We start from the raw sequence: 72,089 nt of genomic DNA on the forward strand, positions 1-72,089 counted from the left end.
TTCACTCTACTCACTCCCCTAACGTCTCCAAAGTATTAATCCTGCAATGAAGATGTAAATCACGTAAAATAGAAACGAAAAGTTGCTCGAAAAAACACTACCAGATACCACAGGCGTCTCAGAAACTATGTTATCCGCTTATACAAATGTTTACCTACCAGGATATACGCACGACTGACCCTAAAGAAAACACATAGTATTATGACCCGCGGAGGCGTTTTATTACTTATGAAATCTTCCCACCAATAGTTGCAAATTTATCAATGGAAAGCCACTTACACCAACATAAAATAAACATAAGTAATACTTCACACGCTCAAGCCCACCATTTGATTCGCCGAACGCAAAAAAGGATAAAAACCTATTTTTACCAACAACAAATTCCTTCTTTACTACCCTGATTAAAATCTCAACCCCAGGTGCCCACCTTTTAAGGAATCCTGAAGGGTGTCACAAAGGCAAGCCCAACGGTAGTCTGATAATTTGAAGATGGAGAAAATGATTGGCCTTAATTCAGTAAAATATTATTTATATCCAACAAAATGATTGGATATTCTATAGCAATTGTCTAACTTAATATCTAAATTTTTCTTCTCTTAATTTTAAACCGGGATGAACTTAGTTAAAATGAATTTTCCAGCTATAAATTTTTCACTCATCTACATCTGCATAATACCCCGCAAGCCGCCGCAGGGGTGTGTGGCGGGAGATGTTAAGTCATCACGAATAATGAATAATAAACGATCTTTATCCCCAGATATCTCCCGATATATAGCCGTGTCATCTGCAAACATCATCATCTTACTTACCACTTCGCGGTTAAAATCGTGAAAAAATCAAGAAAAGCAACGGCCCACAGATTACAGTTTTATGAAGTACACTCGTGGCCACTCGTACGCAGTCGGAACCAGCGCTGTCAATGACTGCCCTCTGTTCCCGCTCTTGCAGAAAGCCTTCAACCCAATTCAAATATTCCGCATAGTGAGAGAAGAATCTAGTGCCAAATACAATCATTGATTTGACAGTAGAATTCCTTTCCTAACACATTCAGTTTGATCTAATAAATCCTTATTTTAAATTTTTTATGGACGACCATTAAAAATAGGGTCAAATAAATTGTGGGAATGATCAAAATTAACAGGAAGTGCCAACTCAAAAATTACAAAATGAAATCGCCTTTCTTAATAATTCAACGAACTTAGACGCAGTTAAATTGGACAACATAGCGTAGTGTTAAATAACGCTTTTTCCTAACAAAGTAGGCGAAAATATCAAATATGCAACTAGCAACGATAGCAATGGATGATTCACTTAACAGAAAATTAGGTACTCATCGGATTGCTCTTCATTCCTCTTTGCTATATACTTACCGTTTAGATTTCCTTCATCTCCATCTTCATCGTATTGTGGCTCGTAATATGGATAAATGTTACAATGTTACTTATATGCTTCCGTGATCAAAAATTTCCCTGTACGGATCTTTTTTCTTGCCAAGGATTGAGTCTGTGATGCTTTAAATATGATGGCCACGGAAGGAGTACCAAATTAATGGCCGAATAATATGAAAATGATTTTCGATTATATGAAAACCCCAAATTTTAAGGTGATTAGGGGTTGAGTAAAGGTGGGGAACACTACCGATTGAATAAAAGTTTTATTTTGGGATACACTTTCACTTTTCGGCTTTGAAACCGAGGAAGTTATGAAAATAAATTCGAAGAAACTGAAAAACATGCCGCGACAGTAACTTAAACGAAATCGCACTCCAATGTGAATCACATAATGCAACGATTTTTACGATTTGAAGTTGCCACATTGTGATGATGGAAATAATAATAAAAGGTGCTAACAATGATTTGCTGTCGAAAGCACCGGTTAAAAATATTTTTATTTAATCGATAAAATTAAAAATGTTTATTTTGATGTTGATAATGTAATGTTTAATGATTTTTCTTAAAAATAATTAGCTATCGCAATCTCCGCATAAAAGATGAAATCTCTTGTATAAATTGGAAGGGTGTATCTTTAGCAATGATGTTGGAAATGTACTATTGACCACATTGCAATACGGTAGAAGAGATCATGCGAATAAAATTACAGAGATTAAGTGTAGAAAAGTTTTCTTAAGAAATTAAAAAATTTAATGTCATTTTTCCCACAAACTGTCCGACCGCGCTAAGGAGGGGGGAAGTATTTTGCGCCAAAAGTCGTCTGGTGTGTTATCACAATATGTCACAGGCCCTAGCGGCGGCTTTCAGGGTACTATATAACCTTAATATTTTTGAAATTCAAAAATTTAAATATTATTTAATTATTACAAGGTCAATTACAAGTTTATTTGGAACTTAAGACATTTTTATCTTTTATTTCCTGCAGCGACTTACTCTCTGAGAATCTTCGGCGTTGAGGAAGAGGAAAAGGAATGCTGGGGAGGCGTAAATTGCCATAATGCACATTCATGGTGTTCGCACTTTGGAATGAAAGATTGAAGACACATTTTCTGGTGATCAGAATTTATTTCTCTTCAATTCTGGTTTCTTTTCATTTTTTTCTCTGCGGTCACAGGAGAGCATATAGTTGATTAGTTACATACATATAAGTGCTTTCAGTATTCATAAGGAGACAGACAGACACTTCACGGAGCAAGTCCACAAATAAAGAAGAACGTCGCCACTGTGCGCGTCCAAATCGTGAATTTATTGTTTCAAACTTCCTGTTGCTTTGACAATTGAAACAGTAAAAAAAAACTTGACAAAATAATTTTCACAATATTTTTCAACAATCTATTTCAGTGTGTTGTGGTTAAAAAAAATAAATGCCTGCAATGATTCTTTTGTTACATGCTTCTAAGGCTTTCTTGCCTCCCGCGTTACATTTTGACAACTTTACGAAATTAATAAATGCTGCACGCATCCTTACGCACTCTGCTCGTCACAACACCACATGAAAAAAGAGACAAGAACTCAGATTCAAATCTGAAGCGAACTACAAGCTTGCTTTTTTGGCATCTACAGCCAACAGAGAGAGAGGGAGGGAGAGAGAGGAAACAAATATAAACAACCAAACACAAAAATAGCGAAACATACACAACAGAAATAAAACAAATAAATACTTCAATGGGGTCGCAATTCATTTTTAGCGTACGAAGAATCTCGCTGGTCACTCATTGAGTTATTAAAAATGGGAAGGCATTAACATGGGACAGAAGTGAACACAGATCAGATCACTTGAAGAAAGGGTTGTGTGTGGCGGTTGACGTAATGAATGAACGCGGAGATGGGATCAGGTGAGATCATTTGGAAAATTAAAGCTTTTGAGGAGCCGCTTGAGAGAAGGATTTCGCCGGAAACTTGGCAACGTGGTTAGGCCACGCGACGTTGCCGCGTTCGTCAAACAACACTTGATCGCTAAAAGAAATACAGGCATGATGACGCGAATGCTTTCATCAACCGCGATATAGGCAACTGAAGAATTCAAAAAAACCTAAATTAGACAAAGAGAGGCAAATGGAGTCCAATTTGCTCTTATTTTTCATCGTTTTTTTGAAACAAAACTCTATTAAATGCTTCACCAGTTAGCCATTATGAAACAGCGTTCGAATCAAACAAATGTCTCCCTTCAAATCTCTTTTTCGGATAGGTGTTGCGTTATATCTTGCCTCCATAAGTGGACGAATGTGATCCGAGAAAATTTCCAACGTTTTTTTACCCTTCGTTTTCTTGAAAACATAATACAATATCTCCCTTATCCAATTAATAATACTGATGAAGGCGCGTTCTTCAGCGCGCATTGCAAAAACCTTCGCTCTCCGTCGCCGTTGTGTTTTGTGTGCTTGTGAGCGCCTTTATTTTTTTAAGGAAAATTATTTTTTTGGCGCTGCTGAGGTGTACGTGGAGTTTGTGGAAGAGGGAGTTTTGGACTTGGGGCGATGGGATTTGGTGCAGGTGGTGGTGGGTTTGGAGAGTAGACAAGGTCAGGAGAAAGAGAGAGAGAGCGGAGTGTTTTTGCATATATCCCCATTCAGACGCACTTTGCAGCATTCGAGGTGGTGTAGCAGTCGTGCTTCACCAGGGAGCAGCCAGTACAGCGGTTGCAGTAGCAGAAAGTTCCGTCTCCGCACATTCCGAACATGTTAAATTTCCCTCCACACCTTTGCCCTGGACCCTGCGAGTAGAAAGGAAGAGAGAGAGAAAAAAAATGACATGAAGTGTGCGTTTAAAACAAAGGAAGGTGAACATTTGCATTTAAATACGCTTAAAAAAAACATGATAAACAGATTTCAAGTGAAGTAGTTTTTTAGTCATGCGAAGCCAAAAAAAAACCTTTGCGTGAAAATCTTCAAGAGAATCTGAAGTTAGAATAGGCGAAATAATAATTGCACGAGAAATAAGGAGATTATTGAACATTTCACAGAAAACATTTTCAAGTCATAGTTAAGGAATCGTTCCCTTTGCAATCAGTTTGAGGTAACAGAGAGACCCTCATGCAATTCGTTCAGTATCCCTGATGAACCATGGGGAATGAACATAAATCATGCTAAAGTACTTGACAAATAAAACAGTTTCTGGCGTCACTTGGTGGAAATTCTTCATATTGAACTTAAAATTAAAGCACTTGGCTTTTCCACATAAAAACATTTAATTTACGACCTAGGTTTCGTTATGGTATAACATCATCAGGTTAAAATACAAATCAAACACAGTATATAAAGTTCTGGACGGAGGGGAAGAGGAGGGAGGGAGGAAAGTAAGGATCGGTTGAGGTAGGAAGAGGAGGATTGGTAATGTTGATAAATTAGCAGGCTGGGAGAAGTACTTGTTAGTTTTATATTATTTCATCATCTATGATGAAATATATTCAAGAGAGCATGAATACCATTGTACTGGAGAAAATATTAGGGTATGGATTCTCACATAGCATATTTAAGTAAATGTACATTTATTTTTATAATTCAGTAAGCATTTATCTTTGACAATTCATTAATTCTGTGGATTTCACATGGATCAAGGTTGAAAAGGTCGATTTTACATACTTTTTACACGTTGCGCTTATACCAATCACGCATTTTTCAGTAGAGACAATTATGGGGAGAGAGAAGTTTGAAAAATAATGGCTGCTTTAGATATATATGTGGTAAGAAAATACGTTAGCATAAACCTTTGAATATTCTTATGAAATTTGTTTGGCTTCATTCAGCTCGCAGGTAACGCGTAAAAGAACAGGAAAAAGCCAATCAAAACCTTTTTTTATCCTTTTAACTTGACTCACCTGCAGCCATAAAAGCATTGAAACATATAATTAAGTTTCTATATCAGTGCACATTTAATCCCACTATCATCAAATCCGTACAAATACCGACCCAATGATAGTTCTCGTTACTTTTCTAAATTCTTTGAGCATCCGGACTTGTTTTTGTGTTTATGATTTCGGTTAATTTTCTATGATTCCGTTGAGTATAGAATTGAGAAATTATATGCATTTAATTAACATGACAGAACTTTGGGCGCGTGCCAGTCGCACCTAACGGATGTAGTATTTTTAACAATATGATTCGCGTATATTCGCGTACGGAGTTGATGGAGAATTCAATTATTTCATTTGATTCAAAAATATCATTAGCAAATTTAGGTCATCCAGTATAATTAACGTCTATATTAGTTGATATCGAAAAGCTTAAATAATTAATAAGTGTACTACATGCAATCCACTTGGACAAAGAGTTGAAAACGTATTTAATTATCCGTGGGATAGCATTGGCCAAATAACTGAGTGGATATTGTTCTGGTCGGGTCATGATCTCCGAACTGTTTTCCCGATAGGCTCTTAATGTGAAATATGTCATAACTATCCAGAATTTGTAAATTTAGTTCCAGGGCACCACATAATTGAATGAAATTTGGAATTATATAAATACACAGTTGGATAAATACATTATAGATAACATAGCGCGTTAACCAAGCTTTATTAACGAACAAAACCTGTATAAATTTCATGTCAAGTAGTCGACAGTTCACTGCATTTAACAAGGAAACTATATCACTTAAAGTGTGCCTTTTTTGTCCCTACGCAGATTCCTAGCGTGTTCTATGCATTTCTTTGACAGTTAAATTGATCATTCAATTATATGTTATTTTTTGAAAGGTCAGAAGACCGAGGAAAACTTAACTTCCACTGTCTTACCAGCCCCACTTGTCTCACTCATTCAATTGACGATGAATATAAACAGGGTTGGTCATCCTTTCCTTATACACTAAATGACGCCATTTTAAGTATTGAAAACGGTTCTCACCCTGGCGGCAGTTATACGAACCTTGGGCACTGTACAGTCCAGGCATCTATGGTGCAGAACGAGCATCTTTTATGCATTGCATTCATAAAGAGTGCCCATGTGCTTTAAACTCAATGATATCTTTCTATTTACTCCCTATTCCGAAAGAAAAATTATGTCACTTTAGAACTTGAGCTAACCACATAAAAAGTATGAGCATAACTTTAAAGTTCGACTTCAAGGGAAAGAATCTTTCTAAGCTTTCAATGGGAAGAACCATTATACCACCACAAATACCCTGGCAAATATATTTCTTTTCTAAATATACTCGGGAGGAAATAAATTAAATAGCATTACAGAGTGACTTGAAGCAAAAGTATTGCAAGGATTGAAGAATTTTAATGAGTGTCTGTAGTAGAACAGATAAAATTAATTGAATTGAAAGTAGAACTAAGAAAGAAATCTTAAATAAGATGATATTATTAAACAAAATTTAAACAAAAGACAGGAAAGTTTTAGGAGCACTGCTACGCATGGAGATTCTAAAGGTTGGTCTGAATAGTTTTTAAGTCCAATTTAAAACCTACCTTTATTAGACAGACAACTTGTGAGATGATGATATTAGCGTGACTGGATGAAAATAAATTTTCGTTGGATGGATCCAAAAATATTTTATGAAATTTCTTTTTCATTTATCTGTATCAAGGGTACGCTCTTGAAAAAGATATTTAATGGGACAAGGTCGGGGCAGTCGTTTCCATTTGGGACTTGATTAGAGGCCATGGTGAGGCAAGAGACTCCGCGAAGTCATTCATCGCCAATTCCGAATGACGACCTTCATTCGTGGAGCAATACGCTTAGAAATTTTATTTTAATATATGAAATAGCCATCCTAAACCTTAGCGGTCTGGTCTAGTCAATGAAGATTATGCATCCATGTTTTACTTTGACCTTTTTCCCTTGAACCCTTACAATAATGAACATTAATTATTACATTTACTTGTCTTCCATTAACATAAAATGCCACAGAAGAGAACAAACTACTACGGCTTTCCTTGAATATATTATGCACAATTCAAAAAGGCAGCTTCAGCTTAGCTATATATTACCCTGGAAGCTGCTCCGAGGATGTCTGACATGGGTAGTGGTAGTTTTAGAGGAGGTCACCGACAGCTGAGGTCATTTGCGCCATTAGGGATGGACAAGAAAAGTGGAAGAGTGGAGAGAAACGCGGCGTCGGCATTAGCTTACTCTTAACAAAAGGCGCCATGGGGACCGTAGTTTAACGTCCCATCCGACGGACGGCGTACTCAAAGTGCTCTTCACGAAGCACCTCAAGTAGGGATCGAGGTACCACTGAAAAATGTCTGCCACCGATTAGAACGGTACTGCATAAAAAGGTATCATATGTCATCGTCTTCTCGCAAAATATTTCTGGACAATAGAGAACATTCTTTCGCAAATGAATGTCTTTCCAGATTGTGGTTTTCATTTTACACTAACGGAAAACGTGGAGCCAAAAAAAAATTTCCGCCTCGGATATCAACCACTCGTAGATAGGGTAAATGATTCCAAGTGTTTTTAAGGAAGGAAGACAAAATGTACACAATCCAATAGAAAAGCGTTGCAATAAAGGGTGATGCTGTTATTCCGTCCAATTGGCACATGCATGATGAAGAACCACGTGCCTTATCCAAACAGAAGAGATCAAGGGGACAAAATTAAACCGCGTCGCATTCCTTGTGAATCGTTTAACGGTCTTCCTTCTGGACCATCTTATCTCTGTTACCGATTTACGGTTCAAATAGTGGAGAGGGAAAAACTCAAACATCGGAATTGCACATAGTAAAGTCGCCGGAGGAGAGCGGGACAAATTCTCCCACCCCCTGTCATTTGAACGGGGGGTGGGAGACGTGTGCGATTCGATTTGTCCCCTGGTACACGTAGAATCGGTTGTTTAATTCAACTTTTGCTTCCAATACGACCTGATAGAGTATTTCAATTACTCATGATTATCCCTTTTTGCGAACGTGAAAATTTTAAAAAGTATTTGAAATCGTCTTATGAACGCGTTTATAACATATTTATTTTTTGACAATATTTCTACCAAATCATTTACCTCTATGATTGCAGAAAATAAAATCGGTCTATTCTATTCACATGATTCATCTCCCTCGAAAAAACTGACAAGCTGTTTTCATCATTTTTGACTTGATGGCCCGTCAGATCCATCTAACGAAAAGCATAAGCGAAAACTGAAATATAAAAGAAGCACCTTACGATATCTTTTTGGTATTAAAACAGAGTGCAGCGACCTCTTGAAATTTTGAAAAAGACAGTTACGCAACACAAGCTGATAAGAGATATCGACAACTTTAAAGAGAAACTTTGTGCAGATAATGTAACGGCAATGTAAAGCGGAAAAGTTCTTCATTTCTACCGGCGTTTCCATACCAGATTCGTCTTCAAGGCCATTAGTGTCGACTCACTCATTATGACAGATTTATAAACACTGAAAAACATTTGGTGTCTTTATCTTAAAGGATAGAATATATCAAGGATACCTTAAATAGTTTAAGTGCTTGAATACCTTATGTCTTTCGGGAGGATAATCACATATGCCAGTGTACTTTCTTTGTGTTTTCTGTGTTTAAACATCTTAATTAATGTTTTTATACATTTGCGATGTCGCCGAAGAGCGTTCTGTTTCGAAGTTTCTGTTATTATATATAAAAGACTCTTCGGCGACGCACAAATATATAAAAACACAGATGTAGACTTTGAAAACATACAAAGACAAAGAAAAGACACTAGCATATGTAGTTTTGACGTTACGACGGCACGACCGTCGTCATCAGAATCTGATGACGACGGTCGTGCCGTCGCAAAGTCAAAACTACATATGTGATGGTCCTTTCTTTGTCTTTCTATATTTTAAAAATCTACATCTGTGTGTGTGTGTGTATATATATATAACATATATATATATATACATATATATATATATATATATATATATACATACATATATATATATACACATACATACATACACACACACACATTCAAACACGAAATGCTGCCATAAGGCGAACAAATATTCATTCACATGGAAATAGAAATAAGGAAAAGGGATAGGAACACATATAAAGGACGAACATAGTAAGAGGTGGGGAAGGCGGAAGTAAGCAGATCACAAGTGAAAAAATATATAATATTGTGTTCGTCCTTTTTATGTGTCCCATCCGGCAGGCGATATTAGGGGTCCAAGCATTTAAAAGAGACCCTAAAAACGAATCTAATATCAAAAGGTTAACAGGGAATAAGGTCGGGTCCAACCCCAAGGATTCACCCGAGAAAACAGCGGATCCTTAATTGTTATCCCCTAAATGGATTTTGTTTAATAATCGATTCCAATTTTGTTCATATATCATTGGAAGTTTTTTTCTGGAATCAAAATTGGCCACTTTTCCGAAATTTTTTTCGTGTGCTTTTGCGACATTTCCAACCTACCCACAACAATTATTTAAACCTAAGTTCAGCTATAGATAATGGTAATAATCATTTGTGTGAAATCCTTGGACAAACGAGTGATTTCAAAAATTTTATAAAGAATATCATTTAAGCTTGTCCATTTAGATGGAAAGCAGCTCTCTTCATGTTCCTTTTGAAGACGTTTTCCTGAGTCTTAATATCCACGGAAAAATAAATGTTTCTTCTATTTTCAAATGAATGAAAAATCATATCCTAATTTTTTGAAAGACTTATATGATGCATTTCAGCTGTATGCACTAGGTTGCAAACTTTTGAGCCTATTATTGAGAGCCAAACCAAAAAGGAAGCCCTAGGGTGTCGAAGTAAGTGGCAAATTTCCCGCTCGAATTTCGCGAGGGTGAAACTCGAAAAACAAATAATAATATGCTTGAAAACTTTTGGTTTCGAGTTGCGAGTGATCACTCACTGCAAGCCGTCGGAGACGATGTGAATCTTCCTCGAGCTCACGCTGGGCAGCGCTCCGAAGGCTTTCCATAGAATGGGGATCGAGGGAGGAATGTTTAATCTGGGAAAGAGAGTGAGAGAGGAGGATGAGGAAGGGCGTTTGAGGGAGTTATTTAACCGGCTCGGAATGTTTCCGCGGACAGACAGGGACAGATATAGAGGGTAGCAGTAAGATGCCGCACGGCAGTTGTCAAAACACCCAGTTTCCGCCGCCACTGGGCTGCATAGGAACCGTCTGTCGGCGTTCGAGACCAGCCGTCCAAAGGTTATGTGTTCATCCCCCGCACTCCGTCCACCCCCTCTCAAAGGCCGAAGCGAGAGCACGACGGGGCGGCGTTATTCTTGCCCCGGTTATCTAATGCGGGGAAGTTCGGGGGGATGGGGTGGGAGAGAGAATGGAGGGGGGCCCGGGGGAGGAATTTCGTGATTTTCGACCGGAAAAAACATGGTAGGTCATTCGCTTCCACCCTTCGCACCTCCTCAAGATCCTTTTGTGAACGACCTTCCTCCTCTCTCTCTCTCCTTGTCCTCGAATGGAAGAACAAAAAAAACGATAGGAAGGGTGTGAAAGCTGAGCAAGACCTGATACAGACCAGACCGAATGGTATTGAAGTGAGGCAGGCGTCTATCAAGTAAGTGACTTGTTAATACGAGGAGGTAATGGAAAAATGTGCCCTTAAAGGTTGGATTGAACATATTTTTAGTTGGCAGAATGTTGTTTGTGGGAGGGTGGTGGGCAAACAATGCGTTAAATGTTTCTCTCTCTCTCCCTCTCTCTCTCTCTATGCCTTTATATCAATGTTGACGTTCCGTTCGTCTCCCGACTCCAGTTGGGTTGATAAAGGGTGTGTGTTTGCTCATGTGTGTGCCTTCGGATAAGGGAAGTCACTGCAGATGAGACCAAGGCGTTCTAGACATATGGTCTCACGGACACTTAGTCAGGTGTCGAGGAATTTAACGATTCTGACTCACGTCAAAACTGATGAAAAATATTCGCGCGAAACTTTTGGAACGTCCGCACTGAACAATTTTGGGGTAAAGTAATGACAAAGGGCAATTCTAGAAGAGAAACAAGATAATTTTGCTACGAATAAACTTCTCCGCAAGTTTCCTCTCTCATAGCAAATGATGAGTTTATATATAAATATATGTAAATATAAATAAATATATATAATATATATGATCGATCTGAACAAGTGATATATATATATATATTTAAATTTTTTTTGTATATACATATATATATATATATATATATATATATATATATATATATATATATATATATATATATATATATATATATATATATATATATATATATATATATATCATCATCATGGAGATGGGAGGCAAAAAAAGAATATATATATGGAACGGTTCATGTACCTGAGTAGTATTTTAGGGGAAATACCCATTTTAATTGGACTTTCGGAATAGAATTGCATAAGCAAAAGGGGAATTTACAAGAAGAAAAAGGCAATCGGTGACGAAAACCCTGAGTAAAGATTTGGATAAAAAGTTAGGTAAAAACTTTGACATGGAAGGAAGTATATCATGGACGTGACCTGGGGTTTGAGGAAAAAGGATGAGAGGAGGTTTTTATGATGTTGGTGTGATGAAGAATGGAGACCATTAATTGGGCATAAAGAAAGAAAAATGCAGAGAATTCAAATAGACTGAGGGAAGAGAGGAAGTTACAGGAGGAGATCGAAACAAGTCAAAGAAAAGTAGACAGAGGAAATATTGAATGGTAGTGGTATATTGAAGGCCATTACAAGAGGGCGAACGTTGGGAGAGCAGTGTATACAAGTAAGTAAGAGAGTGGAGAGCAGTGTGTAGTAAGTAAGTCTTTTACCAAACCTCGGGTTGATTAACGTTTATTTGGCGCAATATGCACATATTTATATTTAGGTAGTTGAAGATTTTCATATTAGTGGCCAACTTAAGCTGAGGATGGTGCAGTAAATATTTACCGATGACATGGAATTCTAAATATGTCACTACTTTTGTCGGGGGAAGAAAGAGATTTTGCCGTTCCAATTATGCGTCGTTCAGCGCGCAATTTCATTTTATGCTTTTTCTAAATTCGTTCTCTAAAAACCACCTTCCAAATAAATGATCCTTATTAAGTACAGTGTATAGCTCACCGATTTGTAACCACTTGTACATATGTACCAATTGAAATTCTGTTTTAATTGTTTGGAACAACAAAATTGGCAGTGATAGAATATATTTCACGTGAATGAAGCCTACCTTCAATTAAAAATCATTTCTTTCCCATTGGTCACTTACAGACAGAGACATACATTCATAAACATGACCTCAACAGGCATTAAAATACACCAATTGCAGAGTGTGAAAATCATTCGCCTTGACCAGGATTTCGAATGATTTTTACGCCCTGGATTCGTTGCATTGAAATGCACCTTTAGCGGACAACTCCTTTAAAAGTTACTATTGTGTTATCTCCCGCAATTTATTGGAATTTTTTATCAGGCATATTCTGATGTTGTTATTTTTCCAGTGCTTTAAATAATGTTTTTCACCTGCTAGCATTAATTTTACTAGGTAATCTGGCATATCAGAACGATAACCTGAAAAACTTATAGAAATTAGGTGAAATGTTGTATTTCGAGTTCTGGAATAACATCCGATTATGTGAGAAGACTCTATTGACCATCTTCAATAAAAGATTAGCTAATATTCGACGAGGAACTATTTTTTCCATTCGATCTGCAACTTCAAATCTGACAATACACTTTCTAGAAACATTTAAAATTAAATAATTTGGACCGCACGCAAGATTATTATTTCCCTTACAGGAGAATCCGAACGAATGAAAACTTGTCGTGGAAAAACGATTTTGTAAGAACTTACGGAAAACACCGATTCTTTGACCCACGTTATTCCGTTGTTATGTTGCAATTCCGATTGGCTCTTTCTCAAAGTTCGCTTTTTAGGACAATTAATTGTCCTTTTATCTGCAGTTTCAAAGTCTACGACAACTTTATGGCATTCTTACGAGATGGACAAATATTTTGTGGACCATGTTTATGGAGGGCGATAGCCGCACGCCACCGCGCTCCACTTCGAGCTGTGAGATAAATACGGCTTCATCGGCTGTGATTGGAGGCAAGGCAACGCGACGTGTGGGATTTGTTGACAGCAATGGAAGACACCCGTTCCCACGGCGACCGCCTCTCTCGTCACCAAGGAAACGATTTTGGGCATCCCCCATAACTTTATATATCATCTTCAAGTTTTTAAACCGAAAGCTGGTTAGCATATCTGGGAGGAGTATTTTGAAGGAAACGAGCGTTTTGCTGGGGACATTAGAAGAAGTGCATCGTCGGAAGAAACATTCTGAATAAAGAAGGCCCTGATGGCAAGATGAGGGTGGTGGTCTGAAAATTTTCCGACCAAAAAAATATACAAGACATTTTTTCTGAAATTTTCTTAAGTCGGAAACTTTTCAGACCACCCTCGTAAGTTAGCTGAAAATCAATAGGAAAGATTTGTGGAGACTACATAAACGAGGGTGGTCTAAAAAGTGGTCTGAAAAGAAAGGGAAATTTCGGAAAATTTCAGGGAATTTCAGAAAATTTTAGGAAATTTGAGGAAATGTCAGGAAATTGTAGAAAAAATGTTTTGTATCTTTGTTAGTTAGGAAACTTTTCAGGCCACCCTCGTCCATCAATCGTGCAGAATTATGAAAGCGATAAGCTACCACTACATTAATACCCCGCAGTCCACCAAATAGGTGTGTGGCAGGGGGTGCAAGCACCAGGTGGGATAGGTAAGGGATAAGGAAGGGGAAAGGAAGGGAAATGGAAAAAAAGCATTCACTGAAAAAATCTCGAAAAACGTGAAAATTTTTATGAACGCTCGCGTAAATACAGCTCAAAACAAGTGTTAATTTTGCCAATTAAAAAATTTCTCGTGTTAATGTCATCGACTAAAATGATTCTTTGGTAAACGAAAAAGGGGGGAGCAAAACTGAACCATAAACATTTATACGATAGACCACCACCACAACAAGACAGATTATGCTGATCTGAAAAGTAATGGCTATTAGAGGGAGCGACGGACAACTGAGGTTATTTGCGACCAATGGTTCCCTAAACTGTTGTTAAAGGCAAGAGGATGGCCTTAGATGAAAAGGATTCGATTGTTGGGCGTGAAGAATAATGAAAAAAGTATGTTTGACCAAAAGGAAGGCCAACGAAAAAGTAATAAATATGGTTGGAGAATGGAGGAAGCTACAGGTATGGATCCAAAGATGATTGAAAAAATTGAGTGCAGAGGAGAAAGTGGAGAGTGAATAATGGAATATTAATGGCAGCGATAGACGGGAGAATGTTGCTGGTTAGCTAGGTTTGATAAAGAGAGCAAATGCATCTAATACGTTTTCACAGACCGTACGTTCCCTAACTTTCCATAGACAGATGATGACATATTAAAACAGAAAAGGTAATATTTTGCTGTAATGAGTTTCATTTAAACACTTGAATATAAAATATAGAGGAAGAACACCTGATGAGATTTAGTTGTAATTTTGAAATCGGGCGCTGTGCGTTAGTGGAGACAAATAGTAAAAATTTATTTCTATTTCTATTGGATAAATGATAATTTAATGTACTGGACTACCGGCTAGATTTTTGATATTCCATGTGACTTCACGCTATTCCTAACTACTGAACTCTTAAGGTTTAAATATCATGACAAAACATTCCCATGTACCTCACACTTTCATTAATACTAACTCATTATTTAACGCCGTATACCTTAAATCTCTTTAACTTTTATTCAAAATATCTATTCAATTCCTCCCAATACCTCGATTTCCAAGTATTCTCCCCTACATAACACAGTCTGCGGTACCCTGTTATCTCTCAGTATATACTTCATCTGAATGTCCTGCTTTCTTCGCATTTCTCCCATTAGATATCTCTCTCCCAATACCATGCCTAAAACTTTATCGTTTACTTTTATTTCCGTCCATTCTATTTTCTCCATTCATTTCTGTGCTCACATCTCAAAGGCATTCAATCTACGCTTATCTTCCTGCCTCAACGACCAATTTTTCTGAACCATATGCATATATACCCTCCATGTTAAGGTTTTCACTCTTATCTTCTTTGCATCCTCGCTGAAGTTGCCTGACAAAAACTCTCATCTCTTTCTAAACGTTTCGCTGCCAAATGCAATTGTTCTTTCAATGCCCACTCCACTCTATTTACCCTCATCCGAAACACTTCCCGAATAGAGGAACTGTCCTAGTTTATGTCCCCCTAATTTAATATTTATATTATCCTTACTACTTTTGAGAATTTCTTTTACTTAGTTGTATGATGACTCATACTCTCGTATCATACCTGTCACGCTGATTCTAATATGCGGTAAGTAATGAGTGTAGCCCTTTGACTTACTGGAAATGGTATCTATTTATGAATGATGTTGATATTTCGCCAAAAATATAAATCATTATTCAATCGTGGTTGATACTTGAGTCAAAATGGAATGAACATTGATTACGAATATAAGACAAATTTGCAACAAAACATTACAGCAATGAGGTAAGGTATGTCACGACTCGTGGGCAAAACCTCCTATATCCTATATAAACCTCCTCGCGCGTACTATCTCACCATGGATTTAGAGCTCCTGAATTAATCTATTATAAAAGTCTTTTTATCTTGAACTCCCATCTTTACCTGGCATAATGACGATCATCGCCACTCATAGCTCGAAAGCCACAGAGTCTTGATTTAAGGTATCAACATCACAAAAAATGCCCAAATGCCGTTGGCGTGACAATAGCTTCGCAAGCAGCATTCTTCTTAATTGTTTTGGATGCCAATGATGTAGTTGAAAATGGTAAATAATAAATGTTTTTAGGCTTTAAGAAATTTGAATGAAAATAAACTGAGAGATAACTAACTAAAATTATTAAAAATTGTGCCTTTACTTGGTAATCGACCTTTTTTTCCTTGATAAGCAATTCACGAGACGAGGAAAATCGCAGGAAACCACAGAAACAAGAGACACGAGGAGGTCTCGGGCCAATCTGCACGCAGGCAATCTGAGAGATTTGCGGCGAATAAATATATTGCACACTTAGTTCAAGGCGAATATAGTTCAGATGACCTTGCAATCTGCGGTTCATGCCCTCGAACGACCTCAGGCGAGCAGATCGCGACTTATCCCACGCGGCAGTAGTGCTGTCAGAAATTAATTTCGTTCGTCTCTTTTTTCCGTTTTTTCTGTCCAAACTTAAGTTTTCGTCAATAGTGTACGCTAATCTATTTATTACCTATCCATGTACTCTCCCGCATGCACCTAATCGCCTTTATTCCCTCCATTTGAGGAGAAATGAATAAAAATGTGTTGTATAAGTTGAATTTGTCCTAAAAACCGGGAATTGGTAGCGTTTGAAATACGAGTAATATGGTTGCATTCGATAAAAAAAGATATATTAATATTTTTTTGTATTTTAAAATGCACAAATTCATAACTAAGTTAAGTATTTCTGTGAGGGACAAATTACTGGGAGATACATTTTATAGCATTTTTCTTTACCCAAAAATAAATCGCACTAAGCATGAAATTACCGTTTGTAATTACTATTCTTGAGGGGCCAACTTTGGGAAACATAGGTCTAATGGGACCGCCCCTTACTACGTCACTGTCCAACGCAAACTTTTATCACTCCAGAGATAGGTGGAGAGAGTTTAGTGATAAATGTGTTTGAATAAAAAATAACAAATTGTCACCCGAATAAGGAGTCGGAACGCTAAGAGAATTAACATAATATTTCAGCCAGAAAATTATTCGACATTTTAATATGAAAAAAGAAACAGCAAAAGGATAGCCTGCAATTAAGTTAGACAGGGACAAATATGTGAAGCGTAGTGAAAAATGTGGAGGAAAATGGGAAATCATTGACTGAATGAGATGAAGTGTTCAGGACGGTAATTTTATAAAATCGAATCGTGGATGGTGTGCTAAAACATACACAAACAGATGGTTATTTTGTTAACTTTTGAATATTTTGCTCGAAATTATGTGGAAAAATATTGGCCAAATTCGATTAAGTACAAATTTGAATTCAAGTCAAGGGAATCCAAAAGTTTTGGTAACACAATTGAATACTTATTATCCTGAGAAATATAAATGAGATGCTTCCCCGTTGCCACGATTACAAGAAAACAAAGATCATGAGATTTTCGAGAGACAGGAAAGCTAACATTAGTTACAAATTAAAGTAGCAGCTAATAAGTTAGAAAATTTTAAGCAGTTCAGTAGCATATTTATACAGTATTTCAAAGGAAAAATGAGTATATCACTGAAGGAATTCGAAGAAAAACTGCATTTGTACAAAATGTATTGAAAAAAGCGAAATTGATGATAGTTGAACTATTTAAAGATTATGAAGAAAATATTAGCAAAACTTTTGAGCACCATTATATGAATCTAAAACCCAGCAAGGCAAGAAGATGAATATTTGAGGTAAGAAGATAAATGTAGATTGGAGGCTTTCGAGATGCTAGTGGCGGAGAATGGAGGAAATAAGTTGGTTGTAGAGGAAGAAAAACGTTGAAATTTTAAATATGCTGAGTTAAGAGAGGGAGTTGCTTAGGGAAATTCAAAACAGGGTTAAATGATGGGTGGAAAAAATGTTATTAGTATTTTGAAGTTAGTTTTGGGAGGAGAATGTTGGTAGTAAGTGGGGTAGAGGAAGTATGAGATGTACAGCAAGATGGAAAGTGAAAGTTACGACAAAACGAAGAAGAAAGTAAAATCAGGTGAAGAGTAAAAACTCATCGAGACATGTAGAAGATAACATGAATACTCGAAAAGCTTACTTTAACAGGTTTAATATCTTAAACGCATTATTCAGAACAAGTTTGTGACAAGAAAAATTTTACTCCGTTATCTTTGGAACCAAAAAAACTAGATCCAATCAAAATCTTGTAGGAATCAATAATTTAAAGCACTTTTTTCTAGGTCTGTGGGAATAATATGAAACATTTTTCTCAGTACGTTTTTTTTACTCAACCGATGCCAAATTTCTTCTTCGTCATGCCGTAAGACTGCCGCCGGCTTTGAATCGAAGAATCTGATGGTTTACAGACCATCATGCGACGACAAAGTACACCATTTCCCAATTAATTGAAATTTTTGAAAATACGCCCAGGTTTCAACCCTATTCGTCGATTCATGGGCCGATTGGACACGTCCTTAGTTCCCCCCGATTAAGCTCCTGAATGTCCATCGTGACTCGAAGAGTGCCACGGCCCCAAGACTGAACCCACCAAAGGTCACATTTCGCCCTTCTGCTGCACCGCCCACGAAAGGAAAGAGGGAGCGGAGGGATATGGGGTGGTTGGGGGTAGAGAAGATAACGGGAGGAGCACAAAATAACGAGGGTGTAAATACGACGACGTGGAGGGAGGCGAGATGGGGTGTTAACGACCGGAGACCGAGCCTTTCCCCGCCGAAGGCAGACATGGGGTCGCCCTGGAAACTGGACCGCCTGCGGATTCCTCAGCAAACAAGGTACCAGTGGTTATATAATCCCTCCAGCAGGTTAAGTTATGGCCAGAGTTAATTTATAACACATATATCAACGCAGGGTGGGTCAATTTTCTTTAAAACTTTAATCAAAGTGCCACTGTGAGCAAAAGTAAGGGAATTGTAACCAAAGTTGTAACGGATTCTGTCTGTAATTCCTATGTGTAGAATACGATGTACGAGTTCAGAGGGTTAAGTAGTGAGTAGGCATGACGGTTAAAAACACAAAAATGCTAAAACACAAATTTACTCACGATTGATAAATCTCAATTCGTACTTGTGTACCGTCCTCCAAATACCCCCACTGACCATGGTCATATGCTGACCGAAATACTAGAATTCGGGTATTTTGTTTACGTTAGTACATACATATATATCGTTTCAGTAGGAATCCCATCAATTTGGTCAAACTGACGTTTACTTTAGATTTTCACAGATTAAACCTCACACCGTTATATTTTAGGTAGTAATAGTAAAACCCCCACCATAAGGTTTCCGTAAAAGTACCGTGATCCGGAGGATTTCACCTCTTGGATTTTGAGAAAGGATGATCCCAGGTCAGGGTTGTGAACCTGCCCTCTGATCAGTAAACTATTAATATGTAAATATTTAGGAATATATAAGCATTGATTAAAAATTTAAACAAAGAAACCACAATTAATGACACTCGCAGATGTAGTTTGGACGTTGCGACGGCACGGTCGTCATCATCAGAATCGACGAAACCTCAACACCACATGTGTTCTTTTTTTGTATTTCTGTGCTTAAAAGTTTTAATCAATGTTTTTAAATATCTGTGTCGTCGCTGAAGAGCGTTCAAACCATCAATATATATATATATATACACACACACACACGATCTTACCCTGCCGAGTGGTCATGTGATATTCCCTCGGGATTTTATCGCTTGAAATTATACATGAAAGGAATGAATGTTCACTTAAGTATTGAATCGGGAATTTTTGACGGACAAAATATCACACGAAACCAAACCCCAGTGACCTGAGGCAGTTTAAGTTGCTCGGTGGATTCGGTCGAGACTCAGCCGTTTGAATAAAGTGCGCAACTGTACCACCCCAAGAAATTAAAGGATGAAAGCAGTCGCTTCCAGCAAAAGGGACTTTATATCCATCGCGACACCGAGTCCCACTGGCTTCCCAGGTTAGACTCCGCAGTGACTCACCCGACCGGCGCGCGTGCAGGCAAGGCCATTACGAGAGGGGGAAGCACTTTGTTGTGGTTACCACTCAAATCTGTAGTCCGTATCAGGATTATTAGGCTAAAATATCCTTTTCCGCGATAGGCTAAAACTTAAGAAAAAAGATAATTGTACAGTAATTTGATGTTTAAGTTCTTATTTTTCCTAGGTACATGGACGGAGCAAATTGCTCTATTGATACCTGTAAGCGACACCTGGCAGTGTAGGTACAGCGTGGCAACAAATGTATACTGTAACCTACATATGCTTTTACTGTCAGTGTGTTTATTTGGAGAAATGGTAAGAACACTTTTTAGATGTTTTTAAATACTTTCTGATTATTTATATGAGATTTTCTGAAAATCTATTCCCTAATCAATCACCCCAATCATCAGTTCATATCACAATGGTTGCAAAATAACGGGGAAAATTTGTAATTTTACGCTTAAAATATGAAATAAGTATTTTTTTAAATCAGCCAAATGAGTAGAAAATACTGAAAACATAAGATCAATTAAAAAACCATATTAATCTGATACATGATTCAACTGTTTCTTTCTCAACCTTTTTAAACATGCTGAAACTATTTCTTTGCTATCTTGAAGTCGTTTCTCCTCGGTATTTTTTTACCTAACTATTTTAATGCTTGCTTAATATTCGCCATATTAGGGTCTAAATATGTTCCCCTCATCTTCGTACAAGAGCAATCATAACTAAGCCCACTGACGACTTAAAGCACCAATTTGGCAGAATTACTGTATTACCATGTTGATTTCGAGGGAAGCATTAACTTTTGTCAATGGGCAACTAACTATATTGAATCTGCTCATATATAAATGTCACTGTTTTAAAATAATAGCATCAAGATTACTTAATGTCTATCACGAATGGAAGTTGAAAAAGGAAGCATTTATTCAAAGTCCAGCCCTATTGTTGGTAAATTCTTTATTTAAACATTTATTATTTTTTAAGCATTTATGCTATACTATTTACCATCATCAAGTCAGCTAACCAGTTCAATTTCGTGTTTAACGGGTTTGTAATCCTGGGGAGACCTTAGCTCGTGACGCTCCCTTCAAACTTTTCCCTTTCCACCGTGGTCGAGTCGCGGCGGATATTCAGCCAACTCCGTAAGGAAGAGGCTTGATTGTAACATGAACGAGCTAGCCGATGAATGAGTGGACCAGATGATCAGACACTCCGCGGTCCTGAGTCCCAATGCTACCCGCGATTTTTTTTACCTGACCAACCGTGAAATATTCTCTTTTGAAACGGAAATTTCCGCGAAACGGTGGCGTTTCTGAATGCAACGTTCCATATTTCTTTCCTGGACGGAACTAAAAGCGCCATGAATACGTAGTTCCGTTCGAAAACTAAAATGATTGAAGAGAGGAAAAGACGATTTATTTCTCAAAAGAAGTTAAATGCAAGGTTTGTTTCCTTCTGACAGTCCTACGTTTCTTAGACATACGAATTATTGGTGATATTGATTGTTTTCATTTTTTTTTTGCCGTTGACTCTCAGTGATAATTAAGTGCGCATGCCAATTCTATCGCTTCCTTCTGACACTATAATGGTATTAACAAGATTGCTAATTTTAATTTGGTAATGGAGTAGAACAATAGCGTTTCGAATACATATTCAGAATTTCATTAAATTTGATATGATCTCTTGCTTTTTTCTGTAATCACTTTCTCAATTTTCAGTTGTACTTCTTCCCGCGTCTACGATGGTTGCTATTTATATTTTGAGCCTTGACAACACGAAGTACTTCAGGCGCCTCGTAGTTCCCTCCATTCAAGGAATTATTCTATTCTGCTTTAGAAATTGAATTAGTTTCACACATTTTCATTTCACTCTCTTCCACATGCTTTTGTCTTCAAGTCTTGAAATATTTTCTTCTTTGGTCATCCGGTCAGTTTGTTTGATTTTCGTCATGCTTTTCAAAGGCCAAGGGACATGCGCTTCGATCTTCCCTTCGGTCTTCCCTTTCGATGCTGTAATCGTTCCCATATCTCACAGTTGTAAATAAAATAAAACTTCATATTTACTCTCCTATGAGCGGTGTCAATTCTTTCGTCTCAATTAAATTTTGCTCCAATGGATTTTCCTTGTGATAGCCTTCATGACATGTTGTATAATTTTCATGACACGCTAATCTAATTCAGTATTTCCCAATCGCTTTGTTTGCTCAAACGGGTGTTCTAGCTTCCTAGATAAGATTCTGCCGCTTTCTCAGCTGTTTCGTTCCCTATTTATGCGGGATTTTGTTTCAGTTTTACTCTTTCTTGATGAAATTACTGATTAGTTACTGATCACTCGACAAAATCTCGGATTCCAGGAATTCCTTGAGGTCGCACATGAGATGTGAATATTATTGTTTCGATATTTCACTATTGAATCTATTTTGAGATCTTAATCACGTATTAATGTCAACTAAAATGCGTACATGATAGATCAATAAAAGTGAAAATGAATGATAACAGTCATTGGCTTGTTTTTCGTAAAATGAAACGGTAAATAAAATCTTCAGATACTTTTTGTGGTTGTACAAAGGAAATGCATATTTTTAAATGTGTTTTATGTAAGCTGAAATCGCAATTATTTTTTTTAATTTTTTTGTCTAAATAAATGGGATCTATGGACTTGTGCATTCAATATATACAGTATCTCATGTTAATTAATGCATGCGGCATCTGTTAAAATCAGTTGGAGAATTTTAAAGAAGAAAATTAATCTTTCACGTGACGTTAATTGTTTGTCAACTCGCTTTAAAAATTTTCCGTTTTGGTATCTTGAAGCCCTTTCTCTTCGGTATTTTTTTAACTAACAACTTTAACGCTGCATTTACATTCGTCTTATTAGTGAGTGAATAAGTATCCCTAATCTACGTACCGTGGCGATTTTAACTAAGCCCACTGTCGAATTCTAGCACCAGTCGGGTAGAGGTATTAATTTCGAGGCATCAACTGTCAAGGCGAATGATTTTTACGCAATTAGCGATTATAAAGCCGAGTAAGATCTGCCCGACATTGTTATAAAAGAATAGTGTCATTTAACTCGCTAGCACGATATAAGTTGAGAAATGCATGGCTCATTCGAAATAAGCCACTTTGCTGGTACATTGTTTTTTTAGAATGAACAATTTAAAAGAGATATTTTTATAAGATACATGTATTTTCATCTCTGTGATACTATTTCAAGTACACTTTTTGAAGCAGCAAAAATGGAAATTAATTAGAGCTCAGGATATTGAATATTTCCTGGGAGTAATCAAAGATAACATTTTTGTTCTCACGTAAAAATTTATTATGCATCATTTTAATGATTTCATCCTAGATTAATTATTTGTCATGCGTTTTATCTTTGTAAGATACATAAACGTAATGTAAAACTAGGGTTATGAAATTATAGCTGATAAATTTTCTCTTCCTTCTATAATTTTCCAGATTTTTAGCGGTAATTCGTAACAGAAAATACATATATTTATAATAAACTTAAGAAAAACCAAAATTAATATCTTATAAAATAACTGAAGGGGAGAAAGGTCGAATTTGGTCCACGTAAATGAATAATAAAACATGAGAGGTTAAAGTAAAAAAAAATAACATTGAATTGGTTTTCTATTCATTTAAGTCGGAGTAATATTGTTATATCTCAAATTTAAGAATACCTATATGCATTGAAAGCCGCCGCCAAAGTAAAACTGTAATATGGTATACTTGCGTCAAGATTCCACTCTTTTATGAAGTCAATCCACTGCCCTCATTGAGTTTATTGCCAGGCCTCCACTTGCATCACGCGAGAAACTTTTATAAATTATTTCTACTATTATTTGATATTGTGACCAATATCAACTATTAGTAGAAATAGTTTATAACAGTTTGTATGTTATTGGCGAACCGCTTTCGATTAAAATATACCCGCTACTCTCGATACAGGAGATGAGTTCCACGTCGCGTCCACATGAGTCAGACATAAGTTATAAACTGCCTTGTTGCCGTAATATAGTAATTCATCGATACTGTTTTGGGGAATCTTGGTGATAAAAAGGCAAGAGCATGAGCGTGTATTTGGAGGCTTTAAAGATATATGGAGATGAGTTGAGGGAAAGTAAGTTGTACGGCGAGGAAGGCTAAAGACTTAGTTGTAAATACTTGACAAATGTTGGGAGGAGGAAGGAATGTGCTGAGTGAAATCCAAAAGAGAAAAATAGCCAGGTGAAGAGAAAAATGAGTGATAATGGAATGTTACAGATTATTTAGAGAGCAGAATATGAGGTGAAAAGGGAAGAGGGAGCTAATTTGAGTTTTGAACTGCGTGAAGGCAGGTGTGACGGACTAAAGGACGTGAAGGGTAAACTAGGCGATGTACACTCAATCCCAGTGCGGTTTTTTTCAGATACCGTGCTAAACATATCTTCAATTTTTAGATTTCCTGAGAATTCATTCCAATTCATTCTTGTTCCGTTTTTGGCATTTTGGATTTAAGTAGTGTGTGGCGGACTAATACTTGTATTGTCGACTCATATTCAGATTTAATAAGCTGGTTATTTGTCGGTATTAATTAACCCTTGTATCCTTTTGAAACCGATATTATGTATGAATTAATCCTTTTCTTCTTTTGATACCAATTTTATCTAGTGGAATATATAAATCAGCGAACGTAGTCGTAACAGTGGTTCTAATCGCTCGTGGTACATGACCATTAGTAAATTTTTAATTAGTGCTTTGCATCTAAGCAAATGACAATCATTTTCTTAGATTAATTAGAAATCATATTTATGTTTAGATGACATTTAAAATAACTTATATGTATGTATCTAATATATATATATGTGTGTGTGTGTGTGTGTGGGTCGCGGTAGTCCAGGGGGTAGAGCGTTGGACTGCTGACCGGAGGGGCCCGGGTTCGATTCCCGGGCAACCCAAGCTAAGTGATTTTTCGGGTACCAGATCTTCCTGGGAAACCATAACCGGTACAGGGAAAGGAAATTGCCCCCCTACCCTGATGTGTGAATTTCACACGCCGTATAGGGCTTAGTACTGGGTGAAGTCTACCATCACCTACCAAACCGACCTTCGGGTTGATTACTGTGTTTATGGTTTTATGGTTTATGTATATGTATATATATGTATATATGTTTAGCTTTCCATTCATACGCGCGGCAATATATTGGCTTAATCACAATCAAAATTTCATAATTTTTTCAATTATTCATGTTGTGAACAAACTTTAAACTTACTAAAATAAGAAATTGCTAAATAATACTCTTCCATTCCACTAGAAATGTACACAGCAAAACTATAGTGAGTCTTAGTGAATAATTTGCGAATATATTTGTATTTAAAAGACAATTCTCTGTCATCAAAATTAAATTAATCAATAAATAATGCTCATGAACTACTAAATAAATGTTCCTCCGCATAGGGCTTGCTTGTTTTTAATTGTATTTAACGCCATATTCTTCACATAATCCGATGTAAAATCCAAAAATCTAAATCTGTTTTCGGATTAGTATTGAATATAGTAAGTTTGAAAATACTTATTCGGCACGTCAGTGAATGTTTCGAAGTGTTAAACATCGACCGCCCATGATGAATGTACCTGTATAACTATTGTGATAGAGTGGTAGAATAATATGCCAGGTAAACGAGCTGCCAACGGTCGGAGTCAAATGGTGCCCTATGTTGACCGAATTAAACAATGCGTATACCTAGGGCCTATCTTTCTCACGCACAGCGGGCAAGCACGCTAACTGATAAGCGCGATTCGATTGGCCGATTTCTTCTGCCTGCATTCCTCTGGAGGTCGACAAACCGTGTCCTTGGGAATGGTAAGCAAGCGATCACGAGGGTTCATCGAATCAAACGGCGAATCCCACTAGCCTCTGGAAGTCGGAGAACAAAAACATCGTGCATACCGAAATCAACGAGGGAACCTCTTGAGAATTATCTCCTACCAACTCTCGAATTAGCTAAACTAGAGGAATGGTCATATGGTTTGAGTCGTCGCAGTAAGTCGAACAACCCAAACTTCTTCCATTAGAGGCATAGACTTCTAATGAGGTTACATCGAGCTGTCAAGTATATGTCATTTTGATAACAGTTCCTCTATTTGTAGTCCAAAGTGCGCTCTATTTAATGTCAATGATAAAACAAGGTGTTACTACGCTGGTTTTTATAGACATGGACGTCGAAAATCCAAGATTCTATCGTCACAAGAAGAGAATCCTATAGCCAATAAAAATAATTAAGAAGAACTCCAATACCGGATTTGAATTTGAACAGTGCCTAGTGCATATTCTTCCAAATTCAAGGCCCTATTTGATTCTCCCCGTAGATGGTCACCCGGTGACCGAAATACCGGTATTGGAGTTCTTCTTAATTATTTTTATTGGCTATAGGATTCTCTTCTTGTGACAATTTCTTCAACAGCCAATAGCTCCACATCCTCTATTTCAAGATTCTATCCATTATGCTCTCATGCCAGTGGAGGACTTATACCAGAAGAATTATGTATTAATGGTGCATTTCAATAGATTTCGTTCTCACGAAAAACTAGCGATTGCATATATGCGATTATATATGAGTTGCAATTACGTTTACATCATACATTACATAAAAACACCTTTCAGTATTTGTTTAAATGATATTAATTGATTTGCGTGAATCAACAGCCAAGATATGAAAACTTCAAAAATTCGTGCCACAGAAGTTGTCCAAAATAAGTCTATGATTGGAGTGGTCAAGAAATTTCATATTCGCATCATATCTGATCATCAACTTCGCTTGAATAGTTTTTACATGACTTTAAATCAATCGTCATTTTCGCCTACATGAACCAAGGTTGCAAATTGAGCTACGAGTTAACCTCCTTAAGAAATGTGGAAACTACTATGCAGAGAACTGCTCAGCAAAGAGACGGAAAACTTCAATGATTACTAGCAGAAATTCTATTATGAATAAATTCTCATTATTTTAATTTCGAGAGAGGTCACTGATTATTATCATTATTATTCCAACAGCGAAGACAGAGTTCCATTCATTTGTGGGATGCCTACTAAAACCAAGGATGGAAAAAATGTGAGCTGATGCGGTTTTACTATATTTCATAAAATGTCATTTCAATTAAACATTTCGTAGCAAGTTCCATATAATTCTGAACAGCACATAGAGAGCGAGTTTGTAGTATTTCCTTTCATCGAGATCAAAATGTAATGGAATGAAATCCAGTGTGATTTAAACCGTCTCCAGCATGTCTCTAAGAAGTGTGTTTCCATGAGGTGTGATGTGATCGATTCTCGGTCCACTTTCTTCCTCATCTATGGCAAAGGTATTAACGACCAGAGGCTCTGGGTCAACAGCTGATGATGAGCTCCTCTATCGATACGTAACTTCTAAAATGAAATCTAAGGCTCATTAAAGCGATATTTATATTTTTTAAAGGGAGGAGTTGCTACTAAGATGTGAAAGCATATTTTATTCCATCTGATACATTTCGTGTTACTTATGGTAGTATCTCCCTCGTTGAAACAGTCTCCATGTCTCATACCCAAATTTTAGGAGTCTCCTAAATAGCCCATTTGTTTGGTAACCTCCCTTTATCCATCTTCCCCCTCTTTTCCATAAGAGGACCCCGTCCGAAAATCCGTTACAAAGGGGTGAGGTGATAAGAAAGCTGGGGCACTGGCCTCTTAACCTGAGACACCGGTTTCGAATCTCGGCGGTGGCAGCATTATTCAGAGACTGGGATTTATGAGCTATTTGGAAATGGTAATTAAGTTTGAGTACACCATCTGTTGCATGGGACGTTGAATTGTGTGATCCCTTGGCGTTTTTTTGTCGTTAGAGTAGGCTAAGGCCGACTCCCGGTTCCTCTCCATATATCTCCCCTCAACTCATGAACATCCTACCCCTACAAAATCACCAACCTATCCCTAATGCCCCAAATACCTCAGCTGTAAGTCGCCTCCTCTAATAACTATTACTACTCATCAGTAAAGGATACTTTTATTAATTTTTATCCATAAATTTCAATCCACACGCGTTAAAGAATATGCTGAGCTTCTTTCGCCACGTTCATTGCAACAAATGATATTCGATTCACGAAACATTATCATGTGCGGGAGATGATTACATGGTTTTATTGAAAATACGCTTATCGAGTATTCATGAAAGGTATGGTCGATGTGTCTCTCCAGGAAGGGAAAATTGCCTCGGGAATAGAAATGACTACATTAAAATATGCATGAATATGACATAGCCGAAAGAAATAGGCGAGGATAGAATAAAATGGAAGAAATTAGCTTATAAGTAAGTTTTATATTCTAATCGAACACCGCACACGCCCAAATTCTTGTGGCAGTGCTCAGCATATTAAATACCGAGATGAAATGCCTTTGAAAGTATATGTGTTTGTATAATTATTGATTGATGCATCCTCATTGGTTATGTGGTTGCTCATTGAGTAAAGCAAAGCGTTCTTCTTCTGATCACAGATCAAACTCAAGTGAAGACCTCAATCATTTGCCTCTAAACTCAAATGTTAAACTCTTGTGAGTTTTTACCACTATAACTCAAAGGAAACCTCACGTGAAAGAGGAAAAAGATGTGTTTTTATAGCTTCAAAGTTGAAGTATAAAACTGGCCTTCAAGTGAGGTTGGCGCTGTGTCTTGAGTTTTATTCATTGATCCTTCCTCATTTTTCCGCCCTAAAAACGATCCTTCCTCATTTTTCATCTCTCTCTCTTTCAGTTATTATCCAATAGGGAAAATCCCAGAGGAAATATTGGATGATTCATACGAGCCCTGCGTTGAACTCTCTTCTGTTCCGATTGCTAATGATCCATGTTGACTCGGAGATAGGAGAGGTCTTGATTACGACTCCGAGGTCTTCAGTGGAGAACCTCTTCGCGTACTTGAAACAGTTGTGCAAAGGTTATTTTGTATCACGATGAATACTTACATAAACGCTTTCCTACTATATTTAACTATCTTTATCGTGAAGTATTTATTGAGAGGACCCATATCCTTTTACATCGTAGCGTTTTGGACTCATTAAAAGACATTTCCTCAAAAAACTTTCATATGAGCCATTCATTAACGCATAAAGATAAAATTTCGCTCCGGAATAAATGCAATTTTCACCGAGTTTAATGGCCTTGATTTCAATGTGAAATTTTGAAGGGATAAAAATGACCATACCGAAATTAATGCTGATTTCATTTTATGTCCAATTATTAGCGGCATCTGATAAAATTCACAGCAACTAACTCGCTGCTTTGAGCGGTAGGAGCTCACGATTCTTAGATAGTGCTCCTATTAACAAAAGAGGTATGATATATACAACCTTCTAAACCTCCGAAGAAACACTCAATGTTACACATAAAATTTAAAAGAGAAGAAAATTAATGAAGAAAAAAATGATATTTCGTAATTTTTAGTTACAAATATTTTCATTGTTGTTTAAAAAATTCTTTTTGTATTTTAATCGCAAATATGTGTTATAATTTCTAGATTTAGCATTTGCATCTCGGATAAGCAGAAGCAGAATAAATTAAAAACTAGTCTTTTAGTTAAGATCCAAAATAACTTAAATTTTTATCGCCAGTTACGAAAATAGCGTTACGTGTTTTCTCATCAGATAAATTCAGAACAAAATATTGTCATAACATTGAATAGAACTCATTCGGAAGACAAAGGCCCTTGGCTTCTTGGGAGGTTTTTTTATAATCCCCTAAAGCTTTGACTTAATACACGTATCTATTTTTTTCCTTAGATGCCTTCGGCAAAGGTCATTCGTGGCGGATAGTGTCCTTCGTTTAACTGAGTAGATAGCGATACATGAGGCTGTTGGTTCCATGTGTGGATCATCATTAGAACAGCAAACGAGACTGACTGCCGACAGCTGTCTACCATAGCCTACAAGTATCTCTGGTGCACTTCCTTCGGTCCATTGACTCTTGAAATCACTATGCTAATTGACAAAAGTTATCCACGAACATGTATTTTCTCTTCCCCTCGATTTATAAACCGCCATAAGAATTTCAAGACAAAACCAGTTTCTCATAAAAACGTTTTCATTTCCATATTCAGGCAGTTTAAATTGAGATAAATAGAAAGTCTCGTGGAAAAAAAGGAAAAAAACCCAAAACATTCCTCACAAAACTATATCTCACTAACGTTGACGCCTTTTCATTGAAAATTAATTTTTTAGCATTAAAACAACCTTTAATGTGCTTCCGTTAATCAAGCATAAAAATTTGCTGCGGAACTAATTTTAAATAAATTCACTTTTTGCTATTTTTTTAAAGTTACTAAAAACAATAAACACTCGTCCGTTTCAATGAATTGAAGGTTTTTTCAGTTATTTTACGAACTCAATACAATAAGTGGCGATCGTTATGTTCTGAGCGAGAGGTAATTGACAATTGACCAAAGAGAAAGGTCATAAATATGTGTTTCAGCACAGACAAGATGAAAATCTTTGCAAGTTTTTTCCGTGCCTTAAAGGAAACACTCATTCTCGACGAGAAGGCAAAGTTAAACTCATATGGTAATGCGGTACAAGGCGTCAATTAGCCTGCGAATGCGTGAAATTCCACTACAGCTCTGTTAACTAACATACAGGAGCCAACGGGTGGTGAAATGTGTCACCAATAAGATTCCGTCATTGAAATTGCATTTAAGCATTTCATTTAAATATTTAGACTTCTGGCAATTTTTTTTAGTTTTAATTTGTAATAATTATGGGCATGAATCAAAGAAGAATGAAATAGCGTATGTCAAACGAGAGGAACTTCTCGCGATTCCTTAAGGATATTTGTCGTTAGGGCCGTCCAGATCATTCTTTTAATTGGTGACTAATTAAGTCATCGTAAGGCTTCATTATGACGTGTTCTTTATTTGAATATATGGTCGCATTTTTTTCATATTGTCAAGTTTCTTCGTAAACTGTTTCAAATTTGTTTATAAAACATTTTCTCAGATCTGTCTAAACATTAGAATTTTGTTTTTACGTCTATTTAAATTCAATGAGTGATTCGTTTTTTTCAATATTTTTATCGCCCGTCAATTATTAGCCTCAATGATAATAGATTCGCAATTTAAACTGGTAAAAGTTTATGGTAATAGAATTAATTTAATTTACATCTAAGGGTAGTGTCATGTCGCACCAGCTAGTTCTTTTTTCTAAATGTATTCATGGGAACACCTCGTGTTGGCTTCTAAAATGACCCTATTATTATCATGGTTTGTTGCTTGGTTACGACAGTATTTCCATCGTTCGGCATGCGAGGATACGAGCGTCGTTTGGTTTGTGCCTCTAGGTTTTTTGTTTGACGGCGGGGCTCACCTTAGCGCAGACCATCCTTCCGCAGACGTCCATCTTGATGCCGTAAAGACAGTCCTCGGGAGGGTCGCAGTTTCCGTCCGTGCAGGGCTGGCAGTGTGGGAAGGCCTCCACGCAGCTAGTCATGGTGGAGCGGCGATGATGAAAGACGGATAAGAAATCGACAATTAGTACTTCACATGCAGAAGTCGCCCCTTAATGCTCTGAAAAAATCTCACAAAAATATGTATCAGGATTCAAATGTGTTTTGTGAAATAGCGCGGACTATTGTGGTCACGAATGAATTGAAATATTCAAAAGTTAACACGATCAAAATCGAAATCTTTGTGAATTTTGGTGTTTTGAAAAAATTAAGCTTACTATGATAAAACTATATGCACAGAATTCAATTTAAATGTTTTTAATAGAAAGACGATATCTGGTAAATGGTCATAAAATCAAAATAAAATTTTCTTAAGGGTCGGGTTTAGAAAAAAATACGATTGCACAAAATTTGTAGCAGGATCATCGTGTTTGTGATTTTTAAATTAAATGGTTTTCCTGTATTAGCCATTATTTTGTTTACTGCACCACTAAGTCAGCAAAAAAGACAGTAAACCCCGCAAATGCCCTTTATTTGAATTGACTTCCCTCAAAACTCATCATTTTAAATGATTTTTCCTTACAGGGCTGGCGATATTTTAACTCTTTTCTTATTATCTTCATCGGCTCATTTAATTTCCTTCGATCTCTGACACTCATTTTTTCTGCTCCACTCGCTTTTCTCGATCTTTCATCCGAGGTTTTAGCCACAGAGATAACGAGCTATGGGTTCAAAATAAGCCCCGTGGGGTCTGATATGCCATCCCTCCCCCTCCCTCCATTTGGGTCAGGTCACCCTTCCCACCCCACATCTTCCGTTCTCTCAACCACTCCTTCCCCCCAACAGAGGGAGACCCCGATCGGCCAAAAATTGAATGAGTCCCGCGATTCGTTTTTTATATTTACCATCCAACGCATACGTGTGTGCTGGCGCGTCACCCCTGTGGTCAGAGTGTGCGTACAAAGGAACCCACCAGAAACACCTTCAAGAGGATTCTGAGTCAACGTCGAACACTGACATCCTAAATTTTCCACCAAACCTTTCAGAATTAGAATTTTATCCATTCGAAGTTTTTTTTTGACGCTATGCCTTCATTAATCCATCCTTAGAAAATTCGACAAGGACCTTTAATGACGGTATCTGATTTACTGATATCTTAATTGTAAATTAACATAAATGTTCGAATAAGAAGGAATAGTCCAGCATTTTAGGACTGACGTCTATCAGATTGGTTAGTATTTTATTTTTGTGAAAAAAAGTCATTTAAAGACGCCGCGGGAAATTTAATAAGTGTTTCAAAACGAAAAACTTTCGAATTTACCATATATACTCGGGAATGGCAAAATGGCGCCCTTACTTAAATACATTTGGCCAGTTATTATAAGTATCTCGTTTTAAGTTTGAAGTAATATGTTGTTTATTAGCTGCCAAAGAATAACTTTGTATTTTTCCTATTTTTGTGCAAGTTTAAATGGTACTCCACTGAACTAACTTCGGATATGCGTTGATATGAATTTTTATTGACTTTTTCACAAATTATGCATTTTATTTTCATCTCAATAACTTAAAATTTCCTTTTCATAGAGTCTTATTTCGCGGTACTTAATCAGCTTCATCTTATTTTATAAATTTTGATAAAAAAGTATCGCAATATTGTTAATTAGTCATAGTATAAGTACAATACTACAGATTTTATTGCTGTCAAACCGGTGTTAACCTAGCCAGCGAAAATAGGATATATAGTATATATATACTATTTTAATAGTATATATATATATATATATATATATATATATATATATATATATATATATATCCTTTGATCTCACGTTATGAAACCTGAGTCAGTTAATATTTTTCGACGAAGTATTTTGGTGAAAAATGAGTGTTTCCTCTAGTTTGGTGGAGTCTTAATTTTCACACACCGAACTGGGAACAGTTCGGATATTATCAGTGATATCACACCACAACTTGTTTCTGCATCACCTTGAAAAGTATTTACGGAAAAATATGATAATGCTGATGGATGAACTACTCCACAAGTTGATTTTCTGAAACTTCCTAGTTCTCATGAGGTTAGAATCAGGCAATCAGGCATAAAAATCCCTTAGATTTGAAGATTGAAAACTTCCCTTCAGATGATTCCTATTCACGTTTGTTACTATGTATTTTATCTCGTCCAATCATTTAAATGAGCTAATACTTCCGACCATAATAAATCCCTTTCACTCAATCACTTTCGATTTATTTGTCTTGCGACTCCTCCCTATGCAATCACCGAAAATAAACCTGTTTCCGTTTGGGGTTTATGATCTAATTCATCCATCAGTGCCATCAGCCTTTAAGAGTGCGATTCCTTACCTCCTTGATACCAATGTTATTCTATCCTCTCATATTTTAGTTTGCTATACCTTTATCTACAAATCGAGAAAAAACTTTTGTGGAATTTACGACGATAATAACTTGAGGTAAAACTGGTTTCATTACTTACGTGAAATCTTTGCGAACATATCCCCTACATATCGCCAAAGGTTGTATCGTAATGGAATAATTTCGCGAAATTCACAGATTATCTTTATACACAGGTTGAAGATGAAGCTGTACAAAGTTCAGCCTGGAAAAATTGATTTGACCTTTTTGGATTTTGAATCCACCAGCGACTTATTTATTCCTTTACTGATGTGTGGGAGCTGAATGGATGAAGCTATCGGCTACGAGGCCTGGGGTTCCCAGAAACCAAGCACGGATGATGCCTCTGGACATTTCTGTCTAAACTTAGACGTTTGATTGTTTTAGTGGTATTTAACTTGATGAGAATTAGGTTAATATTGCTCTCATATCCCATCTTCATCTGTAAATACCCCTCGCAGGACTTATAACGAGTTAAGTTTCACCCTCATCTATTGAATACGGGTAGACTAGCGAATGAAATAACGGTCACCGTTTTCTGTGTAAATTGTAATCACTAACTTCTCTTACCCATCACTTAATTCGGTGCCATTATGAGTGAGTTTAAATGATCAAATGAATTATGATGGATAGATAGACATTAGAAATAAACAGCGGGGTAATATGAACTACTACTTATTATCTACAAAATGTTAAATTATAGCTAGGTTAGAGCATCAGCCCAGCAAGTTGAAAGATTCGTGGTTCAAGTCGCGGTCAAGGAAATATTTTTGCGCTTGTGATCTGCTCGATTCCGCCTTCCCCACGTCTCCTATGTTTGTGTTTTATCTGTGTTCCTAAACCTTTTCCTATCCTATATCCATGTGAATAATTAGTTTATGTATGAAATCGCTAGAGGGCTTATGACAACTGATTTTTTTGAATGCTACAACAGTAAAGATAAATAAAATATTTTCTGATCGCTCCAAGCATACCCAGAATGATTCTTATCTCAGTATTCATATTACCCATCTAAACTGACGATGAGAAGAGAGAATTAGTTCGATCATCCAAGTCCAAGCAATTGGATAATCGACAGAGTGACCAAACACTCACCTGCGGAAGAGCACTCCCACCGTGACGATAACGAGGGCCGCGGCGAACTTCATGTCTCTGGTCTTCGGGTTCCTTGGCCCCTTGCGGTCGCTCTCCTCCTCCCGGGGATCGAAGCCGGCACCTGCGTGCGACACAAGAGGGGGGCCTACACTTTAGGGGCGTGAACACGGCCCTCCGCGTCGTCGATCGCCCCCCGGCCACGCTCGCCTCCTCCCCGTGACGCCTCTCCGCTCCTCGCCGCGCCTCCCGCTCGTGCGCCCTCGGCGTCTTCGGATTGCTGCTCGTTGGGTCGACCCTCTTCTCTCCCATGCCCAACGCCGTCCCCGCTCTCACCCACACGCAAAACGCCCCTTGCCTCTTTATGCCCTCCGACCAACGAGCTCCCCCGACCGACGCTCCTCCCACACTATCCTCCTCTTCCTCCTCCCGCGACGATTTATACCGCGCGGACACAAGAGTGCATGCATATACATACAAACATACGTATATATATGTGTGTGTACGTATTTATGTATCGACGATAAGACCCTCCCCTCCTATCTTCCTGCTTTCTCCCTCTTTTAGGAAACAATATTAATATATAAAACAACTTCCTCCCCACCTCCCCTTCCACACACACACACGCACACAATCGTCGCTAACTCCTCCCAATGTCGCGCAGATGAACTCGTCCGGAAAAAAATAATTCGTCAAACGAGTGGCAAAGAATTGTTTTTTTCCAAGAGATGCTCTCTCTCGTCGCAGGGGTTAGGGAAGTGTTCTTGTGACCTCGGTCAACAGGAGAGCGGATAGGAGATTTCCATATGAGACTCCGCTGGTGTGGGGGTATGGATGGTGGCGGTGTGCGCCCGCACCCTCGAGGGCCTCGCCGCGTTCGAGGACGGGAACGATGGGTCCTCCGCGATCGGACCTCCTCTCCACGAAACTCCCTCCGCCGCGCTCGCCTCTCTCTCTCTCCCCGGTCACTGCGAGGGACGGAAGGGAGTGCTCGCCCGCGGGAGGCGATCGGCGAGTGACTGGACTGACCCGCGCGGACACCTGGACACATATACCACTGTCCGGCGGGTCACGGGACCCGCGGGAGAGACGGGAGGGAGGTCTGGAGAGCTGTGAGGAGGCTGTATACATGTTTGCGGCGGGTGTGGGAGTAAGGGGCTGTGACGAGATAGGTCAGACCCTCTCCGGTTCTAGGCGGTCTCCGCACTATCTCTCTTACCCTCTTCCCCACAAACCCTCACTTTCCCCCCAGACTCCCGAACGGTGGCGGTTCAGACGTGGGCTTTGGGGACATGCAGCGCAGGAGGCTTCCATTATAATGAATCATCGCATTGAATTCGTATTTTTTGAATTAAACCTACACGCTTTTAACATTCAACTTTAAAATAAGCAAAAGCGTTGTAGTTGAACGAATGCTAGACTGTAGGGCTCAACGACCAAGTTGAATGATAAGCACACGAGATAACAAACGTGCAAGTTTTTTTACAAAAATGTAAATATTTTTTACTTGGTACGTTACGTGATTATTTATTAAATCTGATAGATAGTCATTAAAAACAAACACACAACTTTAGCACTCATTGTGTCTTTAAATTGTCGATATATGCATCAAAGAAATGTCAGTGTGACAATTCAGAAAGTATATAGTCACAATAATGTGAAACACAATAATTTACGCTCAACAAATATCCAGATATTTTTAATTAATGGATTACTATTGCATTATTTGTTCAAAAAATCTTCTCTCGCGAATTTCCTCTTAAAAATCGTTTCAAAATCCCAAAATGTCGCTGAAACATATACATACTTATTGGGAAATTATCTCACTCCTCATTGGCATTTTCATGCATAACACGAATCGGCACGTTGTATTGAAATATACCTACTCACAGGGAGCATGTTCATAAGGCTGTTCAAAGCTAATAAAATTACGGGAAAATTCTGAGAAGATATGGGACGGTGCATAAGAAGTTTGTAATGATGGAGCTTGGTTGTCGTGTCTGGAATGGCCGGGGAGTCGCAGATGTGATCCCATTCTCACTCAACTTCTTAGTTTTATGCGAATCATCACCCCAATTGACACAGTTATGCACAGATTTATTTTATTTTTGGCTTTAACGAATCCTTTTAAAAAATGATTACGGTATGCTTGATGATATGCCCTGATATGATTTGTAACTCACAAGACGGAAATGTATTCTTTCAATTGAAATGTAATGAAATAATTGACTTTGTAATTTCACACACTTTTCAAAGTCAATTATTTCATTACATTTCAATATGTTATGCAAATTCAACAAAGTTACGCCTGAGACAACAAATTGTATTCTTTCAATGTTTGCTCTAAGTAGCGAAACGTTTTTGCATCGAAAAAATAACACATAAAACCATACTAACATATTTAACCATAAATGAATGTTCTTACATGATTATATTGATGACATGTAGAAGTGGTAACAAATAATAAAACTACAGGCTGAAGAGAGAATACACCATAAAAATTTTCGGTGATCGCCATGCTCAACCGTGATGGGAACGAGCATGTAACCGGAACTGTCTAGTTTTGTTGGGTCTATGTCCTGGCAACTATCTCGCTCTCCCCTTATCCTGTCCTATATTTCCCTTCTGCTGTTTTATTCTCATTTATTTTTTTATATTTGCATTTATTTTGTAAATTTTATTCTTTGTGTTTCTGCGAAGATCCAGTTAATTTGCACCCACTGTGAACCGTTGGGTATACTAGTATTAGAAAAAGCTTTACCTCTTCGTTAAGATATGGAAAACATAACTTCGCCCCCAAAGTGCCAGTCCGATCCCCTCCGTGTGTTCAGAACTTCAAAAACCTTGGCGCATTCGCAGTAGTTTCGGAGCAGAACTTCTGTTGGCTTCTGACTGCAGAGTCTTTGGGTGAAAAATATCATATTACGCCCCAAGACACACCCGAAGTGAAACGAGGTAAGGTAGTGTTTCCCCATCTCCTGAAGTCGCCAATTTCGTAATCCCTTTGGATCACTATGAGGTGAATTCTGACTCTCATGAAAAAGCTGAAAATCGGGATGGAGAACTGAGGCTGGTTTTTTTCTAATGTTGAAGAATCATCTCTTTAGAACCATGCAAGTTCCAGCACCACCCGCCACACTCCCAAGTCGCTGAAGTTTGGCTTGCGTCTCTCGACTGAGGAATGAAGCTGGATGGCTTTTACTGTCTCTAGTTTGAATAGTGGTTGCAGATAAGTGAAGATATTATTTCGGATCACTGCAAGGTGAACCAATGGAAAACAGTATTCCCTTGATGTTAATTCCTATTACGTAAGGTGATACTGATGGCTGATTTTTCCACTAATTAATAGTGAGATGCGTTTATTTGCCAACCATGCCATGGTTTACATAGATATTTGGAGGACAAAACAGCTTTATCAGATGACCTTAATAATATACACTGCTGTTGTGGCACATGGCAATTAGAATTAAACTGAAAAAAAGGCATATTGATGAATTTTTAAGAAAAGAGCAATTCCTTCCCGAAAGCCTACTGTATCGGGAACGCTAAAATGAAATCGGTAGACTCGATTAAATACTTAGGCGTTACCATCACTGACGATCTCTTCTGGAAGATGCATTTTTGTGGGGGATATGCGGAAGAGCTAAAAAAATAGGATTTATTCTAAGAGCGTGGGGAAATCTGATGAAAATGTTACTTCATTTCGCTCGTTAGGTCTCATTTAGAATATTCTGTCGGTACATGGGAGCCTCGTGAAGTTGGATTAATTGCCGAATTAGATAGGACCTAGTTTGGAAATTACTCACGGAGCGAACGCTTAATTGCAGATTAAATCTCTTGCATTCATTGGAATGATGTCTCTTTAGCAGTGCTTTGAAAATGTGTTATTGCCCCCATCGCACTAAGGTGTGAGAGATGATGTCAACAAAATTAAAGAGATTAAACATAGAACAGATATATTTAAAGGTGTCACTTTTCCCACGAACGATAAGGGATCAGAATAAAATAACGTTTGTCCGACTGGGCTAGAAGGGCAAGGTGTTTTGGGTCTTTAGTAGTCGGATGTGTAGTCGCCGTCTGCCACACACCTTAGTGGTGGCTCGCAGGGTAATAAATAAATAAATAAATGCAGCGTTTTCTTCATGAAAACTCCGAATTGTCGTTTCTGTTGGGCATATTTGCTTTCTCTATACATTATGTGGAAAAAATCTTTCAAGGGGAAGAAAAATCAGTAAATTTACCATTTTTTGAAATAAGAAACTTAAATACTCAACTAAAAATAATTCCAGTCTTAATTACAAAATGAATCGCTAAGGAAAATTAACAAATTTATTATTTAAAAAAAAGAGCAATCATGTATACCACTGTAGTACAATTCAATTTAGGCGGAAAAAAGAGGTGGGACAATATATAGTATGCAAGAGAATTTCCATTTCAGATGATTTATTTCAAAGCTAAATGGCTGAATCCTGTCTGGTAGCAATAGAGTCGAGTCGGGTAGGTTTTTAAAAGATTGTAGCAATGAGATTTTACATATGAGCTTAGTTTGACCCTTCTTAGAAGAGTTCCTATTCGACCAAGCACCCCATTCTCTGCTATTACTTTTATAATTGGTCTAACGAAATCGAGAATGAGAATCACTTGAAACATAAGGAAAACAGAGATAGGCCATATGCCCCGGCACGGTGCAGCTTTATTTGTAAGCAATCGAAAGAAATAGGAGCTTTCTTTTAAGTTTCCTGCCTTTTAAACGATTAAATTTTCAGCCCTAATTATTCCACAGTACCTTTCACATCTAAGGGCATTTGGTCAAGCATGATTTTGAGAGTTAACTTTAACATCGTTGGAGAAAAATAACTTCTGTCTTGGATGTTAGAGCTATCAAAAAGACGTGAATGAAATAAAACCTCTATGGGAAGGGCATGGTCAAGGTTTTCAAAGATAATAATATTCCAAAATTAGAAATTGGGTCATTGCAATCACTTTTCGGGGAAAATTGGCAAAATAAATCAAGGCGGCGTGATTAGGTTTCATATTTTTTTAGAAAAAGATGTTTTTGGTGATGAGCGAACTATTTCAGGAGTCGTGGTCTAATTATACGTACATGTATACAGGGTTCGTCCGAAAAATAAGTGTACTGAGCTCAGGAAAAAAAATTTATTACACTTTTACATATCTTAAGCTAATATTCCTCAAAATAGGACCCTTGTGAGTCGATACACTTGTTCCAGCGGCGTTCCCATTCCTGGAACGCTCCCGCGAAGGCATCATCGGGAACCTCTCGAAGACACGTCGTCACGGCCTCTTTGACGGCGTCCAAAGTCCCGTATCGCGTTCCTTTCAAACTCCTCTTTATCTTCGGGAACAGAAAGAAGTCCGGTGGTGCCAAGTCCGGGCTGTAGGGCGGGTGCGGCAGCGTTGCCACGCCGTGCTTGGCGACACGACAAGCGCGGTGTGAGACGGCGCATTGTCGTGATGCAGCCGCCAGATGTTTTTGATCGCTGGCCGGACGCGGGCGACTCGTTTTCGAAGCCTGTCGAGCACTTGGACGTAAAATGCAGCATTTACAGTTTGTCGTTCAGGTAAAAATTCGTAGTGGACGACTCCCCTTTTGTCAAAAAAGACAATGAGCATCGCCTTGATCCGAGATTTGCTCATGCGAGCTTTCTTTTGACGGGGTGATGATGGGGTGTGCCACTCCGCACTTTGTCTCTTCGACTCCGGGTCGTACTCAAAGATCCACGTCTCGTCACCCGAAACAACGTTCTCTAAAAAATGTGGATCATTTTTGCAGTGATCCGCAAGTTGTGTCGCGATTTCCAAACGATTGAGTCTCTGATCATCACTGAGCACTTTCGGTACCAACTTTGCACAAATTTTTCGCATCTGTAATTGCTCCCTAATAATCTCGTGCACCATTGTTTTTGACACATTACACTGCTCTGCTATCATCCGAACACTAAGACGACGATCAGAGTTCAGTACATCGCGAACTTTTCGCACATTTTCGTCGGTGAGTGTCATTGATGGGCGTCCAGGCCGTGGTTCGTCGTCGACCTCTTCTCTGCCCTCCACGAACATCTTGTACCACCGAAAGATCATGTTTCTGGACATGGCTGACTCCCCGTAAGCCTGGTTAATCATACCGACAGTTTCGGTAGACGATTTACCAAGCTTTACCGCACAAATTTGATGGAATAACGCTGCTCCAAAAACTTCGGCATCGCGTTCCGTGACGTGGGTCGAGCGTGGAGGTTCGCGTTAACAGAGCTCCTCACTACACCACAGCTCAGAGCCGACTGCCTTTTTCAGCGTCGCTTGCCAACATACCCCCCTCCAATCGCAGCCCGTCAGAGCGGTGCTGGGCGCGCCTGGAGCGGCGGGAAAAAATCAGTACACTTATTTTCCGGACGAACCCTGTATGCATCGATATACACACACTTTGGACTTATGAAATACATCTCTTCATTAACCGCAATGTGTCCATCCTTAGGTTCTTCAATACGTATTGATAACGCTTGTATTTGGAGGTGTTTATAGGGAGACAATCAAATGAATCGGGGACTTTCCACCCATCTCCATTTTATTCTACTATCTCCATGGGCGGGCGGACGCCTGGGTGAAAGCAAACACCCTTGGTTCTGATTTATTATTCACACAACGCAAAGCAATGACTTATCGTCCATTGTATTTAATTACGAAGCGAGCACTTAAAAGCAGCGAGCAAGTTGTATCTCCGGCCATTAACCAAAAATGAACTAAGGTGATCAAATTTAGAGGACGATAATATCATAAATAGAACGCCCTGGATATTAGTTATTGAGTGTTCATCGGCATACTCTTAAGGAGTATGAGGGAAAATTATCTTTACTGTATCTTCTTGAGTTACTCTAATATTCAAAGGGTAATATGCAATTTTTTTGTGTTTAACAAATAGAACAATACAAGATTTTGCGAATAAATTAAGGCCAAGTTATATTTTTTGCATTAATTGCCCAATTCTTCCAAGAGTAATTAAGAGATTGGCACAGGGGACACAAGAGCGGAGAGGTTTTGACAACCAATTTTCGGAATATATGGATCAATACCGCTGATAACCGATGACTCAGCATCTACATGGTAACCTTAGTGAATTTATCTTGCCCCGCCAGCGCTTGCTCAGAAAGGGCCTATTTTGTAGTATAGCGCCCGGATAACATTGGATCTTGCGTAGTTTCTCCGTGGCTATATAGATGTCAGCGGATCTCTAGTTACTTTTCATCAGGAGTTTCTTAATCAAGATAATAGAAGAGAAAGCTGGAAAGAGTGGCAGTATATAGGGTAAGATCTTTATTTTTCTATTAAATACTGTAGAAGTTTATCGTGACGAAATTGCCCACTTCACTTAAAATAGGTAATCATCCCGCGTGACTACCCGAAATATATAGTCCCTTAATTCTGAGCCACTGTCTAGTAACTTTATTTTCGGATGAAATATCTTAAACGTTAATAACACATCTATCGCCATGGCATCAATACAGATTTCGATGCACGCATTTATTTCAATTTGGGTCATGCACGGTTTACCTTAGAAAAATATGTATGTATTTCGAATAGCCGAAGAGCTCTCTAAATTACATTTTTTTTTATCTTCTCTCATTCTCTTTCTCTCTCTCTATCTGCTCAAATGGAAAGGGAACCATGAAACGGCTCAGACATGTTGATAAAATATTTATTTATCGAAACTTTGTTTTATCTACATAAAATATAATATTTAGCCAAATGTGCGCAAGTTTTCGTAAAAGATATATATATATATATATATATATATATATATATATATATATAATTAGATCTGTATCAATTGATGATCTAGATTTTCTACGAAATCAAGGTCGTATGTTGCTAAATAATTAAATTTAAGTCGAAAACAAAGTTGCGCTTCATCCATTCAAACTGAGAAGTACATATAATTATAGCGGATAAAGTTTAAGTTAAACCGAGGGAAATAAGGAAATCTCATTTTGACTGCAGGGCTTACATTTCTCTTACTGGTATTTAGGAATGTATTGGAGACGAAAAAATCAAAAATTGTGTGTATTTACTATGTCATTATACTCTCAAAATAGAAAAACCAGATTCGTTGAGGAAATGGAATGAAATTTTATGTAAAAAAATACGAAATAGCACTCCAATTTCGTACAGTTCCTGGGATAATATTCCTTAATGAAATTCACCTTGATGTCGTTACTTATATTGACTTCGTATTTTTATCATACTGACACTGCTGGTCGACTAAATGGAAGTCCTAGAAATCAGTAAGAGAACAAATGCATTCCATGTGTTTAAATTTTGTTTGTAACAATTTTTTAAGTTTGAAAATTTCGAAAGCTTTCTTTATAATCTAAATCAGCGTACTTATTTACTTAAACTCTCCAAACCAGGTTGACCCCGTTTCCCCGCTCCCTCGCCCAATTATGATCCCAGCGACCACACTCCACAGGTGGCGAACGCGCGGCGATTTAAATTTCCGCGCTCCTACCTTGTTTTCAAAGTGTAAGCGGTGGTCACAAAGGGATGAGAGGCATTATTTTTAACTCGGGAGACGCGCATGCCCAAAGCCGCCCGCCGCGATTCAAATATCGCCCTTCACATTTTATGCTGGACCTTTGAACCGGACGAGTTTGAACATTTCCTTCCAAATTAGATTAGTCTATCGAGAAGGGACTTCACGTTCGTCGACAGATGGGGGTGAGTGCCTTCGCGGAGGAAAGTCGGAAGATATGAATCAAGTCCCTCGATCAAAGCATGACATGTCGGACGGAAACGGTGAGGAGATTGATGCGAACGTGAAATCACAGCAAAAGTATAACGTTTCCTTTTGAGTGGGACATAATTGACGAACAATGCGTTTTGCAATTAGAAATCCCAATTGAAGAGATGGAATCGAAACGGGAATTTTGTTTTCGCGAATATTCAAATTCAAATGTTGAAAGATGTATGCAGAAAATGAAATTTGTACTCACTGCAGTTGCTGCAATTAATTTCAATAGGTTCAGTTACTTGTTCTTTAATAGTTGATAGTTGACTTTTTTGAACTGATTTTAAGAAACTTTCAAAAGATGCGTGACTCTTTCTTCGAGAATACAAGAAAGTATCATTTGAAATATAGTAGTACTCTTTAGCAATCTGCTTCGTATGTATGTGGAAGCAAACTATATTGGCCCACCATTTCATAAAAATGACACCGGTTTCCCGAGCCCTAGGATTACATTTCAAAGATTTAGCATGTTCTGAGCCATTAAATGCGCCCCCATTTTATGTAGCATTATTTGCAGAGGATAGAAAACCCAAAAGTTTGTCAAATTAAAGATTCCGAATGATGAGAACGGTTTCTTATGATTTATATTTCACAAAAATACTGGTTATGACTGTTATAACGATGGAACGTGGTAAATTCAACTTGAATAATTTCACTCTGTAACTTTAATCAACCGCGAAGTTTTCGGATGACAGTAACTGATTTTTTTAACTCGAAATTTTAACTTGAGTCCCCACGTATATTTCAATTTAATCAAGGTATGAGGTTGGAGCATTTGGTTGCTATGGAAGCGAGCTAGTATTTCCAGAGTGTATCTTAAATTATTTTCCTCTCCGACTCAAGCGCACTTTCATACAACGCGAGCAAATTTTCTCACTTGATCTGCAATAGGTTGTGCCTCAGGAATTATATGGGGGCAGGGAAATCATTCTTTTTTTAGTTGTAGTGATCAAAGCGGGAAGGGACAGGTGATAACCCACAGGAAAGTGATGGGCATAGGGAGGACGTGAAAGTGTCCACTCACTTGACACATTCATTGGTGTATGTGTGCACGGTGTAGGAAAATTGGCTCTGAGTCACTATTATACATAACAGAGAGAAAATACCTTAATCTATGAATAATCATACACGCAAATACGTACACATTGTGTATTAATGGGGTAAATTGATAGGTAATAGAAATGTTAAACGATGATTTGCCTATCTCTAAGAAACAATTCATCCATTGACAATGTAATAAGTATTGTTCATCTTTTTCCAATTCAACAGTTCAAAATATGATACTATATTTAGAAAATATTTACGAATATCATTATAACATTTGTACGTACTTGCAAAGTTAACAATAGCTTAATCGAAATGTAGATTTAAAACGGATAACGTCATTAGGGGACATAATTGTTTGGGATGATGAGGTTATTATTTGATGGTTATTTCTGTTTATATCTCAATAAATTTGATTTCGTCTGTTTTATCAAAGTATTCCTTTCCTTTGGATAAATTGTGTTGAATTGTATCCTAGTAGGACACCTCGAATAAAACAATAACTTATGAACGCCAACCCATGTGTTTTATCTACCGATGTGCCTTTACATTGAGAGAATTTTTGTCCACAATGAGGCTAGGATATTACAGAACACATTAAAAACTTTGTTTAAATTCAGTGATATAGCATTCAAACAAATTCTCTGCGGTTCTATCCTTCAAACGATCGAGACATAACTTGTTCACTTAACAACGCTATGCGAGTAATGAAATGTTATATAACCCTGATATATGATATCTCTGGTGCGGCGGTGGTAGCACAGTTGGAAAGGCCGATTGGCCGGCTGGCCGGGAGTGGGCGGAAGGGGAGAGGGGTACGTGGAGTGTGCGTGATCATTGTGAATGTTGACACGCGGTGCCCACAGATGTCAACGTCACATTTCCCAAAAATATCAATTATCAGCACAAAGAATCCGATTCCCAAGGACGTCTGAGATTTCCTTTCTCCGTGTCATTTTTATCTCAGCCTCTTTAAAAAAATGCAAGAAAATCTGAAAGGATTTGATGTTTTTTATTCGATTGAAATTTGGTATCCCATTGGAGGTAATCAAAAGTCGCTAACAATTCGCATAGTTAATATAACGAAGTGATATTACTGGCGAAATATCGCTCCAATCTAGGCACGATAGATCGTACAGTATTATTAAAATACTACACAATATATCGTATAGTATTATGAAAAAACCATACAATTCACGTACGATAGCTTGATGTTATATATTGTCAAAAAAAATTAGCGTGTTAGCCCAGTTGGTGGAGCGTTTTCCATGGACACGAGAATTTCAGATTCGAAATACCAGGTGATTTCTTCGGAAAATCTCATATGAAATCGAAGGAGTGTATATTTCCTGCTATCATGATTTATTGGGAAAGTAACTATCGTCCATATCCTGAATGTTTCAATTCCGGTGAGAATTTAACCCTCACTGATCAATATCATTCTTTGTTGTAATTCCTTTAAAAATTATTCCTGATTACGTTCATATTTATTTTTTTAATTGCAATTAAAATTATTTATCAGTTAGGAAGTGGAAGAACAAAATAGAGAAACACCAAAAGATGAACAGACAAAAAGTAAAGCATTAATAGATATCTGTTCAGATACAATATTCGGGAAGATTCACAAGCAAACCAATTAATTGCCAACATAAGTAAAGAGGCTCTGAGAAGGATTTTATTTAAGGATGTAAAATATCTTCCTGATAAAATTTTACCCTCTTAGGTAAAGGGTCAAAAACCTCTTCGGTTATGTCATTCCTAGCTACATTTATTCAAAACAGTGAACTTGGTCAAATCACGTTTTATGGATAACAACTTGATATTCCATTTATGGCCATCTCTACCGTACAAAAACCTCATTGCGTTTTTCTTTTAAACCTGAATGTTCAGTCTTTCCCACTTCACAGAGTTGGCATCTCCGGGTAGTTTTCATTCTCTTCTGCAAACTCTCCAAGCCCATTTTATTGATTATCTCCTGGAAACAGTGCACATTTTCCTCATACACGACGTACTTTCGTAACACAATGCAACAGTTCCAATCTGTACTTTTTCTATACTCAATTGATTGCTTTTGATAAGAACCCCACGATATGTATCAGACAAATGCACCTTTAATAGACTTCATTACTCCATTTTTAATATGGTTGTTCCGTTTAAGGTCGTCCGAAAAATGAAATCCCAGGCACTTGCATTTTTAAGCAATGGCATTATAAAGCCACTTATTTTATTCATGCATATTTAATCCAATTTTGTATCTCTCACAATGTTAATTATAATTGGGGTAAAGCATTAAACATTAAAACTGCCCCTAAAACATTATTCTATTGGTTATTTCATTTAAACTTGCGTAATATTCTAAAGCATAGAGAGTAATGGTGTTGATCTATATTTTCCGAGTTTCATCTCAAATAATTCGAGTTCCCGGTAACCAAAACTTCGACAAAAACCCCAAAACGCACAAGAAGGAACTTCTACCTTGATTTAAACTTGCATACATCGTAGGTGAAATATAATTTAACATACCAAAATGAATTGCGAGATCTTTACTGTACCATTTTCAGCTGGATTCTCGTTGAAAATGCAACAGCAAAATTTGCGGAACACTAGGAATATAGGTTGGGATAACCCTTGGACGCCAATATTGCAGTGAAAAATCCTCGAAAGTTTTATGTGGAGTGCATCTTTAAGTAAGTTGACTTAACTCCGCGCAACACAATGTGATTACGTCCTGAGGAAGCTTAAATGAATGATAACACTCTGTATTATCTATTGTTTCAAGCTATTAAAGGTTTTGGAGATACATGAATATTTTTTCAAGTGTTCCAAAAGGTTGATTGTACAAAGTCAGCAAAGGCTAGGGTATTAATACTCTGAATTGGCTGTGATCTTGAATTATACTAAGGATAAAGAGCATAAAATGCGTTTCGAAATGTGTCTCTTATAATGTGTTCTTATCTGTCGTTATAATAGGGAGTCTTCCTCTTTCTTTGATGTAAGCTAACCGTCGAGGACTTTTATCAATCAAACTCCTCACCATTAGAAAAAATCAAAATCAATTTTTCGTCAACTTGCTATCGTTTCCGAGTTTTGCGGAAGATAAAGTCAAGATAAATATCTGAAAAAATCGGGGTTTGGCCATTTTGATAGTGTACGAAGTTTTTGAATGGATAAAACCCTATTGGTTTCGATAAAAAATGTTCAAAAAACATCACAGCTAAAATATTATTGTTAATTGACGAGAATCAGACTAAAAAAATGAAGGTTATGACGTGCTCAATGAACATAGAAGTTAAGTAAAGCATTAACTTTGTTGACACATTTCAAAATACGGGTATATGTAATTGTTAAATTGTTATATCATTTAAGAATTTGAGCGCTGCGGCCTCGTAAATTAATAAAATAAAAGGAAAACTCCTATAGCCGCAATAAGTTACTTTTGCGGCTATAGGAGTTGTCATTTTATTTTATTAATTTGATATCATTGTTCAAAGTCCGATGCAAATGCCGAAGTGCTGTTTTCAGACTAATGTAAAATAAATGAATAAAATGAACACTGCGCATATAGAAAGTGTTGCAAGCAGAAATGAATGAAGTAGTAAGGGCATTAAGGGAGGAATAACTTAATTGAAGAAGTTTTTAAAAAATCGAATGGAGTTTAAGGCAAGGATTTAAAGCAGATTTAAAAATTAAATATGTGATGAGTGAAAACTTTGTTGGAGAGCTGGGTCATTGAGGTAAGAGAATAATCGTAGATTAAAGGTTTTTGAGAAACTGGTATGGAAAGGAATAAGAAAAATAAAATGGATATGGGAAAAAACGTGCCAAGAAAAATTACTAGGCATGATTGGAGAAACAAAGAAGTTTTGTTAGAGAAATCGGAATAAAATTGGGTGCAGAACATATTCAGAGGATGTGAGATGTTGAAGAATCGGATTTAGGAGATATTGCTAAGCGCAAGAAAAAGAATTGACTCTTTGGGCTGTATCAAGGGAAGTATATAAATCCACAAAACGGCTTGCTCTTTTGTGGGACATTTATGGATATTAATTATTAGGATATTGATTTTTGTCATAGATAGGACTTGTTTTGCATTCCTTAGTCCCGTAGTCCATCATAAGCCAACTTTCACCGATAATGATACAAGTTGTGTTCAGAAGAAATATAGCTTAAGACATTTTTCGTATATCTGAAAGATAGATATCACGTGTTAACATGAATATGTGCAAGGTGAAATCGTAACGTGACGTTACCGCACGTTAGACCGATACGTTGTCGTAAGTGTGACTCTAATATGCGGTGCGTGCGTTACATTACAGGACTGTACTGTAAAATCTAATTGCTTCCATATGAAATTTTGATGTAAACACATGCAGTGAAATTTTTTATTCTGATAAAAATAAATTGTGATAGTGGATTGAGGAAAATTTTATTTACAAATTCAAAGAATCGCTAATTAAACTGATTAATTAAATGAGTTATGTAACTCACACTGTGCAATAATAAATATCTACATTTTTACTGCAGGACGATTTGGACACGCTGCTAATTTTCCACGAGAGGTTGGCAATCACCGAGGAATCATTAGATATTCGAATACTGACTACTCCATTAAAGTCTCGCGATATCTTATCTAACACGCTGCTCGGGCGTGCTCTCGTCCCCTAACAAATCACACCCAGTCCTATGTGAGAAAATAGCGACTTAAATTTGTGAAGAAAATCGCCAGATAATCATATTAGTTGAATACGCAAAATATTTTCCATCCATCACAGTATTGCAGTTGGGTATTAATTACTTTTGCGATTGAATATGGGACAGGATAACGCTTCTGTGAAATTTCTTGTTATATGCCACAGAAAAATAATTGCCATCGGGTCGAATTAATGACGTGAGTCGTGGACTGATGAAACGACCCAAAATAAAAACGGCATTTTGGAGTCATATCATCGTATTAGGAAACATTGAGAGCTTTCTTAGATTGAGCCATAAGGCAAGAGAATATGGCACTGCGATCATAACAAGAAGCGATAATTATTCCTGGTGTTGGATTCTCTGTATAGAGCAGTCGGTCATCCGCTCACTCAACGCCCGCTACATCACATGGCAACACATGTTTGCCTTCGGGATGAGGAAACCAAATGGGAGGGAGATGTCTGCTCTGTCCGTGCATGAAAACACGGCACGGCGTCCCACAAGGAAATGACCTCGTGCCACTATTATTCCCTTCTTGACTAACTACGTGAGATCAAATTTAGTGTCACAATTTTCATGTCATTTTTATATGAGAAATACAGTTTAATTCTGGAATATATGTACCCATGTGCACCAAATTACTAATGTTCAACGAATTGTATTAGTTTAACTATCTAAGTAACATATAGGTACTTAAATTGTTATCAGTGTGATTTACATGTAAAAGCTCCAGGAAATTCAGAGGAGTTACATTTAATATATTTATTTATCATTATTCTATTCAAACAGAAAAAAAAGTGGAACCGTAAGCACTAATTGATAACTTTTCGACTCCATCTCTCCCATGTATGACACTAAGAGGAAAAATCGTGCAATGAAATGAGCATTAAAATTTTTAAGAATTATTTAAATTTTTTTGTCAAGTACTAAAAAAATCAACCGAAAACATTTCTCAAAATTTAATGCAAAGTTCGTGATATCAATGAACGTGATGAATGGATGACGGGAAAGCTTTAGTTGCTCTGATTCTTTATAAATGTACATTTTGTTGCCGGTAATAATTTTTTTATTTCATAAAATACCATTAGCCAAAATATAATAAGATTCATCACTGGATTTAAATATAGACTTTCTTCAACATCGATTCGGGCAGTGATTCAAGTATGTATATCGCCTGGGAGAACATGTCGTCCCGGGTCTACAATAGCCCACACCGCCTGAAAGGACAAATGACTGAAAGTCATGGAATCCCCCAAATAATTTTTATGAAATCATGACTTTATCGTAAAACTAGATTTTTCCAGAAGCAGAAGAAAGAAAGATAAGGGTGTCAAAGGAGCGCCGGGAGGAGTTGGTAAGATGGCGTATTGCTTTGATAATTCCGAGACAGCGCACTGTGATTTAAAAGTCGTCAAAGCAGGATGGTTCATGAGCGTACAAGCGCACAGCTTAAGAATGACGTTCAAATGTTGAAATCACGGTCCAAAAAGTATACTGTGCCTTCGAAAATAAATAAGTACGCACTTCAATAGTTTTTAACCATTGAAGTGCGTACTCGTTAAAAGTTTGAGATTATCACCAAGATTGTCTCATCGCTTAATGTAAACTTAAACTTCATTTGAATAGACAGGTGTAGCTGAAAATAAAATCATTTTATCAATTTATCATTTTATCCATTATTCTCTCTTTATGCATTTATTTTCTATAACATTAGTCAAATATGCTTTGATTAAATTTCTCTCAATATTTTATTCACGTTAAAATTGACAAGAGGCCCTGAACCGTCTTCAGTACCTTTGAGCTGTACGCATCATATACATGCAACTAATAGGAATTTTCTGGATGTAAATAATCATTTAAAAAACAAATGAAGATTGCATTGTCATAACCCGTTAAAAAACAAGTGTCACGTGTTTTAGGAAAAAGTACGTTTATTATTGGGACCTATATTGTTTTTACAAAGGTATAATATTTTTGGAATTTATCCTGATTTTTCTTATTCTAAACTTTGGTTAAAAAAACTCAGCGCTTTGCCATCTGCCTTCTGAGCAAGTTATTAGGAACCTACTAAATAGGTCGACTTATTTGTGCTCAATTGAGAATACGGCGGACCGTAAATTATACCATGAAGTATTGAAAATATCATGAAGTATATATCTTATTTCGGTAATATTTTAGTTAAATAAATTTCAATTATAATTTCATTTAACTGCTCCGGATCAAAACTTTTATGCCTGGTTAATTCATTACACTACGAAGTATTTAAATATAAAAAATAAATCAGAGGTCCTTTACTACTCATGGCTGGTTTAGGAATCTTTTCCATACTGCGCTGATGCAATAACCTTCTTCCTTATAAGATTAGATGGTCATTTGACAATTTTGATTACTTCTCAAATCCGACAATACTAACAGTACAATATTTTCCAAAAGTTTATCTTCATGAAAGAGTAGCCTTCAGTGAAAAACTACCAGTAGTGACGGTTTAAGTCACTCACTGCCATACCTCAAGCTCTCTTCATTTTTTCCCTGTCTGATTTTAATTGACTCTTTTGTTTTCCTACTTAGCTTAAGCCACTGATAAACTGAATCTTATACGCAGCTTCCTTTTTTAAAGGCTAGATTGAATGACTGATCATAACAATTATCCCAAATTATTACGCAGATGGTAGTGGATAACTTATATTTTCCCACGATTACAAAAAATGTGAAAACTCAGCGTCAAGTTCCCCACATCGAACGTCCTACGATTTCTCAGTAGGTAAAAAAGGATTTTTTGTTAAAAAATATTTTTTTTTTATTTTTGCTGTAGAAAATTGGGACAATATATTTGCTTAAAACATATTTTTTCTCAGTTTCTCCGTGAAGGAAACGATTGAAATTGTTTTTTTATATATGTTTTATGCGCACCGAGAAATTCCGCAATACTTTTAAGTGAAAAAACATATTTGCCTATCACCTCTCGTGAGAATAAAGAAATCCAGCAAGCCTCCTAACATTCTTACTCAACATCACTGTTATCAATTCCCTCCTCCTTGTGAAAGCTTCTTTACCTAATGCAAATTCTTCTCCTCACGTTCCTCCAACTTTGACCATTTGGTTCGGAACGCTTCCAAGATAGGCAAACTGTTTTACCTGCTCTATCTTATGAACTCTTATTTTTTAATTTAAACATATATCTTTAAATAAACCAGATTATACAGTCTCATGCTAAGTCGATCACGCTTTGGGATCTGGACTTAGGCAAAATCCAAGGCATGCTCGAATTCCCGAAATGTTGCTACTAACAAATGGTAAATCCGGGTCTTCAGTTGATTTTTCTTATATTCCGACTTGAATGTAACATGTTCTGCATTGAACATGCGTGAATATTCGTAAGAAACAATAAATTAGATTAAATTGGGCTATTTTTTTGATTTTTCCCGTGATTTTTTCTTTAATTTAGTAATTATTTCCCTAGAGTAACGTGATTTTTTGTCGTAAAACTCTTAAGACTCATTGATCAAAGAGTCCTTGTGTGCTACTTGCCTCTTACGTTCTGTGTTTTCGTTGGGATGGTCTCCAGCGACGAAGTGCTGGAAGGGTCTGTCTGACGGTCTTCCGCAAGTCTTCAAGAGGAGGAGAGCGACGTAGAAGGGCGACTCTGGAGTCTCGAGAGTGAAAGAGATCTGAACGACTGGACCCGCTGGTGTTGAGTGCGCGATCCTCCAAGGGTCCACACCCCTTTTTATATGCCGTTCTGAGAGCGTGACGGATCTCTTTATTGCTTTGTTTTTTTCCACTCTTTCCCTTCCAATCCCCCTCTCCACCCTCGGTTTTGGACAGGACGAGTGAGAGACGTGTGCAGAAAATGAGTATTTTTTCAAGCCATTTTTTTCGGGACTTGGAAGGGGATTAAAAAAAATGTTTTAAACGAATATGTCTCCCGGTGACTGGAGTGGGAGGCGGAGGGTCAGGTCAGATTTGCGGAGAGAGGCGAGCGAGGGTGTTTCAGAACACTTAAGAGGGTGAGGGATGGAAGATGTTGCAAAAGAGTGAGTCCGGGGGAATAATGGGCAAGAAACACCCACTCGATCCGTTTTAATTTTGAATTTTTTCGTACGGCTTCTTGATCGACAGATTCATTTCACTGACGTCACGGAGATGAGAAAGAGAGGATCCCCTCGACCTCACACCCCTTTCACCCTCACCCCCGTCGCTTCGCTTCAAATTTGCCAATTCAAATTCAAATGAAGAATGGCCTGAATTAAGCTAGACAGGGGTCTCTGAGGGATCTTAGAGGAAAGGACTGGGACTAATCCCTGCTAGATCTAACACGAGGGGGTTAAGACACGTCATTCAATTCCTTATTCGTTGATTTTTTATTACTGCACTCCATATTTTAGAATTGCATATTTTTGAAAATGGCCATTGCAGTGAATATTTTCATAAAATGTGACAAAATGAGACGGATAGACATTGTAAATTCCATTGAAAAAGTGATTTAACTTTTAAATATTTTATATGTAGGGAGAGTTTTAGACGTCTTCAAAAAGTGAGCATGCCCCACAAAAGAGTCAAGCATTGGTACTTCATTCAGGTTTGGGCTGAGACTAGCTGCAAGTTTCACTTCATTACATAACCCATCGTTGCCACAGCATGCTGCATTTTATAAGGAGTAACCTGTTTTTGGTGTAGCAGAGACCGATAGTTTCCAACGTTGAATTAATATTAACAGCTGATTTTCGTTTGCTTTCAGTAATTTCCCACTATCGTCCCTTCGGACACCACGCCCCAATCGACGTTGGAATGAATGAGGCCTATTAACATTACGATTGTTTCTCGAAGTATGCTTTAAAATTCAAAAACTAAACTATAGAGTTTTCATGCACGTATATCCTGAAGATGTTCGCGCTAAATCGTCAAGATGATCAAAGAAACCGGTCATTTTGAATCATTTTGCCCGTTTTCGTGATCGCTTGGGCACTTCCATCGGATGGCCCTCTTTACATTGCATAATCAACAAGACCAATAAACATGCTCCGCGCATGTTTCAAGTCACGTGACCTTGGTGCTGAAAGGGTGCGATAATAAGCGGGGATTTGCGAACCACAGACATTTGGACACACAGGCAAAATCCTGGTCTTTTCTGTACGGTGGAGAGCCGAATAACTGACCAACTTGAATAGTAACTAATACAGGTATACAATGCAAATATGTATTATTGTGGGCAATAGCATCACGAATCTGGCTAAAAAGCAAGCTGAAAGACTCCGGTTAGTATCATGGTAAGTTCAGCAATTTTTAAGCTATCAATACTTGTACTTCTTTTTTATCTCCTCTATAGTGAACATAGGGTGACTTAAATTGAAAAGTTTTACTACCGAAACAAAAAAAGAATCTTTCGGGGACTATTTTCAAAGGTAATTGAAGGGTATTTTTTGCGGTGATATAGTTAAAAGATTACTTTTTATTTTTTTATTTGTTTTTCTCAGCCTTTCCTATTTAAAAGAAGGGATTTTACTTACTCACTATTCCTTTTACATCATCCACAAAAGCTATCCTCTCCGCAGAATGCAACTTGGAGCAAAGTCCTATGTGCAAAGAGTATAAATAATATGAGAAAGAATCTCTTTTTGCATCTCACAGTTTCAGGTCTTCCCTTAGCCCTTAGATTTTTGCCTTGCGTATTGCTCTCTTGACCGTTGAGGACGGAGACGTGGCGCAAATCTAGATGAACATAGGAAACACTCCATTCTCGAGGCACTTGCTATTGAAGATAATATTCAACGATCCACTACTGTACTTGTTGGAAAGTTTCAAGTGAAGTTTCACCTGTAATGCCTTACTATCTTCACGAATATAATAATATGAATACCAAATATTTCCACGAAGTGAAGCCTGAAACCCTGGAGTATAATTTTTCAGCTTTTTAATATTCATTTTTTCCAAAAGTTCTTGAAAAATTGCTCCCATCTCCAATTGTGCAACACCATTAGTGAGCGGCCTTGGTTAAACCCCAAAGCACTACCCAAGACGAAGATTGAGAAGATCCGCTGGCGCAGCAGTTATCGACAGTAAAGTTCACAAAATAGGCTGCAGGACAGTGATTCAGATGGCAACGCGAAAAATATAGTAGACAGTGGATTCAGATGGAGATATAGCGGTAAGAAATTTTAACTCATTTTAATTTAATAATAGTAAATTATAAAAGAAACTTTAACAAATTAATTCTGTTTCGTACGGCCACGTTAGTGAAATCAGTTTTAAAAAATTGTGATAAATGAATTTATTATGTTGACTGTAGAATCACACGCCGTCGGAATCTGTATCGGATGAACTCTAGCATCACCTACCGAACCTTCTTAGCTTGTTAGATTCTACAGTATTTGTTCGTTCTCCATAGACGAGGTTTCTTAGAATAGTCAATTCAATTCTTGTTTTAATTATTTCTCAAAATCAGTTATTGCTGTCGAACTTTCTAGGCTCTAAATATTTTTCAGCGCTCTCTTGCCGACTTTAAAAGTGTTATTTCCCGTTTCACAATCGGACAAAATCATTTCTGAACTTAACACATATCTTTTCCTTTCAATTTTTCACCGATAGATTTTCTTTATCTAACTTACTCCTTCTTCAGGCCAAACCTTTTAAATATTGTATGTGGAGTAGGCAATTTGAAAATATAATCTAGCTACGACAGGTAGAATCAACTAGTTGTAAGAATTGTTATCTACGTACATCTGTTGGTAACTTGTTAACACTATTTTCCTCATTAGTGAAAATAAATATGTTTAAGTTTTGAAAATAGATATCAGTCACAGTTATGCATACTTTACCGCTTTGCATAAAAATTCTGATTTAATGTCCAACCTCTTCCTTTGCATTTTGATTTCAATGTGGGTCAACTCATAGGCTTGTTTCTTCAATTTTTATTACTTCTCATACCTTCACATATTTCGTTCCTATCTACGTAATAATTCCACGGGCATCCAATATCTGGCGGCGAATGATCTGAGAGAGTTTTCGAACCCTGGAATGATTCTAGCAATACCATTGAAATGGTGAATAGGTACATTTGAGTCATCCTGAACCCATTTTTAATATTGAGAAAACTTTACTTTTATCTTTATTCCCATCCCTGTCGTCGCCTCAAGTTTAAATATTATACTCGGATGGAATTACTAGACTCGACGGCTTAATTTTTACATAAATAATGCGTGAAAGGTTGTGATTTACTAGATCCTTTAATTCGATCTTGGTCACTAAACATGGAACATATCTAATTCTTGGCTAACGCCTTCCAACAGGCCACCATACATTAAAACAAACCAGTCTTCTATCCCACATGCTGTGCGCCTCCTTTCCTTCCGTCCGACATGCCTCTTCCTATCCTCCACCAGCCTCGTCTAGCTAACAATCTCCTCTCGAACTTCAACATTCCATCGCCAATCAAAATACTCTGCATTCATTTTTCCTGCCTCCATTGGATTTCTTCCTATGATCCCCTCGCCTCCCCCACCATACCCGGCACTTCCTCGTTTGTTTTCCTCTATATCCCCTTCATCTCCTCCATCCTTCTCCACACTTGCACCCTAAAAACCTCGAATATAGTCCCGTCAATATGCCTCAACAACTAAATTCCCGCGCTGTGTAAAACGAATCTCCATATCTAATTTTCACCACTCTTTCTTAATATCCTTACTCAACTTCCCCGTCATCAACCCTCCTTCATTCTTTGTCCAACCCAATTCTTAGCTCGTGTTCTTATCTCAACCTCATTCCTATCTCAGTTTCTCATTTGTATGACCCTACTATATTGACCACACTTGTTCAAAGCACTTCCCACGCATTGATGTAATGCTCTACCTCCTTTGGATTATGCCCTACAATTTCAATGTTTGAACTACCCTTCCTAACCCATCATTCAATTAGTCCCAGGACTTATTGAACGGGATATTATTTTGGGATGAGCGAGGTATAATTTACATCGACTACCTGGAAAAGGGAAAATCTTTCAATAGCGACTATAACTTTGAGTTATTGGTGCTTTTGAAGGACGAAATCTGAAAAAAACGACCGCTCATGAAGAAGAAAAAAATCATATTTCATCAAGACAATACACCGTGCCCCAAGTCATTGAAAACAATGGTCAAATTGAACGAGTTGGGCTTCCATCTGCTTCCCCACCCACCGTACTCTCCAGATCTATCCCCCAGTGACTACTGGCTGTTTGCTAATCTCTAAAAGATGCCCCGGGGGAAAAGATTTGGCTCGAATGAGGAAGTTATCACTGCAACTGAAGGTTTTTTCAGGACAAGGACAACTCGTTTTTCAAGCATGGTATCGAGAAGTTAGGAAAACGTTGGAATAATTGTATAGAGCTTGAAGGCGATTATGTTGAGGAATAAAAATGAATTTTGTGAAATAAATGTTATTTTCTTTGTTAGTCCCGGGACTTATTGAAAGATGCCCGGGTCTTATTGAACGATGGGTTATTTCTCGTTGACTTTCTCACTTTTTATTTGCATTTATTCTCATTCCATTCTTATCACACTGATTTTCAAATTCGCTCGGCAATACTTTAAATCCCTCGGATAATTGAATAACTAAAGCTTGGTCATCTAACTAATTTTATGGTTACCCCACCCACTTGCATTCCTGGCCCCTTCCTAATGCTTTCCGTCTCACTTTTCTCACACATATTTTAGAAGTCTGAGATGTGCACAGGTTGTGGACGAGTCACCCATTCCTCCAATCTACTCCTATCTTGAATTATACATTAATTATTTCTACCCTATTTACTCCAACGAATGCCTCCTCGAAATCCACAAAACTGATTAACACATTCTTGCTTCAGCATACTTTTCTTTCTACCAATGACCTCATTACTGCTCTGGCGTCATGTGTACCTCATCACTTTCGAAACCCAAACTGATCATTCTCTCAGTAATCATTTCCCCTCCTCTCCATACTTTTATTAATGGCGCTAAGTATAATCTTAGCTGCGAGTGAAATCAAACTTATTGTCCCATATTGCTCACGCAAGGGGGCTGGTCCTTTTATCGATATGGGAACTAACCCCGATCTCTTGAAGGGTCTTCCGAGTTATTTCCTCCCTCATTGATACTCCCCGATATAAGATCTTCTCTACGTGTTTTCCTAAATCCGTGAAAAGTTAAACGGGGTTGTGATCCACAGGGTCTGTCCCAAAAAATAAGTAGAATAAATCGGAGGAAACCTTTATTGTAGATCAAAGTACAAATTACCAAAACTCTTCAAAGCAGTACCTTTGAGCATCAACGCACAAGGGTGCTGCTTTGAAGATGTCAGCGCCTCTACCACGCTTCTGGTACACTTCCTGTAAGGCATCAACTGGACCCTCGTTCAGGCACCTCGTCGTGGCATCTTTGACATAATCTAGAGGTGCATAGTGGAACTCAAAGGGGTAATACTTGGGTTGCACTCAAAGGCCCATTTCTCGTCACCAGTAACCACATATTCTAAAAACTTCGGGTCACTTTCGCAGTGGTCCAAGAGGTCCAAGGCTAGATGGTCACACAAGCAGTCTTCCGACAGCACCTTTCTCATGGCTAAATCTTCTCCGAGAATGCAATACACTGTGGTTTTCTGAATATTGCACTCTTCTGCTAACATCCTGACACTTTGGGGTCAATCAGAAATGAGCATGCGTCTCACGTTTTGCAAATTTCCATCACACTGTGATGTTGATGGATGTCCAGGGCATTCCTTATCGTCAACCTCCTCGCTAACCTCCCAGAGCTTCCTGTGCAAGCAGAAACCCATTTTTTGGGACATTTCTCCATCTCCATAAGCATCCTTTGCTATGATCATGGTCCCTGAGCCCGATTTCCAGAGTTTAACATTATCGTATATCATTGCTCCATGGAAAGTGACATCGCGAATTTGTGACGCGACCTTGAACAGGGGTTCAGTATAGCAGCAATCCGCACACTACAACCGCCCGCTGACAACTACAGCGGGTCGTGTTGCTTTCCCAAGACCTCTCACCAATTATAACGCCGCAAATCATCCCACTCCAGTCGTCCGCTTCTCCAGGAAAAATCGTTTTACTTTTTACTTACTATTTGAGACAGACTCTGTATTCCCGCTGAGGCGATAAATAGTTAATTATAGGGTATTTTTAGAAATATTAACAGAGTTTATCTGCGTAGTCGCGGAGAAACTTAAACTTAGCTTAGTCTAAATTTTGAAAGGAAGTCCGTATTTGATAAGGGGTTGATAGCACCGCGGGTTTTTCACCCCAATCCTTCTTAATCCAGCCAAAATAGTCCCCTATAAAATATCCGTCACGAATGAAATTAAAATTTCATTTTGTTTTGCTTCTCTATCTAGTAGAAAACCAATAGGAGTATGTTACAGAACTTTATCAAGGACCGGAACCTCTGGAAGGGAGCGTAAAGAAATATAAAGCCAAGCTGGACAAAGACGACAAGCACGAAAGTGTAAAGTACGAAAGTATGAAGCACGAAAAAGAATTTTACAAAACATAGAACTCAAAAAATCAGAAAGCGCTAGGAGTGGACAAATCCATCTGAGAAGAAGTTACCAAGGCACTCGGTCGCCAAACCAAAAGATGTCTCCTTGGAAACATCAAAGAATAAACTACAAATGTAGAAGATTGCTAGATGATTTAGTTGGCTATGCAGTCGTTCCAATATCGAAGAAAACGAGGATTGTATGAGGAATGCTGGATGATGAGTTAGGTGTCACATGCGCTAAAGATTGCCATGGATGATCAGCCGAGGAATAGAGGGAATAGAATATAGCCCTAATTCCAGGCCAGTAACTCAAAGAAATGTTTGTAGATTTTATTAGTACTAATATTTTCTTCCACGCTTAAAGGTAAAGAATGCCCTCTAATTAACACACAAATATATAGTGTGCATTCTGATTGCACTGTCTAATTCATATACATTTGCATCTTAATCTGCAAGCAGCCACGATGACAAGTAGCAGGGGGAATTAGGCCACAATCCATTAGAGTAACTGCTGATTGATCGTTAATGGCATTCGTGAAATAAGCATCGTAAAGTATGTTTCCAACTGTCGTGGTCTCTAACTATGCCAGAGAAAAATGAATTCATTTCTTAGATTTTTAGTAATAGTAGTTCTTATGGGAGGTGACCGACAGCTGAGGTCATTTGCGCCGTTAGGGATGGACAGGTAAGGATGTGAAGGGTCGAGAGACACTCGGCGTCGGCATTAGCCTGCTCTTAACGAAAGGCGCCAAGGGGTTCGCAGCTTAACGTCCCATCCGACGGACGGCGTACTCCCTCAAAGTGCTCTCCATAAAGTACCTCAAGTAGGGATCGGCACACAGCTGAAAAATAACCGTCACCGCCGGGATTAGAACCCGGGCCCTCATGGTGGGAAACTAGTTCGTTAGCCACCGCACCATCCCGATCCCACTTAGATTTTTTCTGCAGTCAATATACATTTCCGCTGCGTTTCCCTCTGCAGTTTTTTTCAACCAAAGCCTTCAAATAATAACGTGACGTTTCATATCCATTCATAACGATTCTTTACTTGAAGATCAGCTTGTGCTTTTCTTCTATTTAAATTCGTCTCTCTCTAATAATTCCTGGTCGCTCATTCAAGGTGAGCTGTAACCAAATTGAAATAAATGCTGTCCTTAACTTAAATCCCCAATAGCCATTTGATGAACTCTATTTCCCTTAATGCTTCTCCGCTTAATTATTATCGCTTGTATGAAAGGCAAGGCGTCGCAAGTCTCCTTAGATATTGTTTTCGCCCCCCACACATTCCCACGTGAAGTAAACATTTCAGATCGTGGACAACTCCTTCCTGACGGCCGTCTCAAAAGTGGAGCAAGCTGAGGTGGATCGAGGCTCCATTAATATGCATAGGTCTCAGTAAATTGGTGCTGAGAACTTTTAATTTTCCCTGTCGGAGGCGAAAGAAAAATTTTGCGCCCTACGCAAAATTAAGGGGAAAAAAATAAAGAATTTAGACGGCATGAATTGACGTATTCAACAACCGATCGATAAGTGTTATGACTGACCTCTAAACCCCACCCTCCGAGTGAAAGGGAATTGCTCATCTCCGGGATCATCAGATTAGATTAGACTCCCCCCCCCTATTGCAATTAACCACCCCCCGCTCTGCATCACCCGTGATAGCCTTGGGAAGACGTGAAATTATTATTTCCTAAAAACCCTTTCCTTAACAGTCTCAATGATGGATCTAAAGTATCTCTTCTTACTTTGAGGATGGACGATGCTGACATTTACATAATTGTATACTCTTCCAGTGGGACTTTATTACTATCGATCATTTGACTGCTGGCATCAGTGTCATTACCTCGTTCACGAAGCGCTCTGTTTCTAACACTTTGCGAAACCCTCATGAGACCGCCTTGAGAATGGCGCATTAGAATAGGAGTAGTAGTAGTTTTTAGGGGAGGCGACCGACAACTGAGGTCATTTGCGCCATAGGGGATGGACAGGAAAGGATAAAGGGTGGAGAGAAACCTGGCGTCGGCATTAGCCTACTCTTTACGAAAGGCGCCAAGGGGTCCGCAGTTTAACGTCCCATCCGACGGACGGCGTACTCACTCAAAGTGCCCTCCACAAAGCACCTCAAGTAGGGATCGAGATACCTCTGAAAAATATTCAACATCGCCGGGATTTGAACCCGCGATCTCTGGGTGGGAAGCCAGTACGTTAGCCCCCGCACAATCTCGATCGAGCCGCGGTCCGTGGTTATTTATAAATATTCCATTAAAAAACACATTGGTAAACTGCAGTTTTAAAAATTAAACTACAGTAGTTTCGGTGTAGGTCTTGGTGTACTTTGCGCCTAATTGAGGTGTTATAACTGGCGATATTATTATTCGTGTACCATTGTAATCACTTTTCATCTTAATTATCGAAAATTTTAGAGTTGAAAAGCAAGTACCGCTAAAAACAGCTCCCTTAATCATCATTGACTTTGCATTAGTATAATATTCCGTAAATAACCGTACGAGTGAGCGGCAAGGTATTACTTTGCAAAGGCTTCGGGGGAGAGATTAGGATATTTCCGTTCAGAGAAAGAAGCGAAAAAGTATGTAGAGAGATTAAATTTGACTAACAACACAGAGGTTATTTCTTAAATTAGGTCCGTTCGGTCATAAAAAAATTACTCGTTTGAAAAGATTTTCATTGACAGTTTTAGTTCACTACAAACGTACTTCACTCTTCTACATAAATGTATACATCGTCGTTCACTTCTATCCATTTTTCGTAGCGCCCCACCAGCTTCTTCAATCCCTCAGCACATAGAAGTTCGCCGCCTTGGAAATTGAATCAGTTGACAACGGCGGTCTTGAGTTCCTCTCTCGTGTCCAATACCATTTTCCACCGAGGCACTGTTTCGAGTGTAATAAGAGGAAATAGTCGCTAGGTTAAAGGTCGGGACCGGGGATAGTGGTGGTCCAAAAACCCTCGTCCAATCAACATTCTTCGCTCTTTATGTTGATCGGTAAGCATTTTTGGTACTTACCTTGCACGCAATTTGTGATACCCTAACCATTCCGTAGTAATTGTGTAAATAGTGGTGGTTCATCCGAAAAGAGGAAATTTGTCAACCCGAGCACTAATCGTCAATAGTTAATCAAAACGCAGTTCTTGGTCCACTCGTTGAACGACGACTTCTTCGGACCGGATACTGGGGCTGGGCTGCCACTCTGCTCCTCGTCGTGCACATTCGTGCGGCCATTTTTGAAGTATGTACACCATTCTCTAACATTTCCTCCGGTTAATACTGTAGGTCCATTAACAGGTACAGCTCCCGATGAATTTCCACACAATAATCGAATCACAGGACGCACGCGCTTCGAAACTGGAGGGAGCAACGAATGTCGCGGACATTGTTATCTGCATTCTATGATACGCAAACGACTGCCGTATCAAAACAATAACCTCAATGACTTTGAAAATAATTAATAGACGGTGTTTCAAGCGTGCAATTTTGTTTTGAACAAATAATATTTAAATATAAGAAAACTGCCTTAGCTTTTCGAATATGCTTCCTAATGCATTTAATGTATACAGTAAACCTCAAAAACGCGTTTTTTTTATTATAAAATAAAAATTAATATGGAAAGGTAAAATCATAGAAATATCAAAATAATCACTTACTACTCAGAGAAAGTGAATAGTTTTTTTTTCTTAAAATATCTCTCGGAAGCGCTAAAATCGTCAGAGGCAATATTATAATCTAAAAACTCATTTGCCGCCCCCGATCATAATAGCTGTATGAATGATTGAAAACCTCTAAACTTCCACCCTCCCATAACAACCTCGAAAGAGTGGGGTGTGTCTTGTTCTCCTCATAGGGACGTTAATATTTAAAACATTAAAAACATAAATAGATTCACCTGGTTCATTCAAATATTCTAAGGAAAAATTACGTCGAAAGCCTTCCGTCTTACGTGTAAAGGAGTTAGATTAAATTATTGGCATAAATTTTAGTAGTCTTTTGCATTAAAAGCAGGACTATTCTTTTTGCTATACAACGTCTTTTTCAATTGGTATATCTTAAGTTAAATAGCATGGATTCCGGATCACGCAGCCGATTCAAGAACAGGCCGAAAAGAAGGAGCAATATAATTGTACTGAGGTATCTGTAGAAAAATTCCGAACGCTTAATTTCTTGAGAAAACCGCAAATTAGGATAGGATTTTGACAAACATTCGTGAATTACAACTCGATTCGCAATTAAGTGTGGATTTCTAGTTCCCTAGTCCCGTTGGGTAGGGGGGCTTAAACCGACCTTCGGGTTGATTACTGTGTTTATGGTTTTTTTTTATTTGATAAGCAACGACCGTTTTCTTCTATTTTAATTTTAGCGAGTGAGAACCAAGTTGTATACATGTAGCGCCATCTATTAATTGTTTCCAAAGTTATTGAAGTTATTTTTTTTTGGATTCAATAGTCGTTTGCCTCCCGGCGAATGCAGATATAACAATATCCGCGAAAATCGTTGCGCCCACCAGTTGCGAGGTGCATGCTGTGATTCGATTATTGTGTGTAAAATGATGCATCATCAGCTGTCCAAATTCATCGGGAGCTGTGCCTTGTTTATGTCACTACAGTAGTGACTGGAGTGAATGTTAGAGAATTGTGTAAATACTTCAAAAATGGCCGCACGAATGTACATGATGAAGAGCAGAGTGGCAGCCCAGCTCAATATCCGGTCCGATGAAATTGTCGTTCAACGAGTGGATTGGTTGATAAATTGCCTCTGGTTGGATCCACCACTATTTGCACTATTGTCACGAAAAAGCTCGGATATCACAAATTGTGTGCAAATAGGTATGTGCCAAAAATGCTTACCGATCAACATAAAGAGCGAAGAATATCGAGTGGACGAGCGATTTTGTACCGCTATCCCCGGTCCCGACCTTGAACCTAGCGACTATTTTCTCTTATTGCACTCAAAGCAGTGGCTCGATGGACAATGGCTTCGGATACGACGAGGAATCGAAGACCGCCGTTGTCAACTGGCTCAATTTCCAAGGCGGCGAACTTCTATGCGCTGAGGGATTGAAGAAGTTGTTGCAGCGTTACGAAAAGTACTTAGAAGTGAACGACAATTGTATAGAAAGCTGAAGTAGGGTTGTAGGAAATTAATACCGCCAATAAAAACTTTTTCTATCAAATATATCATTTTCATGACCAAACGTCTCTCACCTTTCGAATATGTCTGGTATTTCTACATTGACGAAACGTAAAATTCCCCGAATAGTGTGCATCTAGGGGTCCAAAAACCAAAGGACAGGGAATTTAAAGTGGGAAACCCGTGAACGAAGAGAAAATATTAGAATAATACGGGGGCACTGACTAAAAGGAAGAAACCACAAAGGCAAAAAGTACTACCCTCTTGCCAAGTACATGTCTGATCTCTCATGAAACGTCATAGAACTCAGATAAAGGAATTTTTTCATGGTTACATTCCTCTGCTTATCTCTCTAAACGCCTTGAGTCATCTTCCCGCTGGGAGATATTTTTGCTCCCTTCTAAAACGCAAACAGCACGAGAGATCTATATCACGTTCGGCTGCCGGCGAGCATAAGGCATTTAAACGCCATGATTACGAACATTTACAAGGTTCACCTGATTTAATGGCAGTCTATGGTTTAGGCAGTTTTTTTTACGGAGACAGAGTAACTGATGCTAGAATTCTGATCATTTCCTAACATGTCTCTGAAGAGGGTAATGCTCTAGATTAGAGGTGCTCACTTAGATCCTGGAGTGCCCCTGGGAGGCCTTAACAGGGCTCTCATGAGTGAACGTTTGACTCGAATTGGGTAAGGTTAGCGTAGGCGACGTTCCGCAAATCATCTGCTTGGCCACTGCCGGCTTCGTAAGGTTTTCGCGCGCACATTCCATCTGTCGATTTTCACTGCAGGTGCACTCGAGATAACTCGGTCGCAGTTCTCCTTTTCTCCGACGGGCCATTTCTACCTGCATTGGGCATGGGATATAGACATGTCTGCCCCATGCGTCGAGCTGTGAAAAACCATTCATTCAGTTCCTCGTATTTTCTGCATCTCTTCACTCCGTCCAACGCGCCTCGTCTTGTCCTACTCGCTTTAGCGCTTAAACCCATGAAAATGACCTCCAGTGGCTTCGGAGTTGAGCTCAGATTTGATTGAATGATGAATTGATGAGTAGTTGATCAATGTGCTCTCAACGGCTGGCAGTATATGGCAGCCAATTTAGCTTACATAGATTACCATATCTGAAATCAAGTACAGCTTTTCTCACATGTAATCATGTGCCCTGGTGATGATCTATTGATGGCGCATGACCTTTGTTTCATAAGTATGAAAATTACTTTCATGTGCCCTTCATTTTCGGGTGGATTTGAGATTTTGATTTCAGGATGCGGCAATTTTTCGGGTCTGAACTCATCATCCCTGCCTCGTTGCATTCTCTTTTACCTCACCCACTTCAAGAATTTCGTGCTGCAGTTGCAGGTGACTCGCTCCATACCGCAAACGATGACCCAGGTTTTCTAAAAAAAAGTTTATGACTGGAGATGAGTCTTGGATCAACGGCTATGACCCTCAAACAAAAGCCCAGTCTTCCCAAAAGTCGGTTGACGAGATAAAGGTGAATGCGACGAGGCAGCTGTTGATCATTATGATAAAAAGGACTTGGCCAATTGTTTTGGAAAGTGGAAGAGACGCTGGGATAAATATGTGAGGTTCCAAAGAGAGTATTTCGAAGGGGAATAAGGCCTCATTGTTCTAAGTTGGCTAGTTTTCTCAAAAATATTGCATGGCTGGATACTTTCGGGTCATACCTCGTCTATCTTTAAAAGCTTGTGGAGTGCATTTTGAAGAGGGTTTGAATATAATATTTGAGAAATTGTAATTTTTTTTGTGAGTCGGTTAATGCTTTTGGCGAATTTTTCTTATTAAATATGACTAAAACACACTTTCACTATTAATATTGCTAATCGATCGTTTAAGTTAGGTTTTGCATGGACACAAGCTGCACAGCGGTATACCGATAATTCCATTGCCTCTCTCATTATTTCAGTCTAAAAATAGTACATAAAAATTTCCACTTACTACATTCCAGATAGGAGAAATGGGTGGGAAATGTGTAATTATTCGATATTTAGGTGAAATTTTCAGTTTTTCTACTGCACTTTGCACCATTAGTTTGCTAAGGTGATTCATTAAGGCAACTGAAGTACAGGGTCGCACCCAAAAGTGGTAGGACTGATTTTTTTACAAGAATTTTATTGATGATATACTTACATCGACTTAATAATCTTCAAAGTATGCTCCTTGAGCTGCTACACACTTAGTATAACGTTGCTCCCATTCCCCGTACGCCCGCTGGAAATTTTCTTTGGGGATGCCGTTGATGACCCTCGTCGAAGCCTTTTGAACGGCCTTTATCGAGTCAAAACGTCGTCCCTTGAGCTGTCTTTTCATCAGGGGGAAGAAGAAGAAGTCCGGTGGTGCCAGATCGGGAGAATAGGGCGGGTGCGGCAACGTGGCAACGCCGTATTTGGCCAGGAGCTGTCTGACGACGAGCGCGCCATGGCACGGCGCGTTGCCATGATGAAGCACCCAGCAGTTTGCGATGGCCGGTCGGACTCTTTTCACGCGTTCTCGGAGGCGGGTGAGCACCTGCACGTAAAAGTTCGCATTCACAGTCTCCCCTGTCGGTCTGTGTTCAGCAGTGTCCTCACTCTGTCCACATTCGTGTCGGTTCTTGCTGTCGACGGCCGTCCGGAGCGATGGTCGTCTTCAACGAGCTCCCTACCCTCTTTAAACAACTTGTGCCACTCAAATACTGTGGAACGGCTTAAGGCAGTGTCCCCATAAGCCTGCTTGATCATATCGAGGGTCTCAGTAGCCGTCTTCCCGAGTTTCGCACAAAACTTCACGGAATAACGTTGCTCTAAATTCAGATTCATTTTGTTTTTCGACGGGGACAAAAAACTTGCTTCACTAAAAACGGTGTCCTCACTCAACGACAGCCCGCAGGCGACTGAGGTTGGTGTTGGTCTGTTGATAAGAGCCCCCTCCGCCTTACCCTGCCAGGCAGACCCCCCTCCACCGCTCCGTTCGCGCCAGAGAAAATCAGTCCTACCACTTTTGGGTGCGACCCTGTATAGTCTTCGGGAATTCAATAGTTTTATGAATAGTTACTGCTTCAAGGAAAATTGCAGTAAATAAATAGTAGGAAATAAATAATCTACCTCTCATCCTGGCTCTTGAATATCCATAATGAGCCATTTCTCTTGCGCTCGCTTTGAAATCACACACGGCATGTACATTTCCCTTGAAGACGATACTCAATGCGTACCACCACCTTCAAGTGAACATGCATCCTCTTTAGTTCAATAGTTTCAGCCTCAACTTTGTGGAAGTTCATTTTAATAAATGAAAAAGAAACACTTTGTTTCAATCCACCACTTTATTACAGGTACGTCTAGTTTCGACGCTACGGCGTCATCCTCAGGTACAAAGTTTAAAGTCACAATCATTGTATATATACCCTCTTCTGGAAAGGGTGGGGGAGTTGTGGGAAGAGGGGGCGGGGAGGGGAGTACGGGGGTAGGTACGAAAGAATGTGGGAGAGGGTAGGAAACACCAGGAAAAGCGTTAGTGAGTGGGGGGGATTGGAAGGTGGGTTAAGAGAGGGGAAAAATTTCATTGGTCGGTATAATTTGAGTCAATGGCTAATGGGGATAAAGGTACGGGTTAGGAGTCAATGGGAGTTAGGGGGAAGGGGTTAGAGGTTCTGTTTTTCTGTTATTGCTAGGGAGGCTTCCAGGAGAGGTGATACGTTTTCAAACAGAATGTCATTGAGTAAAGGATGTTTCTTCATTGTTGGAGATCCGGAGAAAGGGGGAACGCTCCCATAACCTTCCACGACAGAGTGATCAACCTTTCGGACGTAGTGTTCGACACGAAAGAAATAGCCCTACTGGAAAAAAGACTCAAGTTTGTACCCAGTACTCCAGTCGGAGCAAAGGAGGTCGAGAATCTGGCACTAGACTGTGAAGTGTCCTTGGAGAAACGGGATATTGGTTTGAAAACTATAATCGCTCAAAAACTCCCTAGCTTACTGAAAGTCCCAACGAGAACCGAGTCGGGGGAGCGCAAAGTTATTAGTTCTATTCAGAAGCGATTGAGTGAGAACAATTTAATCATTGAAAAGGCGGACAAGGGGAACGCAATGGTAGTGATGAAGAGAGAGGACTACACGGATAAATGTTACGACTTCATTAAGAATAACAAAATAGTAAAGCTTTCATCGGACCCCACTAAAAAATTCCAGGAAATTGTGAAAAAATCGCTTTCCTCCACTCCAACTTTTCTGAAGTCCAGCGAAATTTACAAAGCAACTACTATGAATCCAAGAGCTCCCATCTTTTTCGGCCTCCCAAAATTGCATAAAGTAAACATTCCTATCCGACCGGTCATCTCCAGTGTGAATTCCCCTTCCAGAAAACTCGCGGCGGTGCTGAATTCTAGATTTAGAGAGTTGACTAATTTCCAGCCAAGATATGGAGTGAAGAATACTGTGGCTTTTTGTGAGCAACTTTCCAAAATAAAACCCCCCACCACGAAATATTTTTTAGTGTCTTTTGATGTGGTGAACCTCTTTACCAACATCCCGGCGATGGAAGCAGTCAATGTGGCAAAGAAAGTTTTATCAAATACAGTGACGGACACAAACGTCGTCAGTGACCTAGTGACCCTTGCCAAAGTGTGTGTGGAGCAAAACTATTTTAAATTTAATGGTGATTATTTTAGACAAACAGAAGGTTTAGCCATGGGGTCACCTTTGTCACCGCTCCTAGCCGACCTTTTCATGGACGAGTTCGAACATAAATTGTTTATGAATAGTTCAGTTAACACAAAAAACATTTACTTCTGGGTCCGCTACGTGGATGACATCTTTGCAATATGGACTGGCACTGTAAGACAACTGCACAGTTTTTTGTCGGTTTTAAATTCTCAGTGTAATAATATCAAGTTTACGTGTGAAAAAGAAAATGAAGGAAAACTAAGTTTTCTTGACGTTACAGTTACTAAAAGGGAAAAAGGATTCGAGTTTCAATTATATCGCAAAACCACCACTACAGACCATGTAATTCCTGCTGACTCCCGCCATCATATATCCCAAAAGTTATCCACATTTCACTTCCTACTGAATAGACTACTTAATATTCCCCTCTCGATAGGAAAATTTAACGAGGAATTGGTGACAATCAAATCTATAGCAACTACAAATGGCTACAGTGAAAAAATGGTGGACAAAATGCTCGGCAAGAAACGCTCCATAAGAGCCCAACGGCTACTTTACAATTCAGGGATAACTATTAAGGGAAAACTTAAGTGGGTAAAATTGCCCTATTATGGTGTCCCGTCCGAAAAAATTAGTAAATTGTTCCCGAAAGACAAATTCAGAATTGCTTTCTATAACAAACAAAATCTAAAAATGTTCATAAATAAAACTAAAGATAAAGTTGAGCCACTGGAAAATAGTGGGATATATGAAATGGTTTGCGGGGATTGCAGTGCGAGGTACATCGGACAGAGTGGTCGAGCGGTGCGGACAAGAGCGGAGGAACACAAGAGGTGCTACAAGAAGTGTAACCTAGCCCAATCCCAAACACCAAACACCTGTGGGAGGAAAATCACACCAGTGATTTCATCCCCAAAATTCTACATCGTGAAGAAAAAGGGAGGAGGATGGACAAGAAGGAAGAGTTGGAGATCCGGAGAACAATGAAGAAACATCCTTTACTCAATGACATTCTGTTTGAAAACGTATCACCTCTCCTGGAAGCCTCCCTAGCAATAACAGAAAAACAGAACCTCTAACCCCTTCCCCCTAACTCCTATTGACTCCTAACCCGTACCTTTATCCCCATTAGCCATTGACTCAAATTATACCGACCAATGAAATTTTTCCCCTCTCTTAACCCACCTTCCAATCCCCCCCACTCACTAACGCTTTTCCTGGTGTTTCCTACCCTCTCCCACATTCTTTCGTACCTACCCCCGTACTCCCCTCCCCGCCCCCTCTTCCCACAACTCCCCCACCCTTTCCAGAAGAGGGTATATATACAATGATTGTGACTTTAAACTTTGTACCTGAGGATGACGCCGTAGCGTCGAAACTAGACGTACCTGTAATAAAGTGGTGGATTGAAACAAAGTGTTTCTTTTTCATTTATTAAAATGAACTTCCACAAAGTTGAGGCTGAAACTATTGAACTAAAGAGGATGCATGTTCACTTGAAGGTGGTGGTACGCATTGAGTATCGTCTTCAAGGGAAATGTACATGCCGTGTGTGATTTCAAAGCGAGCGCAAGAGAAATGGCTCATTATGGATATTCAAGAGCCAGGATGAGAGGTAGATTATTTATTTCCTACTATTTATTTACTGCAATTTTCCTTGAAGCAGTAACTATTCATAAAACTATTGAATTCCCGAAGACTATACAGGGTCGCACCCAAAAGTGGTAGGACTGATTTTCTCTGGCGCGAACGGAGCGGTGGAGGGGGGTCTGCCTGGCAGGGTAAGGCGGAGGGGGCTCTTATCAACAGACCAACACCAACCTCAGTCGCCTGCGGGCTGTCGTTGAGTGAGGACACCGTTTTTAGTCGAAACTAGACGTACCTGTAATAAAGTGGTGGATTGAAACAAAGTGTTTCTTTTTCATTTATTAAAATGAACTTCCACAAAGTTAGAAACTAGTCGTACCTGTAATAAAGTGGTGGATTGAAACAAAGTGTTTCTTTTTCATTTATTATGCATCCTCTTGGTCAGATCCCCCTCTCTCAGCTATGACAGCAGTCGTTGGCAAAAGGAAATCCAAAGATTATTTCCTTCGTGGGTACATACCCTTAAAGCAATTCATTTGGTTTGATTTATTGATTTTTCTACGTTATTAACATTACCAATCAATGTCGGTTTTTGATGAACCAAGGTGCGGAGCGTTGCTACATTTCCAACCACACCTTATTGGACACCTGAAGTCTAAATAAATCCTCCTCTTAACTCC

At 38.5% G+C, this 72,089-nt stretch overlaps 1 protein-coding gene across 1 annotated transcript; it reads right to left on the minus strand.

Annotated features, from left to right (window-relative positions):
- Positions 1–2,496: 2,496 nt before the first annotated feature.
- On the minus strand, positions 2,497–35,097 carry LOC139692909 (neuroparsin-A-like). Its single transcript, XM_071591226.1, has 3 exons — positions 34,981–35,097; positions 31,398–31,512; positions 2,497–4,164 (listed from the first exon to the last, which is right to left on the minus strand). The coding sequence occupies exons 1-3, from the start codon at positions 35,031–35,033 to the stop codon at positions 4,021–4,023; spliced, it is 312 nt and encodes a 103-aa protein (XP_071447327.1). The 5' UTR covers positions 35,034–35,097; the 3' UTR covers positions 2,497–4,020.
- Positions 35,098–72,089: the final 36,992 nt, after the last annotated feature.

Source organism: Hetaerina americana, unplaced genomic scaffold (genome assembly GCF_022747635.1).
Source record: "Hetaerina americana unplaced genomic scaffold, ioHetAmer1.1.p SCAF_44, whole genome shotgun sequence".
Classification (NCBI taxonomy): domain Eukaryota; kingdom Metazoa; phylum Arthropoda; class Insecta; order Odonata; family Calopterygidae; genus Hetaerina; species Hetaerina americana.

Coding starts and splice junctions, on each gene's coding strand:
- LOC139692909 (XM_071591226.1), bottom strand. CDS start 35,033: ATGAAGTTCGCCGCGGCCCTCGTTATCGTCACGGTGGGAGTGCTCTTC. Junction 31,513..34,980: donor GTGGGAGTGCTCTTCCGCAG/GTGAGTGTTTGG, acceptor CACCATGACTAG/CTGCGTGGAGGCCTTCCCAC. Junction 4,165..31,397: donor GAAGGATGGTCTGCGCTAAG/GTGAGCCCCGCC, acceptor TTCTACTCGCAG/GGTCCAGGGCAAAGGTGTGG.